Raw genomic sequence first — 71,852 nt, 5'->3', positions numbered from 1 at the left:
AAAAAATCCCCCAAATGCCTGAGCCTCCTCCTTCAATACTTACCATGGACTAAATACTATCTTTAGGTAAAAAGTACTTAATATTATAAGAAGGCTTTGCCAGGAAAGAGGTTTTTGTATGAGGAAATTTGAGACAGGCCTAAGAATTCTTAAAACAGCTAAACACTGCATGCTAAACTGGGGACTGGGGGAAAGACTCCAATGTAATGCAGAGATTCCTGAGTTGGCTTAAAGTACATTGCTTTGTGTATGAGAATTCCAGCTGTGGCAATACAGAACCCTTTGCAAGAGAATTTTCTCTGCCAGAGAGACTGCCTCTTTCAAGGCTACAGCAACAACAGCAGAAAGATACCTGCTTTTTTGCCAGAACAATTCTTAAAAAGAATATCAAAAAATTAACACAGGACAGATCTCTTACACAAAAATAAATGAAAAGGGACATCTTATTTAGTGAACAAGAATTAGGTTGTGAAAAGACTGCAGTGAAAGAGGATGAAATAATTTCAGATGATTTAGATTTTACCAGGAGCAAGTTTTCTGCTGGAATCCATGCTGCTGTGAATATCATCAGTGCCTGCCCAGGGCTCCTTGTCAAAGCCCAAGTCTGTGCCATCTTTTCTGGGGACAGCCAGGTGTGCCCAGTCCCTCAGCACAGCGCCTGTGCTCATAGCAAATTCCTTGTGCAGGAGTTTTATGTGAACCTTATCATGAGCTTTCTTTTAATAAATAAATTGATAAAAAGGTCTGTGCAAGAGAATTTGCAGAAACCTCTGAGGGATGCTGTGGCCCAGTCAGTCATAAGGACCGTGGCTAGTTTGCTTTGAAGTGTTTGTATCAAAGTAATGTAAACACTGCACTGCTTCTCTTTCATTTATTTTCTTTCACATGCTTCCAAATGTGCTAATTTTATGCAAAGATATCTGTTAACTGTAACAAATATTTATCCTCTGCTGAAACTGAGCTCTTTTGAGTACACAGCAGCCCTTGTAAGCAAGCATTTGAGGAAGGCAGGTGCTCACCTGCTCCATTCCTCTGTTTTTTTCCAGCTGGCCACCTTATATTACCCTTCTCAAAAGAGCTGAACTTCCCAAGGTCTGAGTCTGTGTATGGAGTTGCAATTAATCAGCTTCAGTGGGAGCTGCATGTGTAGTATCTGAAAGTAACTAAGAGCTCAGAAATGTGTACCAGTACTTCAAGCAGGTGATTTCTCTGAGCGAACTATTTATATTCCTGGCCAGCAAAATAAGCATGTCCTGAACTTCTAAGCGACTCATTCACAAAGTAATGCATTGTTTTTTACAAGGAAAAGAGCCTTAACACATTGCAGCAGGAGGTAGAGGATAGTTTTCCCAAGCATTTTTTGTCTTGTAAATTTTGACTTCGCTCCAAAGGAAAACAAGTAGATGTGCTTTCTTTGGACACTGTGCCTCTGGTTCCTTGAAATAGCTCAGCTACATTCTGCTTCTGATCGTGTTACATCAATGATGCTTTATAATTCATGAGTTGAGAGAAAGGCTTGGAGGGACAGGTGATTGACTTACATCTGCTCTGAGAGCAGATTGTGATTTTTCTCATCATTTTTTAAACTCATCACTAGAAAAGATGTTTAATGCAATGAGCTGCTAAACCAAATAGTTATGACTTTGTTAGTAAAATGAGACTAGTACACTTCTCTTATGGTGTGATTTATGTCATATTTTTAGACTTTTGTATCACTCAAAGGCCCTGTTAAACCCCAAGACTTATCTTGTACTGCAGGTAAATATCCTTAAAAATTCCATCACCAAAATTAATATGATTTGCTCATCAAATTATGACACAAATTTGCTTTCCATATATATTTCACATTTATATGTGTAATTATACATACACCCCTTTAGGAAAGACTGAAATAGTTCTAGGACATTGTGACTTAGAGAACATATAATGTATTTTGCAGTTATTTTACCTGTTGGCTCAGGAAATAGGCAAATTAATTCAAGCAACTACGAGCCCCTCCTTGCCAAGCTGTTCCCTTGGAAAATTCCTTCCTGTGGCTGGAGTTTTACCCCAGATTTGCTCCTATAGATACATCTTTTTGCTGTCTTTTGAAGGAAGTGGCTGAACACTTAAGCAGGAGGTCTGTGGCACAGGATCTTGTACAGCAGGGATAAAAAGAGGAAAGGTTGGAGAATGCTTACAGGCTTTTAAGGTCATGGAGACATCAGCTTCCTAAATGTCTGAAGCCAAATGACTTTGCCTAGTCCATGTGCAGATCTGTGATGAAGTGAGACAGTGATTGTATTGTGATGGTATGTAGTCACAGAGTGGCTCTATGTGCCCTCCATGGCTTGGAAAGACAAGAATTGTCCTTTCTGGAAAGTACCTTCAGGAGAGAACTTTTCTTCTTCCTCATGCAGAGAGGGAAGTGCTTGGTTCAGTCCAATAGCTCCAGTGAGCTGCTAGATCATACACTCCATAGCTTTCTGTCAGCTGGGACCTCTCCAGATTTCCAAGACTGCTCTGAAATCATTGAGAGAGCCTTTAGGATGACATCAGCCAACTCTTCGAAGATTCTTGGATGAATCCTATAGATTTGCAGGGATCTAGCCGGGGCAGCAGATCCCACACAGTTTCAGGATCAGCTGTTATTTGATCGTTCTCACAGTCATGAACCTCCAGCTCAGTGCATTGAGAGCCTCTTGGTCCATCATCCATGTTGAGGACAGAGGCAAAGAATGAATTAAACACCTGTGCCTTGTCTGTGTCTGGGCTTATGGGGTGACCATCCTCACTCTGTAATGGGCTGATGCTATTTTTACACTGCCTGTTGCCATTAATATATTTGAAAAATCTCTTTTATTTTCCCCTACAGTTCTGGACAGCTTCAACTCCAGTTGAGCTTTGGCAATCAGCACAATTTTTGATATAGTTATTTAGTAATGCTAAAGTTGGCCTTCTTCATTAAAATGATCACACCAGTTCTACATTGTTTATTATCCAAGAAAAAGATGCTTTTATGAAGCAGTGAAACAGTACTTCATGCTGTAAAATACAGTTCATTAAAATGCATTCTCATTGAGTTTTTCACTGGTAGTATTTGCAAAGTAATTATTAAAGGAAACTATAAAAGCTATAATTTTATTCATATAATATGAAACTGTTATTAATCATCTATATGTTTTCTTTTATAGAAAGTTTGTTCATTAAACCTAACCTTAGTAAAGAAATTATACTGGGATGGAGAAATTTATCACATTTCATTTTTCATCAGCAAGAGCTGCCTATAGTCTGGTGACCTAAGCTTGTTTACACTAGTCACAGCTCAATGTTTAATGCAGTAATACAAACACAATATGTAGTTCCACAACTCCTTTTAAGCTCTGGCATAATTAGCTTCCATTAATTAGTTAATGAATTAGCTTTCATTAATACCTCACCTCTACAGTTACAAAGGTCACCTTCAGATTGAGACAGAGGAGTTTCTGCTGATAATTCTAAGAAATGGAAACTGTCCTCATTAATAGCTGTAGATGTTAATTCTGAAGTTTAACAAATACTATTAAAATTTGAACAGTAGTATGAAATTACCTTTTTACCTGTCACTTTCCAAGCAGTTAAGGTTCTCCTTACCATGATCACAGCTGTATCCGTGATGCATTTAAGGCCATTCTGTTCCTTATAGATTGTCATGGGCTGCAAATATCATAGCCAAAATCTGTGCTAGCCCTCTACAATGTAATTATTTGTAGGTTTTTTGACAAAAATATCAGCATAGATCCTAATGTGGCAGAAGAAACAGGGTCTGGAGGTTGTGCTGCACAGTTAGGTCTCACATGAGGTGGAAAGCTGCCTATTGGCATCATATGGAAACATGGCAGTCCTGGGTTTTCCTCCAGATGGAATTTTTAGGCAGACACGAGTTGACTTCTTTGCTACACATGCCTCCATTTGCATGGTAGGCAGGTAAGTACATAACTCTGTAGGCTCACTCAGAGTTCTCCTTTTGCTCAAGGAAGAGCTATGGTGTCACTCTCAGTACAGCCAGAGGCAAACCATTAAAATTAACCAAAAAATTAAGAATTTTTTTTTTAAAATCGTTTTCTTTTAATGCCTGACCAATGCCTAATGTCCTCGGCCATTTTGATGAAAAACCACTAGGATTTTTGTGGCTGTAAAGAGAGAGGCCAATGATGGACCTTCAAGAAGAGGAGGCTCACATGTTTATGACATTTTTTCTTTAAAAAAGAAAATAACCATGTGAAAAGACCCCTTAAGATGGAAGTGGGAGCTCTCTGTAAAGAAAGGCTCTTCATGCTGATCAGCAGTGATGAGATGTAGAAAAAATACCAGTGTCAGAAAGATCGCTTCATTTGCAGGTATAATTGTCTCCAAGAGAGGTGTTCATACAGCCAAAGACATTGCTCTCCTTGCCACTCATTACTGGTGGTGGGTGTAAGGGATGTCATGATCATGCAGGTAAATGAGGAAGCAGGTAACTAACCTAAAGCACTTTGATGGTTGCCTATTGAACACTTGGCCTCCTGGGGAAGCAGCATAATACCCTGAGATGCAATATAAAACATTTATAGCCTCCTTTTTAAAAGGCTTCCAGAGGGGAAGGTTCAACTTTTCCATTTTGTTGCCGTGTTTTGCTGGAAGAAACACACTGTGAAGAAAGGGGCAAGCAGAGAAATTCAGCAGTAATTATCATGCTTTAGGGCTTTTTGTTAGCAACTTCCTTGGTGGTTTTTACAAACTAAAATATTTCAAAGCAATAACATACATAGAAACAGTAATTCCCATTTAAAACAGGAATAAATGCTGTGTTTAAAATGTTTTTCAACTTCATCATATACAGACATCTCTTGAGTTTCAAAATGAGTTCTGCAACTACCAGACAGACAAAGCCTCATGTTTCAAGTGTAGAGCCTACTTGACATATTCTAACAAGCATTTAGAATATCTGATATACCTTAGTGGTAAGGAAAACATGAACTTCATTTATTTGCCAGTAAACTCTGTACTTAACAGTTAAACATATACAATGCATGATTTTCCTCACTTGGTATGGTATGGTCTGTGACATGTGACAGGATATTCACTTTATTTAATTTTGTTAGGAAAAGTTAATCAAATCTAGTAACATGGTGTAAAAGTAAAAAAATAGCCTAATAGAAAATTGAATTATTTACATTTAGTTCCATGTCATAATCCAGCCTCCTGAGGAAAGAATTTTATAACCTGTCCAACTTTATGCTGAATTTTACCATCTGAAGACATGTATTTAAAATGGACAGTTTTGAAAGAGAAATCCCATTTTAATTGCATTTTAATCCACCCACAGAGATGCTGCATTTTATTGATTTGATTTGCTGAAGGCTATTCCTTTTGCATACTCAGAAATGCAAATTTTTGAGTCTCATCAGGCAATTTCACTTAGGCAAGTCAAGTATGTAGAAATATACATTGAATAGGGCAAAATCCAAAAAATCCTTTCCCTGACTCCAGCCTGTGCTCATTCTTTCTAATAAGTTATCATTACTCTGAGCCATGTTTGCACATCCTACTTCCTTAGGGAGAAGAAGGGTCACAACAAGGAGATGTTCTAAGTGCCACTTGTCTCCATTTCTTACCAGAAATCATTTTTAATGAGCACATTCACTCGTTTCAGGGCATTGCCCACCAAATCGCATCCCTCTGAGCCAGAACACATGGGAGTCTTTAGCAAGGGTGTGTGCCTTGTGAGCAGACCAAAAAGAGGCCTGCAAAAAGAGGTCTGCAAAAGATCCCATGATAAATTGCTAGCTGAAGTGAGTTGCATTTGAAACATGAGCTGGTGTGCTTCATTATTCTGCTTGCAGCATTTGTATGGGAAAGTTCAGTAAACTAGGCTATAAAAATTTATGACCAGCGTGAATGTGGACAAAAATAGTGAGTTTATGTGTTTCCTGATGCAGATGGTGATGGACAGTGAGAGCATATAGTACTCCCAAGTACAGAAGCCCACAGAGCTTTATTTAGTGTGACCTGTCACTGTGCCCCTACACATTTCTAATAAGGCAGCAGCATTGGCTGGTACACTGCACAGTGAACTGCTGCAGCTTAAAAAACAGCAAAGAGGGTATTTCTCATATGCATGAATATTAACTATGGTACTTGGTGCTGCAGGGAATTGAAGTTAGAAAAGAATTTAAGTTGGAAAAATTTAAGTTAGTTTTGTTGAGAAAACTCAACAAAGATTTAGGAAGATTTAACTCTGCTCTCCCTGTAATGTTGGCTGGAGGCCCACAGCTCCCCATCCACTTTGTACTTCTATATCTTTTTATACCCAAAACCCCACTTTTCATTTCCTCCACAAGTTTGTAGAACCCAGCACAGGGCTGGTCCAGACAGCACAACAGTGGGAATCCTTGATCCCAGTCCAGGGGAGCCCTGCAGCCAGTGACGCAGTGAAGATGGACTGTTGCTGGTGCAACGGCAGGAGATTTCCTGTACGGTATAAGTCTCACTCTTTTGGGACAGACAGAGCCAATTAACCCTTTAGCATGTGTATTTCCATTTATGTCCTCTAACTCTTCTATACTCATCACAGGAGTGAGGTGAGTCTGCTGCTGCAGCATAAAACACATTTATTGTGTTTTCTCAGAAAGAAAATGAAAAAAAAAAAAGGATTTCATCTTTCCTGAAAAGTCATGTCAGTTTTACTATCACTATTTACAATTAGGCTGATGCAGTAGTGTTCAAAGTAAATAATAAACCTCCCTTTCTGATGACATTGCTATTTCCCCCCTAGTGACAGAAATTTTCAAGGAAAGATTTGCTGTGGTGACTGAGCAGGACATGGTAGAGGAAAGCCTTCTTTTAGGTAGTGCTTCTGCTCCATCTCAGACTAAATAAACCTAGCAGAGATGCATACAAACATGTTTCTCCTGCCTGTGTTTCTAACTGAAGAAATGGACTTTGGAGACCTTACATCTCTTCTCCAGAGTCTCTGAACTCAGTGATTTTCAATAAAACGTGTCATGGCAGTAGAGGAATTTGAGAGCACCTTAGGGCAGCCCTGGGCCTTGCTTACTGCACTATTTTCCTGTTAGGTGATAAGTTGCGTTCCACTGCTTATTTTGAATGTATTTTGAAATACATCCATTTTATATATACATAAGATAAAGTACTATATTCCTCAAAATAACCTGTAAGAGTAGCAAAGCTAGTTTTGTTTGATACTGGTGTGAGAAGAATCACAAACTCAGATTCATAATGAGAAATTTATTGCTACCTGGAAATTGTTCACTCTCTTCTCACTTAGGCTGAGGACAATCTAGTTACCTTGTTCCTTTGGTTTTATAAACAGAGTACCAATTCAAAGAATAACTAAGTAAAATATCAAAGCAAAGGTAAAGCAGCCGTTGGGCAAAAGTTATAGTATAACTAATACAAGTCTGAAAATTACATAGTAAAAGAAAAATAGAAATATCATTGCTGGGAATTCAATAATATGGATTAAAAAACTTGATCCCTCTAAATTTGAAGATAATATTGCATATGCAATAAATTTCTATAATCTTTAAATCATTAATGTGTTAAGTTTTAGGGTGGATGTTAAAGGAGAGTAGACCTGAGACAGTTCTTTGGGTTGCTCTGGAAATTTGAGAGAGAGCTTCTGAACTCCTCTGGGAGCCTAATGCTCTGTAATAAACGTAATTCCTGAATTATTAATCAAAAGAGCATATACTCTCATAAATTATAATCAACAGCTGAGAAGTGACCGGAAGACAATATCCTTGGACACCAGGAGCGTGATTCTCCGAATTTCATTGTTTGAACTGAGATAGATATAGCTACTCTGATTCAGTAGCCTTAGAACAATTTCCTCAACTCCAAGTACTTTGCTGCACTCAGGCTGAATCTTCTATACCTACAGTAGAAACAGTGATCCCCCAGATGGGGAATAATGTGCTCTGACTCCATGATTCAGTAGGCTGCACAATTGCTTGACTAAGCTATGTTATATTACACAAATATTATACTAAATTGCATACGAAAGAAAAACCTGTGACTGTTTGAGGCAGTCAGGACACAGCTTTGACCCAATTTGCCAATCAATCCAAACAACCATCAGCAGAATCCAATTAACAAATCACTCTTGGTAAACAATATCTTGGTAAACAATCTCCATAACACATTCCACATGTGCCAAACAACAGGCGCAGCAAGTGAAGATAAGAATTGCTTTCTCTTCTTCTCTGAGCTTCTTACTGCCTTTCCCAGGAAAAATTCTGGGAGAGAGTTGTACCTGCTCCTCTCTGTGAAGAGAGCTGCAGCCACATATACCCATGCTCAGGGATGGACAAAGGGTAGCAAATACCACCCTGTCTAGTTTTTTAGCCAAAGAGTGATGTTTGAACAAGCAGCCCACTCCACAGTGCTGAGAGGTGTTGCACTGAGGCCAGGCACAGCTAAGAGGCCATGCCAAGCAGGGCAGTGCTTCCCAGCAGGTTCCTGCAGTGCTGCTGCAGATGGCCAGGGTGTGAGCCATCAGCCCAGCAAGGCAAGCTCCTGGGGGACCTTGCCAGAGCACCTGCAGGAGGGCAGCAAGGGCCAGGAACAGCTGCTTTGCCCAGATCTGCTGATGGGTAAGGTGTTATCAAAGGGAAGCAACCATTTCCAACTTTGATTCTGGTCATTTGCTTACTTTTTCTCTCCTTTGAGCACTCTCCAGCCGTAACTGAGAAATCTCTGTCAAGAAATTGTTACCTTGAGAGACGGGGACCTGGCTGCCATGTTAAGGAAAAACTGAATCTAATGCCTCTTTCTGCAGGTATTGAGAAATGCCTAAAATCATAACTGTGGTCCTGATAAACATTTCAGCATTTTACTTGCGTTTCAAAGGTAGGAATAGGAGAACTGGGGTTTGTGCTGATATGCAAAAAAATTGAAGAAATGTGGGATAATAGAAACCAGATCTGTCTCCAGAAGGTAGGAAGGTAGTGATTTTTACTTGACTTATGATTGTGGAGAGGGATGAGGTGTTGCTTCTGACATCTAAAGAAACAGAGCAGAGAGATTAGAGCGGACATTGTTGGTGATGTGCATTACTAATCTCTTACAGCAAGTAAGTGGAGGGAAAGAGGTGACCAAAGGCAGAAAACCTCAATTATGCTCTCTAGAAAATAATTGACTATAATATTAGAAGAAATGTATCACAGGAAGCAGTGGTAAAGAGCTGTTTAGTTAGTTGCCTGATTAATTATTTTAATAATAAATAACCTTAGGTAGATTTTCTGAAAATTCAGCACAGCTGCATAGAAATTTCCCATTGTCAGTCAAAAAATGAAAGGGCAATTTCTACTCTGTTTCTATCAATCGTTTTGAAATTATTTTTCCTGCCTCCCTGTGCAGACAGAGAAGGGAGGTGAGATCAAATATTTCTTCAACCACTTGTATTGTCATTGTTATCATCTGGCTATTTTGTACCTGTATCAACAGGGTTGGACACCTTCAGAGGACAGATCTGAGCATCTGAACTATTTCTCTCTGTGGTTATATGTCCACTGCTAAAGATTTTTGTCCAAGAGAGCAGTGCTTGTTCTCAGGCCAGACCAGGATACAGGGTGGGTGGTGTCCTGAATGTTTGGGTCTGACTGCTGCTGGAACAGAGTGACCATGCAGCTCTGCCCAACCATTTCAACAAGTCTTCCCTGGGTGCCCCACTAGCACTGAATCCTAACAGCTGCTTCTCAATGGAAAACACCTGAAATATGGCAACACCAAGTCCTGTGATCACCAGTCCAAGCATAAGCAGTAGGTTCAAGTCCTGACCATCTGTTTATTAATCAGGGAAGCAGAGAGATGGAGTGACCAGTAATTTCTCTCTGTATATAATGCAGTAGCAAGAGAAGAGCTGAGGAGGAAGCAGCTGCTGCCTCCCCTTTCTCAGCCCCGTTTTGGAACAGCACTGCAGTGCCCAGATTTTGAAATACAGCCTTACTGTAAACATGCATCTCTTCATCATGTAGCTTTTTTAATACAGCCTTACTGCAAACATGCATCTCTTCATCATGTAAATGGAAAATAGTGCTTGACGTACAGCCCCCTCATAAAAACAAACTGCATATGCCTATGGCTATGAATATATACACACAGAGAATTCTCTGTACCTCTTTATCTATAGATATAGTTAAATTTCTATCTATCTAGATATTGTATTTATATCTATTCTATCTATTTGTATCTATCTATAGATAAATAGATATAAATATCTATATTTGATATATATAAATATCTATAGATATAGATAAATCTCTGGGATTAAATTTTCCATGCTTCTGTCCTGTCTGATTGTCCTTTGGTCCGCACATCAGCAGATGCCCAGTGCTTGCTGGGATGAAGTAGCAAGATTATCATGCATTAATGGAGCCAAGCTTGGTGTGATTTACACACAAATGCTCTGGCCTGAATTAGACGGAGGAATTAATTGTCTGTTCATGGGTTTTCTTTTCGAGAGAACTAACTTTCATTCAGAAATTAGCTCAAAATTAAAAGAAAAATGCAAACCCCAAAATCCTAGTTTATATGTAGTGTTCTGCAGGCATCCAGGAATGAACTGAGGAGCTAAGTGATTTGACAGCTCAGCATTCCTCACATGCTTCTCCATCTTCAGCCCATTTTGAAGCAGAGGTCCCTCAGAGTGACTGAGGAGGGCAGGATTTGGGTGCAGAAACCCCAGTTACAGCAGCTTCCCAATCTGAATGCCAGAGTTTGTTTCAGGGTTTCACAAATGACGTATGCGTGACATACTCTAAAAATGATCAATGGTCTCAGGGAGGCATGGAAGCCAGAAAGGCAAGCCTTGAGTTCTTCAATGGATAAAAGCAGCACAGGTTTGCTCTGCTCCTGGCAGGGGAGGAAGGGGAAATTTCCCTATCTAATGGTACTCCTGCTGTTCCTTGTAGGACAAGTCCTCCTGAGTAGGAATTTAAAATACAGAAGCATAATTCTCAATTATCTACACTGTGCTAAGGAGCAGTACTTCTGGTACAAAATCGTGAAGTGCACTGTCCCAGAGCAGCAGAATGGGACATACTGTCTCTGGTTCCAGTGTACAATAGAGAGCATGAACTGCTCAAGAGGTTCAGAGAGGCTTGGGAAGGGATACAAAGTCCCTAGGGCCCTGGAAGCACAGACATGAGCTGGCCTGGTGCCATGGCTGATAGAGAGCTGGGTCCTCCCTAGGCTTTCCCAGTAATTGTGTGCAAACCCCATCCTGCTGGGTGTTGAGCATTTCCACTCAGAGCTCAATGCCTCAGCCATGCTCCAGCCTCTGCCTACTGCAGAGAGGTGGGAGTTGACCCAGGCTGGGGCTGACTACTGTGCCTGCAGCTACGTGCTAGGAAGGAAGGAAGGTGTGTGGTGTGAAGCTGCATTTTTCTCCACAGGTGTCTTTCTGAGTCAGGCATGTGAGCTCCAAAAAGCAGAGGTGCTCTCCTTCCCTGTTGTCTTACCAGGCAGGTTTGGTGCTCAGTAGGCAAGCTGTTTTCAAAAATAACTTGGAAGCTCTTCACTTTCCTCCTGCAGTCAAGCAAGGAGGCAATGATTTAGTTTGCCTCTAGGACAAGGGTCCTTCTCTGTATTCCTAAATTAGATAAAGGTAGAAATTCTGACTGCCTCAAACCATTTTCTTCTTTCTCATGGCCAGTAAGAAAGAGATTTCTTTCTCTTCTCCAGTGTTCCTCTGTGTTTGTGGCCACTTAAGTCCCAGGTTACACTCTTTTAAACACACAAGAGGAAGAAAAATCACCATCTTAAAGAAATTTCCCACTTTGCACCTGAAAGACAATATTTTAACATTAAGCTATGCAACATCTTCTTAGGTTTAATTCATCAAATGACTCACAAAAGCAAAAAGTGTATGGTCTTTCTTTCGCTTTTTTTAGAAAAAAAATTGCATTGATTTAATTGCAAAATCAAATACAAGAATAAAAACCGACAAAAGATAGTGTTCTAATGCAGATTAGCATTCACATTTAAATATATGCAATATTCAATTACCTTTTTTTGTTTGACCAAAAAAGGTGGTATCCATCTGTTATTTTGTTTATTTTTTAATGTGATAGAAGTAAAAGCTACTTTCAAAGATGTGAGGTAATGTCCATCAATAATTCACTTTCAATGGCTTTAGTATTTAAAGATAATCACTCACTGGGCCATTTATTAGGCCTGACAGAGTGAACACAGTGTCAGGTATCACTGAAAGGCCTGGAAGATTAAGGCACCAACCCTGCAAACTCTGACATGCTTGCCAGTCAAACTAGTCTCCAGGACATAGTTAAACCATGTCATAACCCTTTGCTTGAAGTTAATGCATTTAAGTCTGTTCATGCTTTGGATCATTGCCTCTCTGCCTGCAGGGAAGTATAAGGGTTAGCTCAGCGCTGGTAAAAAAAATTTATATAAACGTAATATACCTTTTTTTTTTTTGATACATCATATAACAGATACAGTCTGTATCATTTGTCTATAAAACTAATTATATACTCTATAAAATACTGTAAAAACTAGAAGTAAAAAAAAAATCGGACTGGGTGAATCATTCAGTGAGGTTAGGAATTCAGTAAGCAGACACCTCTCAGCAATTACTTTAAATCCTTTAGTTATGTGCAAGAAAGAAAAAAACTTTGCCTTCAAATTCTTGAATCATATTTGCTTATATAAAAACACTCCACTTGTTTTCTGGTTTAGAGAGCACCATAAAATCAGATCGTGCTGCTATAGCATCAGGATGCATTTTATTCTTGTAATAGCTATGAGGTCCCTGATTTTCTGTGCATCCAAGGAAATAAAAAAAATGCCAACTCACTAATATTCTTTTTTCCCTAACTTAACACCTTGTCATATTGGGCTAACTGGTAATGTATTATGATTAGAAGTAATGATGCTAAAGTAGGATAAAAATGAAAGACTGAATATTAAATCTGATCCGCATGTCCAGGTCAATGCTGCTGCCTCATGTAGCAAATACTCTTTATTGGCAGTACCCACCCCTTTCTCTGATCTGCCATATCGAACCACGCGCTGGTTGACAAGTGTGCATTAGTCTCATTTAGCACTCCTTCTCCTGGAACAGAAAACAGGACAATAATTGGGTTGGGCTGTGTTTGGAGAGGAGCCCCATTACTGTCCATGCTTGGCCAATGACTCCTTCAAGCTGCCCATGCTCCTGAGGGGAGCAAACTGCTTGGCAGCAGCAGCAGAACCATTCCTGACCCAGTGCCCAAGTTCTCCATGCCCAACACCCCAGCCAGGAGGAGGAGGAGGAGGAGGAGGAGGAGTCTGTCACTGATCTCCTTCCCAGCTGGTGCTGCCCTGCTGTGCCCTGCAGAGCCACCTCCCAGCCACCTCTGCCACAGCATGGCTTTATCTTCCCTTTGCAGCCACCAGCTCCCTGCTTCCTGGAGGGCAAGAAGTTCCTGCCAGAAGCACAAAAACCATTTTATTGCCATGTCAATGTCATGAACTGCTGGAACAGAGCCATGGAAACTTCTTCTAAATGGAAAATTAAACTTTTTTTTTTTTTTGGCAAACTTGGGAAAACTAGGTATGTACTTTGCTGCAGCAGTGTGTATGGAGCTAAATGTGACCCACAATGATGCACTGTGTGAGTAAAACAAACCTGAATGCTTCTAGCCCAGTCTCAAAGAGGCTCAGCTTTTCTTGCTTAGGTCATACTTAGCTTAAATTCTTCCATTTAATTATTAAAATTTTCCTACTTTGACCCAGAAAATCCCTTCTGCCCTGGAAGTAAGATGTCAGTATGTTTTTATTCTTGCCAATTTTCACACTCTTCCCAGAGTAAAGAAGCTGATTTTTCTTTTTCCAATAGATATAATTTACACTTACCTTAGAGCCACAACTTCTCATAAACAATAAGCATTCATTCCATCCTTTTCTAAAATACAGAATCTGAAAGAAAACATAGGTAATATCTAATATTCAAGAAAATTTGAAAAAAGAGAAATGGAACATTTGCTCTCATCATTTTTTTTGTAGAAAGTCCATAAAGTCAGATTATGACAGAATGTCCAGTATTATGAACTAATAAAACTCAGCCCATTATTAGAAGAGTGCTGCTGAAGGCAATTAGTGTGCTGGATATCTTCTTATATTTTAAATCAGTGAGCTTATTAATTAAATATAGAGAAATTTTTTAACACTGTAACTGATTTGAGTGTCATTGTTTTGCCATCAAGACCAAAAATACCTTAAAATTCAGTGAAAAAAACGCCGAAAAATGATACAAGTCCTAAGTTTTTACCAGGAAAGCTGAAGCAGCAGTTAGTTCTATCTGGGTCTATGAAGTGGTGTATGCATGTGTTGCAGCACCTCAGAGGTGCTGTTTCCAGAGGCTGTCTCCCAGGTGGACTCTCTGCTATCTAACGATGCAGCTGAGCACTGCAGCCTTTTCATCACTGAAGGAACTAATCTGGGTGTTTCACAGGGGGAAATGGAGCCAGGGAGAATTAGCTTACAGACCTGTTACACCTTTGAGATGTCTACCCTTTCGGTCAAAGATACCTGAAATTAGCTGACAAATGAGCAATTGTAAAGCAAGAGCTGAAAAACAGCTCACATAAGCCCAACTCCTTTTGGAAAGTAGGCTATGGAGGCAGAATGGACCAATGCAGTTCTTTGCATCTCTTGTACACTGAGAAAAGCAAGCTCACACTAACAAATAAATCCACAAAAAACAGCTGGTATATCTGATAGAGGGTGTCAGGAAACAAAAACATACACAAATGATGTAAAATTTACAAAAAATTCTCCCTTACTGTTTAAGGGAGAATTTTTTGTAAATTTTACATCATTTGTGTATGTTTTTGTTAACCACAGGGTTTTAACCAAATGGCATTATTTTCAATAAGAGAAACAGAGTTTTCAGGACAGAAGAGAAAAAACTTCAATGAAGGCAAAGCTTGAAAAGGCCAAGATGCTACTATTCTGCTTCTATGTCAGAAGGAAAGACTTCAGTAGAAAAACAGTAGGTTACACTTATCTTTGGTGCAGCTCTCAGGTAATTTCATCAGCCTTAACAGAGTGATATCTATCACCCAGGAATGTTTTCTATTTTTGGTGAAAGTGCAGAATACAGAGGGATTTTCTGTCTCTGCCTGCCTCTGTGTTTCCATTCTGGAGCCCAATTTATCCACCAGTTTAAAGGCCATGCCTAATTGTGCCCAATGTCAGTTGTGCTTTCAAGTCTTTTGCTGACACTGGACCACTGTCTCTTTCAATTTTTGGTTAGGTGGCCATTGTGCCAGTAGTAGACAGAGAATGAATGTGTAGACTTAACAGCTGTTTTCAAATGTTTCCAAATTTGTAGCTTGGTTCACACATTCAGCCATTGTCAGATTGCTGTGCTGAGCAGAATCAGTACAGTGTGCTTTAAATATCTAGACTGAGACAACTACAGAAAGTGATCAGCAAATGGCATGAAGCAGATGTACAGTAGCTATAGAAACCACAGCTTACACAAAACAAATAAGCTTGGACCATTACCTACAATTTGGTTCACGTTCCTTCAACAGCACCATAACATCTGTTGTAAGGAATCTTGTGGGGTGGGCTGAGAAAATATGCTAAGCACAAATATTGCTGAACAAAGAATAAAGCCGTTTCAAACTTAATGGTGCTACAAGGGTATTTAAATGTACCAATAAAGAAAGTAATGAAGGATGCTGTCAGTGCCAAATAAAAACATTAGAGAAAATTAGCTGCAGCGACCTGCCTGTGGAGCAGCACACATCATACCACACTGCAACAGCAAAACAGTGTCATAATAGCTTCAGCATCAATTTTAAAAAACTCAAGCCATTAAGAAGTTTGGCACTATTTTTATTACTTGATGGTATACAATATTACCCTTGAAGATTTTGGGTTTTCTCCAAAAAGTGGGACTCTTTCCTCAAAAGTAAGTTTGAAATGAAGGTTGGATTGTAACTGACAGCAGTGACCACAAGCTTCTTTGCCTCCTTCAGGGTCTCCAAGGGTACATCAAGAAAATATCTGTCTTGTTAAAAGCAAAAAAAAGTTAAAAAAAAAAAAGAGTGACAGAGAAGAAGATATAGAAACAGACATCAGAAATAGTGAGGTATATATATTTATAGAAATAGATATCCTATATATATATATCTATATCCTATCCTAAGGCACAAATTAAATTCTTACTACTCACCTCTTTGGTTTCTTTTGCTTTAATTGTAGATCCTATGTGCTGATGCCCTGGAGAGCACTCTGATGCCAGAAAGGTGCAGACTCTAAGTCAGGTTGATGAATCCGGAAAGAAGCATGAGAAAGCAAAGAGAATATTGGGGAATCAAGTGGTTTCATAGCATCATTGAAACTTTTAGTTTGGAAAAGGCCTTAAGATCATCAAGTCCAACTGTTAACCCAGCATTGCCCAGTCCAGCACTAAACCATGTCCCTAAGTGCCATAAGAGTGCCTAAGGGCAGGGCACACCCAGCAGCTGACCTTGAGAGGCAGCAGTTCAGCCCAGAGCTCTGTCTGGGCAGCTGTGTCAATCGTGGTGGGTGTGGGTCTTAGACAAGCCATGGCTTCTGCTAGGTGGATGCCATCACTCCCTGGTCAAACCACGAGGGTTTCAGCACCATTCCTGCATGCTCCTCCACAAAAACTGCTGCCCAAGCTGGCATGTCCTTCCCTGTTTGCCCACTCTGCTTGTGGAGCTCCTGGTTGTTAGTGTTCCGTTGCACTAGGTGATACACAAATATATCAAAAAGAGATGATCCTTGACCTTGAATTGTTGCAGTTTGAATAGACAAGAGAAAAGGACTGCAGAAAGAAAGGGCTGTTGAGCATGTTTTACAGGTAAAAAGCTGAGATGTAAGGAGATAATACTTCAATATACAGAACCTGCAAGTGCACTTAAAGAAGTATTCCTGCTCTTTCTCATTCCAGAAAATATGTCCTCAGTCTGACAATAGCCCATGTACTGAAATAAAAAGAATCAGTATTTTCCAGGTTTTGAGACTGAGGTAATTTCACAAGTATCCTGGGAACAGAGGTAGGAGTGACCACTCTAGGTAGGAGTGAATAATGCTCTGTCGGTCTGAAATATGCAAAGAAAAGAAATAATCTCCTTCAAGGAGAATGAGCCTTTTTTTTTTTTCTTCTAAAATCACCCCCTGTAATAGCTGTTTCCAACCTATCTTTTTGTTCTTTGAGACATTCTGCAATAACAATCTCCAATGCTATCTAAAAATTTGATTGGTATGTGGAAAATCAGTGTATGTCAAGTTAGAAGCAGGACATGTAGGACATTTAGTTTCCCGAAGGATTATTGAATAATATTCCTCAAATATCTCATTCAATGCATTTAATGATATTTTTCCATACATTATTCATTTTTCATTACTTTCACACCTTATAGAAGAATTTTCCCCAAAAGTTTAAATAAAATATTTTCAATTTAGTTAATTTCATTATTCATTAAAGTCTTGCTTTCATTTTCTTTTTCATAAGCACAATTCTTTAAAAACAAGTGTTTAAGCAGTAGATAGAGGGTGGTGATGTAACTGACATAATATGGAAGTAAAGAAAAAAATCCCACAATTTTAAGTTTTAACATCTGGAAAGCAGAACTCAGAAGGGGAAAGACATGAGTTTCTCTGTGAACAAGTATCAAGTTTGCAGTGGAAAGGAATGATGGAGACTGCTCCCAGGGTTGCCACTAAAAAGTAGCCTTCTTTTATGCAAAGAGGTTTTATTTGCCTCTCCCATAGAGCAGGACACACTGAACTATGCAGGCTTGCTAATTGTTTTTAAATTATTTAAAATTATTTGGTATTGGATTTGTATCAGTTTGTATTCATTTCTGGTGAGTGGCTGGAAAAGGTCATTTGTGAAGAAGCAGGAGGCATCTGAGCACAGCCTGCCATCAGAATTTAATGAGAGGATCTAGCCTGTGCATGTGCTTGTAATGTCACAGCCATGATAATGGAAAGCATATGTCTAATGGTTGTTTCTTTTTTTTCTTTCCTTGTAGATACAGGAGTTAAAAATGGGGTAGATAAGCTAAGAAGGGGAAGAGGAAGGAAAGCTAATATCTCATCCCATGTTTCCCATTCTGTAATAAGGTGTCATTTTTAGGATATCTTGTCTCTGGTTAGCTGAATTCATACACTGCATAACTGACCTACTGGGAATTTAACTAGCAAACTCCAAGTTTAAACTGCAGCTCTAAGCCAAATTTCCATATTTTCCCAAGGGTGAGCTGTCAGCTCCTACTCATTGGCACTTTTTACATTAAAAGTGTTGCATTAGGCCTAATGCATCTTCCCTTCCTGAAACATGAGTAATTGGTGTTGACTTGAAAGTTCCACATAAAAACCTGTGGTAAAAAAATTAGACAGAAATTATGTTATAAACAAACAGGATATTTCTAAAACTATATTTCACATTATTTATTATGGAATATTAAAAATGCGCCAGGAGGCAAAACAACGTTCATTGTTGCCAGTCCATACAGAGGCCTCCAGAGGAGGAATTGGAGGGTCATGTCCAACCCCCCCTGCTCAAGCAAGGTCACTTAGAACAGGTTTGCACAGGGCCATGTGCAGTCAGGTTTTGGGTACCTCCAAGGACAGAGACTCCACAATCCATCTAAACAAACCTTTTCAGAGTCTTACCATCCTCACAGTAAAAAAACCCTTTTTTCTTGCACTTAAATAGAATTTCCCATATTTCAGTTTGTGTTCATTTTCTGTCCTGTCCCTGGGCACCACTGAAAAAACCATCATTCTTAATGCCTCCCATGAGGTATTTATGCACAGTGTTAAGATCCCCTTGAGCCTTTTCTTGTCCACACTGAGCTCTCTTAGCTTCTCCTTGTGTGTCAGATGCTCCAGGCCCTTCATTGTCTTCATGGCCCTCTTTGTCCTATCTCCAGTATGTCCATGCATCGTGCTGGGGAGCCCAGAACCAGACCCAGCTCTCCAGATGTGCCTCACTGTTGGAAATGTTTCTTCCCAAACAGGTTGAAAAACAGGGAAAACCATCCTAGTCACTTGAAGATACTGCTAGGATGTGAGCCAAGAACTTCTAGGCCCAAGAGTTTCCTCTGCTTCACTCATAAGGAATGGCTTTAAGCTCCTGTTGGAGCTGTTATCGTCACAGGTCTGCTGTATCCCAGATATTATTCTGTTTTCACTAATTCTTCTACAATTGTTTCAAGATCCTTTAAACTCTCATTATTCTTCTCAGAGGAGCCATAAGCACGTCCATTTACACCCTTTAAATTCAGTCTAACTTTGTAGAATATTCTTGCCAGGTGATTTTTCCAACATCTGTGTTTTGCATCTGTGTGGAAATAAGAGAGGACTAATGAGTTTCTATTCACTTGGGAGTAGAATATCTCAAATTTCAGCTATATCTGCTCTTTATGCTTTGTTTTAGCCCCAAACTCAGCACCAGAAGCAGCTGCAATCAAATTAACTTTTTTCCTTAAATGTTTTAAGTAAAGAGGATCAGATAAGCACTGAAATAGCCAAAACTCCTCAGTGTGTGCAAGACAGAAGACATCTCTCCAATTAAAAAAAAAACAGATTTGTCCTCAGAGGATGTAATTTTCTCAGGAAAACATGATCTAACATGCCAGCTTCTTCAGACATACTACCTATCATCACTAGTATGCAATAATTTTGTCCTCCTACCTGACATTGAGTCTGGCAGAGAAAAGAAGTGGTTAATGAGCAGAGAGAAACCAATTCTAGTTTAAAATATTGCCAGTGAAAAAAAGTCAAATAAAAAGGGAGAATAAATTTCAATTTCCACATCAATAATTCTTTAAAAATACAACCATGTAAAAATGTGGAAGTGAATATGAAGTACCAAAAATAAATTGATTGGCTCCATGTAGTTTTGTATGCCCATTATCCTGTGTGGAAACTGGGAAGCTGGTATATTTATACACTGTGATAATTATTTCTTATCTGTTCAAATCCAAATTATGTTTAAATATGGATTTTCTAGGATCGACTTTATAATACCTTCCTCCAAAAGCCTCAGGGAATAGGGGGCTTAATTAAGAGTGCTTTAGAACTGGGCTTCAGAGTGACATTCATTATGTTTACTTTAGCAATCATTTTACATGGAAATCTGCAAACACTGGCCTACCAGAAAGATGTCCACTATGAAAAGTGTTCCTCATGCAACCTCAGATATTTCTATCTTTGACTTTTTTGTCATTGTTTGCATTCTTAATACACTGAATAATATAGAAGCACTTATTAATTGTGTGCAATTGTAGCAATTAATTTAGAGTTCATTTAAATGAGTTTATAAAAGGAATCAGAGATTCCTGTTGCCTCGATTTTTTAAAGTAGAAGCTAGCAGCACTGCATATTTTACACTTGGTCTTATTAATTGTTCTATGGTGTTACCTTAGGACTTGCTGATGACAATAACACAGACATGGATATGCAGGAAATATGCATGTAAAGAAAAAAATAGATTTAATGTAACACTACATTTAGCTTAGACTTTTCAGATTTTTGAAGGAGTACTTGTTAATAATTTCCAGTTTATAAATGGTAGAAAAATTAAGCTCTAAAATCCATTTGAATACTTCTAGAAAATTCTAATGGTAATCAATTACTCAAAGAAAATATCAAGAAAGTACTTGTCTGTGGAAAAAAAATATTTTTTTCCTGGAAATTCAAACATTTGGTGTGTCATCCTCATCTGCAGTTCACTTTGTTCTGCTTCTCACTAACTTGCATGTCTCTGATCAAAATATTGTGGTTTAAACACATTTGTGGGCCAGAAAAGTTAATCGAGTGTGTTCTGTGAGACACTTATGAGTTTTCAGTCTGGTTTCCCAGGGGAATGCAGCTTACATGATCTTGCTCTCTGTCCATCCATCTATCACATGACAACTACAAGCCCATCTGACAGAAAGGCAAGATATCAATGACAAATCATTTCCTGCAAATTCCAGGAAAGTCTGTGGCCAGGCAGATGAGAGAGATCTAAACAATATCCCATGCTGAGACAGAGCACAGGAAGGTTGCAGAGGGAGCCCAACCTGGTCAGAAGAAATTCCTCACAGGCACTGGCTGGCTCATGGGTCAGCACATGGGCTACTGTGACCCACACACAGCCCCTGGCCCAGCCAGGGAGAAAGCGGAACACAACAAAGACTTAGGGATATCATGGGCATGGGATGATGGGCCATTCAAGCCCAATGGAAGAGGCAAAATGGAGATAATGCAGGGGAAGTTGGACAATGATACAAGGGGACAGCTGGTGGCTTGTGGTGACAAGGAGTATGGAAGGTGCTGAGTTAATGTTGGGAGGAAGTGAGGAGAAAATGGAGAAAACAAACCTCTATGATGGCGTTTGTGTTAGTTTCATTGGTTCCAATGAAATTGTTTGCAATTTGTTTTCCTGGAATAATAATGGAAATTACTTTTATATTTGCTGTTTTAATATGACATTCTTGAACATTTCACTGCAATAGAGGCAGAATGCAAAATTCAGTATTGGATCTATTAGCATGAATTTTGCTGAAGGACTTTGAGGACTTAAAATGCTGGGATTGGAGTCAATATTAGATTCAAGCCTCTTGAGGGGAAGTAGAGCTATGTTTGAAAATGTATTTAATATGTTCTATTTGTTTATTTATTATATTGTAGCTTCTCAGTATTTCCTCCCACAGTTACTGTTAAGAAAAAACCAAAACAACAAAACAAAACCAAATGAAACAAACAAAAAAAGTCCAAACAATAAAATTACATTTAGTATTATATAGAAAAAGAAATGGGAATAAGGTCTGTAGATAGTATATCATTCTGGAACCTCTCTGAATGGAAAGATTTAATACTCCTATTAAAAGCAGCAAATAAAGAGTGATTGAGTACATGAAGCCAAATAGCTTGTGTTCCATTAAAGTATGTCTTCCATCCAGGCATAATTTGAAGTTATCTAAAAATTAGGAATCTGCTACCAACACTGGTAATTTGTTTCTCATTGATTACAAATAATGCATGTTCTTCATTTTTCATTTGTATTTAAAAAGCTTGAGCTTACAGCCATTTTTTTTACCACAGAACTATAGAATCAGAGAATTATTTAGACTAGAAAAGACCTTCAAGTTCATCAGGTCCAACTGTTACCCCAAAAGTGACAAGTCCTCCACCAAACCATGTCCTTAAGGGTCACATCTACACATCTGTTGAATAGCTCCAGAGATGGTGACACCACTTCCCTGGCCAGTCTCTTGCAATGCCTGACCACCCTTTCAGAGGAGAATTTTTCTTAATGTCTAATCTAAAGCTGCCCTGGCACAATTTAAGTAATTTCCTCTTGTCCTATCACTTGTTACCTGGGATAAGACACCAGTCCTCACCTGGCCTCACCCACCTTTCATGCATTTCTCGAGAGCATTAAGGCCTTCCTTGAGTCTCCTTTTCTCCAGGCTAAACAAACCCCAGCTACCACAACCCACAGGATTTGTGCTCCAGAGCCCTCACCAACTTCATTGCCCTTCTCTGGACTCACTCCAGCCCTCCAGTGTCCTTCTTGTAGTGAGGTGGACACAGAACTTGAGGTGTGGCCTCACCAGTGCCCAGTACAGGGGACAATCCCTGCCCTGGCCCTGCTGGCCACACTATTGCTGATCCAGGCCAGGTGCCATTGGCTTTCTTGGCCAGCTCGGCACAGCTGGCTCCTGTTCAGCTGCCATCAGCCACCTTTTCCTCAGGTCCTTTTCCTCTGGGCAGATTTCAAGGCATCCCTCCCCCAGCCTATAGTACTCCAGGGAGTTGTTGTGACCTAAGGACAGGACCCAGCACTTGGCCTTGTTCAACCTCATGTAATTGGGCCCATCAATTAAGCCTGACCAGACCCTTCTGCAGAGACATCCTGCCCTCCAGCAAATCAATACTTGTGCCTACCTTGGTTTCAACTGCAAACTGACTGAGGATGCCCTTGATCACCTCATCCAGATCACTGATAAAGATATTAAACTGGGCTTGGCCCAACACTGAGCCCTGGGGAACACCACCTGTGACTGGGTACCAGGTGGATAAAACTCCATTCACGTCCACTCTGGGCTCAGCCAAACACAGGTGGCAAACACAGGGAGGCACCTGCTCATAGCAGGGGCACTTATATGAATTATCTCACTGACTGCAGTACACATAAGTAAATGTACTCTGCTGCAGAAGAACCCTCACTGAGAGTAAAGGTGCACATGAGATGTGGGAAGGTGCAATTTCATCCTTGCTGATATTTGAAAAAGCTACAAATTCATCAGGCTTGAAATAAGATTGTATTTTGAAGTATTTTTAAGCACCTGGTAGCACTTGTGTAGTAGAAAGTCTGTCAGCCTTTTTAACATGAAATTATAAACACTTGATAAGATCTAGGGGCTCACACAGTGTACACAGAGTCAAAATGACATGGCTGGCTAGTTGTTTTTTGGTTTGTTTTGGTATTTTCCACTCTGAGTTGCTCCAAAAGGAGATGTCTTTCTATGAAAGAAGAATGGGGACATGTAATTTCTTTCATTATGACAGGCAAAATAATCCTCAAAATGTATGATTATGTTTAAAAAATATTTAATAACCATTGTGCTGTAGCTTAAATGAATCCTGTGCTACATATTGGTTTTGACTGTTCAGTTCTCTTTTCTTTAGTATTTTTAAATTATTTTAAAAAGTATGGGCTTTTTTTTTTTCTCTCTCCTTGAGATATAATTTGGTATCTGAAAAACTTGAACACTAGGTGATTTCAAAGTGACATCTCCTTGCCTGCTGGCAGCTCTCCTCTAGGTGGTCATCTCCACTCCTGCTCCATCCCCTGTGGCTGCCCAGTGCCCAAAGTGCCCTTGGAGCCTTAGCTGGAGTAATGCTGAGGTGTGCAGAGGCAACAGCAAATGTGCAGAAACTTAACAACTGACCAGTGTGCAACATTTGGGTCTGATAAACACACACACTCCAGTTAGCGTTAATAACATCACTCACAGCAACCACCAGCAGGGATCTTGGGCAGGTCCTGCTCCTTCTTGTCACCTTCAGTCCTGATACTGGGTGCACTGGAGACAGTCCCAATAGGGGATGATCAACTGAGATCTTACCCCTCTTCTTCCTGGCTGGGTACTGGGGAGATTTTTTTTTTTTCCTGTTCTTTTCCTTTCACTCTTCTGTCTTTTATTTTTTCTTTTTCATTTTTTCCCCAAGACTTGATTTGTACCTTTAAAATCAACACATTCCATCAGCTTCAGATGCTCCTGATCAATCATTTTGCAGATGGACCAGCCTCAGCATCTTCTGTGCAGCTATTTCTCCCACTATCTTTGATGGCCAACATAAGTGAATGTCAAGAGCAGTGTTACAACAGGTAAGTCCACAGCAATGACTCCCCAGAATACCTTCCTAGAACAAGTAACTTGTGATTTAGGAACTTTCCTGACCCAGAAATTCTCAAGTTAAATGCTCGCAATTAGGAATCCCGGTTGGAATTTTCATACACGTATTTCCCATGCTTTATAGACCCAAGCAAGCTTTTAGCACCTCCAACACATGTTGATGGGGATTTCCATATCCTTCTGTACGGTGTATGTGGCTCCTTTCTTATTCATTTCAACCTGCAATTTTCTGGCTCTACCTAGTGCCCCTCATTCTTGTATTAGAAGGAACTATGAATAGTTTCCAGCCTTTTCCATGCCACTGCATGCTTCAGCATGACTTCCTGGCTGTTTTTTGGGGTTTTTTTCCCAGGCTGTAAAGCCCCAGTCATGTAAGGCTAGAGGTTCATGGCTCATGAAAGAAGAAAGAGAGGAGTGGAAGACATCTGCCCACGTCACACCATCAATGGGCATGTTTCTGAAAGGCTGGGAAATTCCATGAACAGAAAAGTGTGCAGTCTGCCCCAGCACAATGCAGGACCATAAAAACCAGCATGATGAATGCCATACCACTATGCACAGCACAGTGAGTAGCTGTATATGAGCTTTCAAGGGAGTGCACATGATGGGATTTAAATGTCCATCATCTGCTTTCCCAACTTATTGAGGAACCCAGGTAAATTTCCAAGAATGAGGAACAAGGTAATAGAAATTGTATTTGATTAGCAAAGAAAATAGAAATTGTATTTGATAAGCATCCTCTTCTGGCTAAATATTCAGTGATTGCAAACAGTATTTTTCCAAATATATAAATTTCTCATGTTTGGGTTGCAAGACAGGCACAAGTTCGAGGCCACTGGTGTGAGCATCTGCACATGCAAAGTTTTGATATGTATCTGTAAAAGAGACAATGCACACAGAATTCTCATCAGGATGAAGAGACCTTGCCCAGACAGGAATGGAAGGCTGCCCATGTCAGAAGACTCCTACTTGCACACAGTTCCAAATTGAAAAGTGTTTTATATTTTCATGTGAAGTCATACAAAGAACTCTAAATGAGCCAGAATCTCCAACAAGAGAGACAGCTCTTCCCCTTGAAAAAGAAAACAGACATAGGGGAAAAAAGATAACTATAAAGACACTGTAAAGTGTAATCTTTGTTATGGCATAGTGGCTGAACAATGAAAGGTCACTAACATCATAACATCTCATAATTGCATCTCAGACCTTATTGGTGTGGGACTTGAACAACAAATGAGTTTAAATGCAAGTTTTGCTTCTAATTTTCCTTCTTTTTGGTTTTTGGGTTTTTTTTTAAGCCTGCTTTGTGGCAACTCTTAAATCTATATTTCTGGTTTAATTAAAAAGCAGCATAATATGTCACCTTCTATGTGATGGCATGGAAATTAATTTTACAAACTCTAGTTATAAGTAATAATGTTAAGTTTGCACCATTTCATGAATAAAAATAGCATATGCTGCATAGTGAGCTCCGCATACTGGCAAAAGAATAGAAATAGGCAAAGAAACATTTACTATCATTTAGTCTTGTAAAAGAAAAATGGATTAAAACCTTGTTTGAAGAAGGTCAGCTCAGACACCAGCACTTTTCAGAATCAAGACCTCACATTTCTGCCATGTTGACAGATATTTCAGTCAAGGAGAAGTACACACTGAGGAGCAGCTGAATAAAAATATTCCCTCTTGGTCTAAATTGTGCAGTAAACAGATCCCTGGAGTACTCATGCATTTAAAAATTAGTGTTCTAGGCAGATCCCACAAGCAACAAGCAAATGGAAATTGTTTAGTTAAGATAACGCAGCACAAACTTTTGCTACATGATGGAATAATGCTCCCATGTCCACTGTCTCAGATCCTTGGCTCACTCTGATTTTCATTCTGAGTTATATATGCAGACCATCAAAAAACCATATCATCCTATATGCCTTAACTGACATGCAACCTAGATAGCACCAAGTTACAAATCAGCCTTTTTCTTGATTTTTGCTTTGTGGATTCCCAAATGCAGTCAGACAGCTGGAGGACAAATGGCAAACCTGGAAGTATACTCCACTGTGAGTCATGGCTCAGGTAACAGCTTTCTGCCTGGAATGAGCACCCAATAGTCACAAGCACCCTGTCTTTTCTGTTCTGAGAGGGCTGAATGCAGTGCTGCCCACAGGCCCGAGGTTCTTTCCCTTCAATAAATGGAGGCTAAAGCTGTTCAAGAGCAGTGGAGAAAACAAAAAAGCCATCACAAAAACCTGAGAGCCAGCCGTTTATATGAGCAATGGCTTTAGTCACTGAGATGCTTTTGTATGCATTTCTAATGCATTCATTACCATAATAGCAATGAAACAATTCATTTTCTTCCTTTCATTTTACTGTTATGATAATCATTTCTATAAAATAGGAGTTATATCAGCCAATTTCATATAAGATATTGCCCCAGTTTAAAAATGTTACCTATATTGGGCAAGCAAGATCTGTATTTCAGAAATTATTGATCTCCAGGGGGTCACAGCTCCCACCACAACATTACTACACACAGAGAAACACAACCCATTATTTTCTGCAATAAGAACTGGTACACTATGGCAGATCAGCTCAATATGCATTAACTGAAACTCCCAAGAACACATTTTCTAGGGCTTCCCCCAGGATAAATTTTTCAACCAATACTGCATGTCCAGATCAACTCTCTCTGACTCTTGTGTAGGAAAAGTATTTCCCTACCAAGGTTGGATACATGCCAAGTGAGAAAGGAAGGACAAACTTTGTCTTGAAAATATATCTGAGCTCAGTATAGGATCTCAGCACTGTCTTGCGCACCATTCCCACAGTTACCTACGGACATCAGGCCCAGCTAAAAGTATCAAAAAAGCAGTCCACAAATAGTTGTTAGAATACCCCAAGAGAAACAGAATGGGAAGGTATGTCAAGTGAGTTGCCTTATAGTTGTCTCCTCTGCTCATTCTACTCAATATTTTCATTTATCTAGGGCTAAGTGGTAAATGAGAAGTTATAGAGGTGACAAAAGTTGTGGAAGACCAGGACAAATTCTGAAATGAACTGGTGATGTAGCTGTCCGGAATCAACAAGATTAATTTGGCCTGTCTTTGCTTCAAATGGATTGTGAAGGGTTTATTCCTGGCAAGCTATTACAGAACAAATCAATGGGGATAACAATCAGCTAGACAGCTGTGTGCTGGTGAAAGAGCCGGGTGTATAGGAGTCACAAAACTGGTATGGATGCAGCAATCTAGCTCTGCAGAAGAAAGACAATACTCATTTTGGAAAGCATTACAGAAATGGGATGTGCAACAAGACAAAGACATTTCTTCTGTCACACAGAGTGCCAGTGAAAGGTTTCCTCAAGCACTGCATCCTGGCCTGGATTCTTGAACATAAGACAGAGAAAATGCAAGGAAATATGAGCAATAAGAGCAGAAAGAGGTCTAAAAGAGAAAATCTGTAGAGGAAAAAAAAATCTGTGGTAGTTCAGTTTGGAGAGTGAGGACAGAGAAGGAAATGGAAACCTTGCATCATTATAAGGGCTTTTACAAGTCCTTCTTGCTAACTTTATTCAGAGCAGATACTAGGGAGGACTTCTTAGTAGGGTAGAGAGAGGGTAGCATGGTGACCACAGAAGACTATGAACTCTGCATCAGTGCAGGATGCACAGGTTATGTCAATATCAGCAATTAGCAATAGTAGAACATAGACTTGGGCTCTCAGTCATCCTCCCTGAGAAACCATCTGGGTCCATAAGCACTTCCTGTACAGGCCTGGTGTTCCCAGACAGGTTTAATAGGAGCATTCTTGACAGCAAGATAGGAGAGCTTCAAAGTATATTTCCCTGGGCCTTTTGGTCTCAGGGCCAGAGAACTGTGTCAGGTATATTTAATGTTTTTGTACTGCAGTCAACCAGTAGAAGTCTGTAAGAAGGCAAACCCAGCTCTGCACAGGAGGGGTTAGGATATCTTGTAATATCTTGTCTGGTCCTATATGAGTGCAGTTCTGTTTACTTACTATTGACCTTTGTTGCAAAATACAGAAAACTTTGGGCTACAGTACAGTCTCAATTAGATCCATTTTCCAGATTCCTTATAAAGACATTATGAAGCTGACCTTCATACAAAGAAAAATAAGTCCAATATAAATCAAGTCCAGCAGCTCAGCTGAAGATAAACAACTTTTATCAACCAGAAGATGCGGAAATAGATTTATTGTTATATGGCATCACACCATACCAAATGATGCAAGGATATTGCCCTTTCATCATTTTGGAATTCAGAGGGGATAGAGGCTCCACACTGCATCACAGCTCTCAAAAACCAGCCTCTCAGCACCAGCTGTGGGCCCAACTTTATCAGGTTTTACAAACAAAGACAATGTCTATAACAGAGTCACTTCTCCAGCTGTGCTGTGATTGATGGCAGCTTAGCTGCCATAGCAAGGAGCTCAGTGTGGGCTCCATCTGCATAAGCACATTGTTGCCCTAGATGGATTCCTGCTGGTTTGGGGGCACTTAACCTAATCCTGGCTCAGATAGGTCTTTACTGCACCTCCAGTGTAGAAATGGCAGGCAAAAAAGGCACCTCCATTGGCCAGCTGAGCCACTGGAGACAATCACTTTAATTCCTAGAGGGCTCTGTTTCTGAAGGCTCAGCATCAAGAAACACCTTTTATGCATACACTGGGAAATATTTCAGCATGAAGTCAAAGTTTCATCGACATATACTCCTCGCTGTCACCACTTTTCCCTCACACACCAAAGTCCTACTTCATTTCTCCCACTACATCTTGGCATCCTATTTTTTTGGGGATATAGTTAAAAGAATGAGAATATGTAGTCACTGGGTGGCGTAGAAAGTGGAAGATAATGTTGAAGATAATTTGTCCACTAATAATGAGCAAAAAATTCTTCACCTTGCTGTAAGTAAAGGAGCAAAATGCTAAGTGGCATTTGCCAGCCCATCAAATTGGGGAAATCTTATTCAAAGTGCACACTTCCCTGCTGTGAATTTCTTGCCCCCGCTCCTTTCCATATTCATAGAGAGACTCAGTTTAGGCACTTTCAGTCATCTAGTTTTATTGATGCAAAAAATACAGAGGAAACCACTGGCTTTAGTGGAGGTAAAAAGAGATGATGAAGAGCCCCAAATTCTTGAAATCTATCAGTAGCAGAAGACTAATAAAGGCAGATCAGTAAAATGTGCTTTCTGAACCCAAAATACAGTTTAAAAATAGAGGAGAGAATTTGAGATACTTGAAGTGATGTAGCTTTAAAAGAAATCTAGGTATTCTGAGGTGGAAGGTGACTTTGAGCAATGCTTGAAGGACTTCACCCACTCAAGCCTCGGTCTATTCCCTTGTAATCCCACAGCATTTGGTCTAAGTCACCTGAGAGAAAAAAAAAATGTGAGTGTATAATTTTTTTCCTATTCCTCCTGGGCAGTCTGCTGCATAGCTTGAAATCTGTATTTTTGTAGCAAATATAAATTGACCCCCTTGAGCCCAGCATATAGGTGGGACATTTATTACACTGCACCTTTGAGTCATCAGACCCAGACCCCTGCTATCTCCAGCAATCACACTACATAAACAACTTCATAAATCTATCTTGTTCCATATTAAGAATTTTGTGGATGGTTGCCCAATTTTTAAGGTTTTTTTAAGCTCTATCTGAAGAATGGAAACTTCTTCAAACACCCATTTAACATTTATTCACAGAGAGCTCTACCCTTCGGTTTCATGGCAGGGAACCATTTTCTTAGCTTTTCACTCTGTACAGCACTAACCCACCAATCCAGACAGCCTCAAAACAGCCTTTCCAGCCTCATACAAACTTTGCTTTGCCAGAGGGACCAAGCCAAGCTCTTTCCAATTGCCCCCAGCATGACAGAAAGCCTCTGCCCCTCTAAGTGATCTTCCTCTGCATGTACAGCAGCTGGAATCCACCTTTTTGTTGATTTGTTTGCGGTTTTATTCGTGGACTTGTTTTGTTTTTAACTGGGTGTCCAAGGTTGCACTCAGTTTTCCAGAAAGGCTGTAACAGGCTTCATACTTGCTAATCTGCAGCAAAAATCATGAAGCCAGTAGGTTTTAGCCTTGTTTTTCCTTTCTTCTTTAGAGCATCTCATTGAGTATGATTCACCATCACATGTATGTTTCTTCTTTCCTCTCTAATGGCAAATCTCAGGTTTATAATGGTAGTTATTGCTCTAAGTTCCTTTTAAATTTTCTCCCATTTCTGCAATTCCAATTTAAAGGCTCAGCCAAGTTCTTTATTTGATATTCAAATCCTCGTTTGCAGTGCTGGCACTGCTAACTTTTTCATTAGCAGCAGTTTTCCTTGCCACATGATTTTCTTTTCCTATTTAATTCATCGATGAAACCAGTAAATAATAAGAACTTCATCCTATATGATATATTTTCTAATCCAAAATACAATATTGGATTTTTTTTGTGTAGAAAATATATGCTATACAGCTGCAGTACCACCCATCCTACATAAACTGTCTTTTTCTATTTTTCACTTGCCCCCATATCTGATTATTTTAATAAACATCTTGCTTTCTGATGCACACTGGGTTTCTGAATGAGAAGCGCACATAAACATTTGGAAAAAAAAAGTAGAAAGTTCCGTATCTTCATCAACTTTTCTACCCTAGATTGATTTGGGAATATTTTTTGCCTGCTGTATTGAACTGTTCAGTAGCATCAGAGTTACTGTTTTATTGAGGTTTCATTTATAAATGTAGAACCAAGAATAGCCTTTATCATAACGCTGTTTCCTTAATAAAAAAATTAGTTGATGCTTGCTTGTGAACTGAGCTTTGCCTGGATGCCTGAGGTTAAATATCTAGATTCACGTGGAAATCCCTAAATAAGTGTGGCCTGAAGCACAGTATAACACCATTCACTTTGATTTGACTACAGGTGCAAGTTATTAGGTTTGCTGTCCTTTTACAGGACAGGAAGATTTCATTTTGGTGAGAGCTGAAGATCACTGGTGTTTCCACGCTCAGTGTCTGCCTGTGAAACCTTTTATCACTCTTCACTTTTCATTCTCTTTTGGAGATAGATTAGGCATTTTGCTGCCCAGTGCTATGAGACAGGCAGCCAGATACAGGATGTTCTGAGGTTGGATGATTCATGCACACTGAAGAGGAAAAGGCTAGAGACAGTGCACTGTCCTCAAAATTAACCCCCTAACAGCAGATCCCAAAATGGAGCAGAATGAGAAGCACCGAAGTGCTTGTTCATGCCTCTGCCTTCTCTAAGGTTAGAAATGTTTTCCTGTTTAGTTTGAATTTGTTACAATTTTGTGCTTAACAGTGGAAACGTGCTAGGATTTGGCAGCTCCATGTTTTGGAGCACTTTCTTGCTCTGTCCCCAGAAAAATCTCTGAGATAAACTTTTTCAAGCAGGACTGTAAGCATGGAGATCTTCCCCCATAAGATTAGCTTCCAGCCAAAGCAGAAGCTAGCCTGGGACTTCCTGACTAATGTGAAGCCTCCATGAGTTTCCTGTGCTAATTTATTCCTTCCGTTTTGAGCAGCTTTTTAATATTGAGCTCAGCCAGAACCAGGTGGGTGGTAGAAACAGAAACGTGTTTTTCCCTCTCTCTTCTCCAAGGTTCCCTGAATCTGCTGACTAAAAATTTTATTGTGAAGTACTTTGGGTTTCACTCTAAAGTAGAAACAGCAAAGTTTAGGATCATGGAGAAAGCAAAAAAAGAGCAAAAAATTAACAGGCTGAATTTAGAAGAAAATTGTATTGTGTGCTTCATCTGAAGGGGTAGACAGTCAAAAGGGAACTCCGTTTTAATGGCAGGAAAGGGAAGAGAGGCTGGATGAAATACACAGTGAAACCCTGGAAGATCAGTGCTTTAAATTATGAAGAGACAAGTGACTCTCAAATAAGGAGTCTCCACAGGCGTAATCCAAGTCCATTTTTAACCTCCCTTGTCCTTGCTAGATTAAGCAAGTGCTTGGGAGCAACTGGACAGCACGCCAGTAGGAATCTCCCTGCAAACCACTGGAATAAGATCAGTCAAAGAGTTTTAGAGCTAAGTACCACAAAGAAGCTGAGCACCACTGCACTGGGGCAGCACTGCATAGCAGTGTGCATGCTGTGACAGCTGACACAAGGAGCAAGGACTGCTCCCCCTGGCACATCCATTCAGCAGTGCTCTGAGAAGTGGAAAAGCCTAAAGGCCTCTGGGAGCTGTGTGTTGCAGCCATATGAAGGACAGAAGGAAAAGAAAGACAAGAAAACCTCACATGCCATTTCACATAATGATTGTCCTGCACAGGCTGCGCTGAACGCACCACACCTAAGTCTCAGCATTTAAACAGGGCTAGGATAAGAAGAGTGAAGGGGAAGTTCTGTTTACCAGTAAAAAGAGAAAAAAATCCCCAAAATTATAAGCTGACAAGAAGGCTTTCTGCAGTGTGGTTTGAAGTATATTTTGCATTATCTAACATGCCCAAACGCTGACAATCTATTATCGGCTATGGGCAATGTTCTCAGGTTGTGCTGCTCACAGCCTGCTTTTCAGCGGCAAATCTCACCTCTGCTAGCTGCTTTCAGTGGTGTCTGCACTGGGAGGAATAAAAAGCTCTGCAGAGAAGCATTATTTTAGCTTTCTACTATTCTCACCAGAATATCCTTTTTCAATCACAAAATAAAGAGCTTTATGAATCTTTTATCTAAAACTAACTTTACAAAAGAGGAAAATGTATGCACACATGGAGAGAGAGGAATATGTATACATGTGTGTGTTTGTTTTGGGGTTATTAATCTCGCATATTAGGATATATTATGGATGACTAATAGAGTAAAACTCAGAATATGTAACAGAAATAATTCTGTCTGTCAAAGGTATGAGCCTGTAAACTTAATTACAGAAATAGTGTAGGTTTATGCAAGCAATAAAAACCTAACAAAACAAACAAAAACATACAGAAAAGCCCAGAATTTCTCCAGCAAAATCATGATGTCAGATTTCCTCAGTGTGCATATCTGTGTACCACCTCTTCTTTGCCTTTATTCTGGCTGAATTCATAACTGCTTGCCTACCAAATAATGCAAACAGCAAGGGAATTAGAACATCAGGATTCCATGGTGTTGTGACAATTTTGAAACTAAAAGCATCCTACCTGATGCTTTTCTTTTTTTTTTTCCTTCTTCCTGGTCTGCCAAAGTGTGAACAGCAATGGCATGTATTCAGTGCCTCTGCAATGCCTTTTTGGACAGCCTCCCAGAGCCTTGGCCCCGACACGTGTTGCTCGTCCTTGGCTCTGACCTGTGAGGATGCATCTCAGCTGGGAGCTATGGTACTGCTCCCTCAGCTCTGACAAAGCCCCTCTGCTTTCCAATCAGAGCTGATGTGCCAACACTGTCTCTAAAAAGCAAAGTATGTGCACCTCACGTGATTTCCCTTCTCTTCCCACCTCTCCACTGCCTCTGGGGCTGGGCAAGGATTAGAGTTTGCTTGGGCACCAGTGAAGCACCATACTGGAGACCTCGGTCTTGGCTGAGCAGTTGTGTACTGCAGTAGAACAAATTTTTGGCAAGTGGTAGACGTGCTTACCCCTCAAAAGCTGTGCTAACAGCTTTGGTTTCTTCACTGGATAGTTGGGCTTGATGCTTTGCTATTAAAAAAAAGCACATGCCATTTATGTAGGCTAAATAGTACGTTGAACTATAAAAATCACACAACTTTAATGGATATTCTCTGGGGATTCATTGTTCCACCAGGTGAATAGAATCTAATTAAGAATGAAAATTCAGGAAAAGTGAATGCAAAGTCACATGGTCATGTGTCACCTTAGAGGAGAGGTTTGAACATGAGAGCAACTAAGACGTATGGAGAACTATCATAAATATTTATATAGCGTTGCAGAAATAACAGGTGTGTTATAATAGGCAAAGTGTGCCAAACAGGTAGAACCTCTGAAGAGCCAATCTCCAAACAGTGTAAAACAGAGCAACAGTATCTCTGGAGATGGGATACAGCACCTGTTACCCTGAAGTGGAAGTGCATCAGGCAGGATAAGTCAGTGCACTAGAATCCCATGTGTATGTTAGAAATTGACTGGATTTACCACATGTGTACCTCAGGCAGAGCCTGCTGAAAAGACAAGCTTTAGATCCAGAGCTCCAAGCCAGGAACAAGATTATCTTCATAAGATATGGGGTTGTACCCATTTTCTGTTTAGCATTTTCTAGGTGAAGATTTAATGCAGATTTAGAGACACAGATCAACAAAGTATCTCTGAACCATGCTGGGCATCTACCTCTCCTTCAATCCTCTTCTCTGTCCTTATCTAAACTGAATTTAATGCATCCTTTTAACAAGACATTTTGCTATGAAGACATTAAGAGTTTAAATAACTTTTTTTTAAGAAGGAAAAAAGTATGAAAAATACCATCAGAACCAGCAGAAATGCTATCAAGCATCAATTCATCAGCATGCTGACCTGTTGAAGGGAACCAACCCCAAGACGCAGATACTTTGGAAACACATGGGTAATGGTACCCAGGAACTATTTTTCCCCTTATGGTTTCATGGCAAGCCATAGTAGGCGTCTCTCAAATTATGTTAAAAGCCCGTAGAGAATTTGTTGGTGAAAGTTTTGATAGGGCTTAAAGCTGACTGGAGCTCACCCACAAGTCTAGGAGGATTAGTCTTTTAATTTTTTTAAATAGAAAGTTTAGTTTAAAATATTTTTTTTCCTTGATTTTTACCTATTTCATCTGCAGAATGACTAAAAGCAGCTTTTTTTGCATATGCCATCAATATTGTTCAAGTGACACATACTGCTGTGCTACTGCCCTGAGATAATGTGCTGCTAACTGGGTACCTCTGCGTTACTGTCATACCTTGCTGCTCACCACCAGCTGAGTTGCCTGAGCTAAAACAACTCTGCCTGATAGTAAATTTGTCTGTATTCTTGTATAATTTCAATTACATACCACCAGTTTATCATAACCTCCTTACACTAGTAAGCAAAGTGACATTTACTGGTCGTAAATTCTAGAGCTTAGATGAAATAACACTTTAAATAGCAGTTGGGTCTTAATGCCCCAGAGACAAGCATAGAATCATAGAATAGTTTATGTTGGAAGGGATCTTTACAGGTCATCTATTCCAAACCCTCTGACATTTATAGGTCATCTGATCCAACTCCCCTGCAGGGATATATTCAGCTAGATCAGGTTTCTCAGACCCCCCATCGGTCCTTGAATATTTCCAGGGATGGGGCATCCTCCACCTCTCTGGGTCATCTGTTCCAGTGTTTTACCACCTAGGTTGTGAAAAAATTCTTCCTTTTATCTAATCTGAATCTACTCTCTTTTAGTATAAAATCATAATCCCCTGTCACATCACAACAGGGCCTGCTGAAAAATCTGTCCCTATCTCTCTTATAGGACACTTTAAATATTGAGAGGCTGTCGTGAACGGCGGAGGAATTGCCTCACACAATATGCGTGAACAGCAAATCCCAAAGTTTATTGATAGCTCACACATATTTATATTGGTGTTAATGAAGCTTATATATATTGCAAAAGCTGAGCTCATTATTGGTTAAAGCACACTTAGATCAACCACACCTACTTCTATGCTCTAATGATTATTTTGTTTCTATGTTTACATTCTTATAGCTACTCTACCTAAGCTATCTTCATTTTCTGGCAAGCGATTTTCTCCCCCATCTTCCCGTTTCAGCGAAGGTCACTGTGACCTTTGTCAGTGATTGGACACTGGTTGCTTAATCCCCAGCTTGTTCCCCCTATCCTTATCCAACGGTATCACATCGAAGTGGCCTTTCTCAGCTAGCCAATTATCCACAAAGCTCTCCACAAAAGGCCTCAATCAGGTCTCCCTTTTGATGTATTTGCATAAATGACGTACACCTTTTCCAGTAAAATTCCCTGTGCTGGGTGCATCTTTCCAATCACTTTGTCACCAGGGCCAGTAGATGTGATGCTATCCAGTTTTCCACTTCAGCTATCTCAAGGTTTCACATGAAGTAAACAATGAGAATATCTAAGAGGAAAAGCTGGATAGTTTATCTACTCACTCACCAGGAAGAGCCTCTTGCACTATGGACACAACACATATGACCTCAGCCAATGGTAATTCCATTACCAACACTTGTAAGAAGCTCATGAGAACACATTCCTTTTTTCCCAAAACTTAGCTCAGGTATTTGTGAGTCATGGAGGAACTCTTCTGAGGCCAGGGGTGGGACCTATCTCCCTCAGGTCTCAAAAAGTTAGTTTCCAAACCCTCAGCTATTTTCACTGCTTTCCATTATAGGCAGCTGGGAGAAGCAAGCACATCCAGGGAGAAATTAATCTCCTCTGGAGGTAGTTAGTTAAAGTAGGTCAGAGAGATTGCATGTGTGGGTTGCTCTTCAATGAATGTAGTGGAAGCCTAGAGCAATCAGTAGAGAATTAGACAAGTAAACCTTAAATATCTCTACTAAGATGGGAATAAATTTGCCCAATATTTTTCTGTCAAACATAAACAGCTGCTACAAAAAAAAAGAAGTTGTGCTCTTGGTCATAGTTTCATGACTTGGCTTGTAAAACATGCCCTGCTCCAGGGTCTCCAATGTCCCCAGAGGCTCCTCAGAGTGTTATGGTGGGTAAGTAGGTCAGCTCTCCTGCTAACGTTATACCTCTCCAGTGATAAACCTTTTGTTTCTGCAAAAACAATGTTTAAATGCTACTTCTCTAGCATCTGTTTGGCCATGATAGCAGGAGTATGGCTTGCAGTATAATATTTGTCCTTTTTAAATAGATCCATTAATTTATTCCCTGTACAGGAAACCTTTGTACAGATTCACTGCTGGAAGAAAATAACAGTTGTATAAAGGACAAATGCTTCTGAAAGGGCATCTTGTTTTAATCCACATGCTGATCACAATACCTATGTTTCTTTTCTGTTTTAGAGAATAAGCATTATAGAAAGTGCATCTAAACTGTGAGGATTGATGAGACTTTTTGGTGTTGTTTGTATAATATTTTCCCAAATGAAAACTGTGATTTTATGTTTGGTAAAGCAAATTAAGTAGAAAGATGAGATAGAAACAATTTGGAGTCTTGAAAAATCAAAAACTAATTTTACACCACTGTTTTTACCTAACTGCTTCACTTTTACTATTCTCACCAAAATATCCTTTTTCAATCACAAAATAAACAGCTTTATGAATCTTTTAACTAAAACAATCTTAATTGTGGCTTTGTCTTTATGTATAATCCCTATTTGAAGATAGTGATAAATGACATTATTGTAGCCAAATATGAGAACTTGGCTAGTAAAATGATGGAGTTCTACTCAACAGACATGAAGAGAGAATGTATAGCTTATCCTCTAAGAAAAGCATGATATTATATTTATTCAACTTCTGTCTTATTTTCACCTTACAGTAGATTAGATCAGTCACATTTTCTTATTTGCAAAATAAATTCTGAGAACAGGTACATTTTTTGATTACAGCTTGAAACTTTTTCTTTCAAAAGTCTCAGTCAGAGTTAGAAAGGCCAATCATTTATGGAAATATCTGTGAAACAGTTCAAGTCATTTTGATAAGTTACATTTTCTAGAAGAGTGTTTTCCCTGAGTTTAATGGCAAGGGAGCACAGCTTGCTGCCTTCAGTTCAACAGGACCAGCTGGCCATTTTCTCTCCTATTAAGTGAATTGTGGGCATATTGCAGGCATGAAGACTGCACACAGCAGTTATCACCAGCTCCTCACTGTGTGTCAGCATATATTCCTAGATTTCACTCCATCAACAACATTCTTCCCTCAGGTTGTTTTTTTTAAGCTCAGATTTGAAAAGCCTGTGTTGATCTAGCAAAATTTGACACCATTAACTAACTTGGAAACTTGAGCATCTTTAACTGTAACTTTGAAGTTAAATGGCACTATATTTTTAAAAGTACATTATATTCAAGTTCTTAATTTAAAAAGACAATGTTAATGTTTTTTCTGCTTACGATAGTGTCAGTAAAACATATTTTAAAATGTATTTGAAGAAATTCTCAAATTTTATCTGAGTATACAGATAACAGTCCAAGTAAATTGCGTTTTCTAGCATGTTGAGGGCCTACTAAGTAGCACATTCCAAGACTGGATAATATTTTGATTACAGCGATACTTTTATCAGCAAGGACATTTTATGGTAGTACCAGATGTTCACCTGACCTTATCTGGTCCAACCCATGTCCAAGTTGTTTCTTGTGACAGTTCTCTGTGACTCTGGGAAGTTGTGACTCTCCTTCCCTCTCTCTGTGCTGAGATAAGCCATGGTTTTAATTCCACATCACCAAAGTCATCTTTCCAGGAGGTCTTTGGTTGAATACTTCACTTAACAACACTTGTAGCCATTGAGCTTTTACATAAACACCAAAGCTAACACTGATATAAGATTTTCTTGGCAATACAGTACTGAATTCCACCAAAAGATACCTCCAAAGTTCTCCACACACAAAACCATGCAAGCTGTTTTTCCCACAGTTTGCAGCATCCACATTCCAGAGAAACCCTAATTCCAATAAAGCTCTATTATTATTGTATAATCAAAATATTTCTCTAAACCAGAACATTTTTCAGATCTCTTCTGCACATGTCTTTAAATCATCCAGACCTTTCTCCACCTTCCCAGTCTGATCTTAGGCTCAAAATGATTTATGTTGTTATTCTGATGACAAATACTACAGCAATGAGCCAGGGCATGGATATATTTCAAGTTGAAAACCAGGAAGGAATCATTAGATACGTGAAAAATCAATTATTTGAACAAAACCACAATCATGAATGAAAAGAAAGAAACAGAAGAGAGTCAATCAATTTTAGTGACTGACAGAAGCAGTAGGATATAAGTACAAACTTATTTTTTCTATTTTGTATTTCTTATGAGAATGCAATATGCTTAAGAAATGTGTCAGTATATTTCAGTGATATACTGTAGAAGCTGTCATGCAGAAGAGGAACCCATCAGCAAACAGGACACTGGAAGTAGCAGCTAGGGAATATATTTCAGTGTTTCAGACCAAATGTGATAGAAACTCATGTGAGTAACTGAACTGACCTAATATGGTATTTGTTGATATTTCAAGCAGCTGTTGTCCAGTTTAACCAGTTCTTATATACAACCACTCACAAAAGCTGATGTCTGTCTGAACAAGTACTTGGAGTATGTCTGATCTTCATACAGATACTCTACCCATGAACAACTGAAATTTTTATTTGTTACTCAGCATCTGCCCTTCTGGTGAGACTGCTCTGATTCTCTGATTGGAGGGCAAAAGCAAGTTCTGGATGATACAGGTGATCAGAGATGATGGTAAGGACACAGGGATCATGTCACTAATCACTCATCTCCTTTAGAAAAATTGGCAGAAGAAAAATTTCCTGTGCATGGAAATAGAATCATATTTTTCTATCAGTCATAAAAGCTATGATATAAAGTTATGTGAATAAAACGAAGGACAGAAGTTGAAGGATAAATCAATAACTCACACACATCACTCACTCACACACTGCTGTCTATATAACACCAAGAGAGGGTTACATTGAATTTTCAAAGGCAACTGAGCTTCTTGCTTTCTGCAGCCAAGGCTAACGTTCCCTCTGGCAGGGCTTTTGGCCAGGGTGGGACATTGAACTCTCAGTCCCATAAAGAACACTTCTATCTCTTGAGCTGAAGGACTAACATCTTCCCTTATCAATGATGATGACAGCAGGCACATTAAAGGCTCTATCAGAAATTCAGTGCTGATTCTGGCTGGGGCAATTGAAGCTGACACTGCACCCGCTGCACTGACACTGACACTGTTCTCCCCTCCCTCTATCACACCTTCCTGCTCCACTGGGGCACAGGACAGACATCCAGAGCTTGATTACCAGAGCTTACAGCCTCGTAATTTAGACAAGACCACTGCTTTAGATGTTTCAGCTGAGGTACCAGATGAAACAGGACAGCTGAGTGCACATAACCTTCTACCCCTGCTTGAAGAGGATTACCTGCTGTAATACTGATCCCCACCATGGCTTACTTTAGCAGGGAACATGTGACATCCTCCGCTCTTATCTCCCTTCTTGCTGCTTTTGATTCCCAAGTGACGTCCAGGGGTCATGGAATTAGGTGTAGTAATCAACATGGCTTCCCATTAAACCAAAGTATACAAAAGGTGAGAGGACATAGCAGTTGAGCAGAGGATGGCTGAAAGCTCCCAGTTTGGTACAGGCAGCCTCACAACAAATCTCCAATGTGGAACAGATATATTGGTGCATCAAGCAAACATGAAATATTAATGCACCTGAAAAGAACAAGCGATGACTGACAGGGAATGTAGCAAACAGTGCTGGTAATTTCTGCACCAGAAAGAGAATCTCAACCTGTAAAAAGACACATAGCAGGGTAAGGAATTGTGGAAAGTCTTCGTAGGAGAAGACCTAAAACTGCTTGTCTTTCTTGCACTAGAAGAATGAAGGCTGAGAGAACAGGCACCTGGTTGCAAAGATCAGGGAGGTAGGAGGGCTGTCTAGGTGAAAAAACAAGTACAATCTGATCCCAAAGAAATGTAGCCTGAAAATGAAAAGATTGTAGCAAACTGCAAGCACTTTAGACATCAGCAGTGTACTCAGTCTCCATACCTGATCCACCAGATGTTGTCACTTGTGCTACAGATATCCATGTGCACTGGGAACTGGAGGGAGTTCTACAGTCCAGAATCAACATGGTTGTCCTTAGGATTCTGGAAAGACTCCAAAGCTTATAATGGGTATTAGCAATGCCATTTGACTGGGGGATACCTGTTGTTGTAAGGTCCTTTAAAGCTTCTTTTACAGCCCTGCTGTTTGGGAAATGCTGTGTGCCAAACTTACAGTAACCCTCAGAACATTTTCCAGTGCAGTGATCAGTTTAAGGCTATGGTTAAGAACTAAGCAGTGGGGTGGCAAACTTGGCTCTGATATTATTGTGGAATTAGGATCCTCCAACACGTATCAGTGTAATCACCCCAGATTGCCATCAGTGGAAAAGAAACAAAATTTTGTGGGTGTACAGCTGCAATCATTTAACTTACTGTCATGCAAGAAATACAGGCAAGTGTCAAGTAACAAAGACATCATGTGCCAAATTATGATCTCCTTAGCACTTTGGTGACTTCAGTGGACAAGAGCAGGGTACAAAAAAATTGTGCTTATTCCTGATTTTCACCTTGACCAAGAATTATTTATAGCTACCAAAGGGAATTTAAAATTCCCTCAGTCTGAGAAATTCCTCACCAATAGCATTTTGGAAAAGCCCTCTTGTCTTTTTAGCCATTTCTTTATGAAGGATTTCATTCCAGTTTTTAAGTTATCCCACGTATCTATAGGTAGGAGTCTCTTAGAATCTGTGCTCTGCAGCATTCACCTGTCATTTTAATGGCCTACTTTTCAAATGCAAAACTGAAAATTGAAAAGAGCTGAATTTTCTGGTAATAGGCTTCATTTTCCCAAATGGTATTATGATAGATAGATTTTTTTAATGGAATTAACAATACCTTATTGAGGACAGACATCGAAATTTACATTTCCATTTACAGAAAAATTTACCAAAGAACCCTAATTTCAGGAGGGAGCATATTGTACTGAACTTGTAAGTAACTAAGATACAGTAAGCCAAAGAAATCATGCTCCAGAAGAGGCAAAACTGAATAATCTAGTATACTGATAAACCACAATATTAATACATTGAGGTGATACATTAATATAATTCACAACATAAGAAAAATAGTCTGCTAAGTCCTGTACAGTTTTCTGGTGTGTTTAAAGAGGCTCTTTGGAAAGATAACAAAATATGGCAGAAATACACCACTTATTTGAAAGCATTGTGTTTTGCAATATTGCTCTCCAAGGAAATTCTGTTCTGTAAATTTTGAGCTCGTCTCAGAGCCAGAAGGCCCAAGTTGTGCTGGCAACTCCACAACTGTCCTTGACAGGAAAACTCATTTTGCTTCTCATGAATACGCTTTGTAAGCAGTCACCTTTCCTCCATCTTCAAAGAAAGGCTCCCACCCTTATTCCATGAGTACAGTCATCTTGATCTCTGCATGCATAATTGCTGGCTATTCCAAGACATTAGAAAGAAACAAGCAAATTGCTGCAGAATGGCAAAATTATTTAAAGATAAATGGCAGATCCATAAAACCAGGATTAACCTGTAGTTGGATACTTTTGATATTGCTGTTATTCTGCAAAAATGTTCAGTAAGCCTCTACCTGAACACTAACTTGCAGGATTGTTGAGTAAGAAAAGCAGTAAAAACTATTTGAAAATCTTATTTAGGTACTGAATCTTTTTAAACTGCCTTTCTGGGCAGTTTGGTAATACTGTCAAGTTGCATTGTTCTTTTGCTTTAAAAGGAAAGTAGGAAGTCAAAAGTAATCCCAGAACTGCAGGTGACTTTTTCAACTGGCACCTGCACTAAATTCTTTTCAAGTCTCTTGCCAGATGTGCAAAGGTAAGCAGCATCTCAGGAAGAATAGTTTTCCTGGCAAAAAAAAAAACTGAAAAAAAAACCAAAAAAAAACCCCAAGAGTTTATTTTGTGGAATACATTCTACCATTCTTTTAAGATGCATTTTCATGTCTCTTTTAGAAGCCTGTATGTTCAGTATTACCATGTGATGTACTGCAAGTCTCTGCATGATTGTTCCACACAATGAGTGCCACTGAAATTAAAACTAGGTTCTGCTGTATCTGGTTTGAAAGTGAATATGATATGCATTTGCCACCATTTAAAATTATTTCCTACTTTTATTTGCCAGCATGTTTGTCATCATATTTTCTTTTTTGATCAAAAAGGAACCCTTTGCTTCTCAGGGCCAGACCCTCAGCTGAGCTAGTCACTCAGCAGTACATATTGGCAAGTGCTGACATTTGAAGTGCCCCTGCTGGAACATTATTTGACTAATAGAGGTGAAACCTAACACTTTGTACTTGGTGCTATAGTTCAGGATCCTTTCAATTATTTTAATCCCTGTTTGTCAGGGCTTCTTTGGAAGCAGCTTGTTGTATTTTCATCTCATCAGCACACCTGCTATTTCCATCCTTGAATATATTCTGCAGCCCACCCTGTTCTCCAATATCCTTCCCACATTTCTTCTTTGCTTGGCTCAGCAAAAGGCTTGACCCCTTCTTCTCCCATCAGTCATTTCAGCAGTCCTCACTAGGTCCCTACTCCTCAGGCTATTCCCCTCCTCCTGAGGATCTTCCCTCAAAGCAGAGGATATTGAAACAACAGTGATGCTGTGTGTGTGACCTCGTTTAAGATCTCTGCCCTCTGGGTTTTCCCCTCTGAAAAAAGATTCTCTCTTATTCTTTGAAGGTTCATTAATATTTGCACAGTTCTTTGTCCTTAACTAGCACACTGAAAGTGCCAAGTAGTATCAAAAAGTGAGGATTCCAGCCCTGGTGAGGCACAAAGTAAATATCTGTTAGATCTTTTCCAGATATGAAACATTAAACCTCTCTTTTGTCTAGTGAACCGAAGTGCCCTCTTAAAACTCCAGTTTTGCCTAGGAGAAAACCAGCTGGCAATGGAAATCCCTTTATCCTTCTCCTCACAGCAAGTTGGTAGGGGAGCAAGTGAATCTCAAGCCTGTCCCCATGTTGTGTGGTGGCACAGTGGACTCAACCTCCAAGGAGCTGGGCCTGAAACTCCTGCCTGGAGCAAGTGCTGCATGTGAAACACACTGAGGATGGAGCAGAGGCCTGCCTGGGCTGTACCCCACAGCAGCTGCCCCAAGGAGACCTGCCAATCTGCACTCCCCTGAAGTCTTTACACTAGCAGCAGAGAAATCTTGTGTTCCTCATGTTAGAGCCATCTCACAACACCTTCATTTACCTCATGCCTGCTTCTGTAGGTACCTGACTTCAGCTCCCTGATCAGCAGCCATCTAATCCTGTAGGCATCTGACATCTGCAAATGCAATATTGATTTTTACTGATGTTTACCTATTTCCCTAAGCACTTCTGGTGTTGATACCAGAATTACTTCAGACTGCTTGTCTCTGGCAAAGAGATGAGAAGCCCCTCTCTAGCTCCATTCCTTGTCAGCATCCAAATCATGGGTATTTGGAAGACTATGTCTTTATAGGGTTGGCTACAGCACTGCTGTGAGGGAGTTACACCCCAAAAAGGAACATGAGTTCAGACATGCCTCCTCCTTACACATTTCCTACTTACTGCCTTTGGCTCTCTGCTCTGAGCAGGCTGGCCTCTCTCCATCCCAGTATGAGCAGCCTTGTTCTCCCACTGAATTTCATCAAAGCCCTGGACACCTGCATCATGACAAAGTGAAATGACACTGTGTTTCTGTGAGACATGCTTGTGACTGAGCTAAAACATTTTCTGCTTCTGTTCTGGCACTTACACAGCTAGCCTGTGTCACACCCACAGCCCATTTGGATAACTCACCTCTGGAGCCCCACAATGCCTCACAGGTGAGCAGGCTTAGACCACCTCGTGCTCTGGAAGCTCAGTGCACAGCCATGCAGCTTTGTTCAGCCTGGTGCTGCCTTGTAAGCAGCAGGAGGAAACTGCAGACACGTTGTAAGTGGCTGGCTGACTCCCACAGCCACTGAGCATCAAAGGATTTTTCCAAAGGAAGGCAGCACTGAGGGTAGCAGTTGTGTTTGCTCAAATGCTTGGAGAAAGCTGGCACTAATTTTGGACCGAAGCCCAGAGAATCTTTTTAATGAGTTGCAACTTGCAATATGTCTGATCTATGGATGAAAGCACATCCGTTACAGGGAGTAATTGTTAACAAATTTTTTTCCAAGAGAGGTTTCTGTTACAGTAGAGTCTGTCAAAAAACTAGGACCTTCCAACCTCTGAGGCTTTGAGCCTCATTATCAAGGGGGGATTTGCTCAAGTGTCTCCTCAAGAACTGAGGCACACCAGCCTACGATTCTCCCAAGAATTATATTCAATCATCTCTGCCTTTCTTTCAGTTATAAACTTGGCTGTTTTCCTGGAGTACTTCTCCTTCCTTCTCCCTCTCACATTTTCTAAATCCTCAATCCAAACACGTTTAAGCAAACTTCATGCTTTGAAGGAAAGCAACTGGCTGCAAATCAACCGGTCACCGTGTGGCCAGCTCTGTGCCAAGCTGTCTGTCTGGCACAGTGGAAGGGCTTTACATGAACCATTTTACTCCAGGAAAACTATCAGGTGGCTTTGGGGCTTGCCAAGGCTGCTGCTTTGTACAAATTTGAGGCACTGATACTCACAGCTGGAGGTCACCAGCTCAGAAGTTTAATGGGAATGCAGTGTCATACCCTGGTCTTGGATGTGATCTTGCAGCAGGGATCTGGTCCCATGGTCAGGGTGAACCATCCTGTTCTTGCCTTGCCCTGGACCCACCTCTCTGCCTTGGAGTGTATGGGAAGTCTCTTAAACCATCAAAAGTACAGCCATGCTGGTAGAGTTCTGTATTGTTTCTTTTGTGGATGAAATAATATTATTGCATTATCTCCTCTAATTTTCAAGATTCTTGGATATAAATATCTGTTGAAGAGCATATTGTGCAAGCTGCTCCTCCTTTACTGTTCTTCCCCAGTGTGGTCTGCAAAAAGTTCTTTCTGTGTACATTTTTTGGTAATCATTACACAGTGTCAATCACCCTTACTACACATCTGTCTTGCCTTTCCTCCACCTTCACCTGTGCTCCCAGGAGAACTGGATGCATTTGACAGACAAGCAGGAGATCAGCACACAACAAAACAGCCATACACAGCACAGTGACCACCACAGAAAACAAGAGAATAGATTAACTTTCTCCTGGAGTACTTTTGAACAAGAACTTACCCAGAGTAAATGGCTGCTCATTTAGTTGCACTGCTGAGAATATGTACAACAGCTGCAATAATTCCAGTCTTCCCCTGTTTTAGTAAGTGGGAACATCCATTTCTGATTATAGTGATAATGATCTTAGCCCTTGACCAGGTTTATCCTGAGTCATTTGCTAGTTTCTATTATTTGCATGCAAATAGTGAAAAGCACTTGAACCAAAAATCACAGACAGTTCTCTTCCAAACAAAGTTTTGTGTCTGTCCTATCCTCTAGAGCAGCTTTTCCATGGATTTACCCTTTTTCCCTCAATCAGACATCTGCACTGCACATGTTTGAGCTCTTTGTAGTTGCCCACATTCTAGTGTAACTAATCCAGAGACTTTTCTAATGGCAAACAATTTTCTTATTGTACACATACACACACACATACAAGACTATATATTGAAAACAATGACTGTCTTGGTAGATTTGCAAATTGCATGGAAAAGCAGCATATAGGGAAAAAAACCAAAACAGACAAACAAAACCTAAGACCTTGGTCTATAATATACTTTTGTTTGTAAGTGTTGAAGTCATTGACTACTTTCCACCAATTCTGTTTGATAAAAAATTATCTGGCAAGAGTCTTTCTCTGAGTTACAACAGTATCTGGTCCCGTTCACTTATTAAAATTGATAGCTAATGCTTTGCCTGTTTTATGGTGCTCTAAAGAAATCATTTTCACCACTGAATGAAAATCATTCCTTGGGTGCACATGAGTTCATACTTGACTTTGCATGCAGAATTCTGAACCTGGTGGAGCTCTTCATATGGAAAACAGTTCACAGCCTTTCATGGACTGGAATAAGTCTGCATGTACACAAAGGCTTGGGCAGTTCCCATTTAAAAAATAAAAAATGAGAAAAAGAAGGGTACTTCTTTTTAGAGTACTTCATTCTCATTTGTTTAAACTTAGTGAGAATGGAAAAGGACACATTTATCTGGAAATCATCTTGCTGGCAATCTCTACTGTAAAGATGAAAACCAGCTTGATTTTCATTACATTTTGTTCTCCCTTGAACAGCAAGATCTGTTCCATGGGCTTTGCTGCAGAAACCTGGTGGACACGTAATGCAGCACTGACCTCAATTTATTTATTTTCCACCTCCATTTTTTTTTTCAGTGAAGCATGACTCGTGTTTAACTGTGCTATTCATACAGTACCTTATTTGGAACTTTTTCCTACCTGTTACCATGTACTGTAATTCATAGATGAGTATGTGTAAGGGGTTTCATTGTGACCCCTGGTGATGATACAAAGATTTTGTCACAAAGAGGTGTTTCTTTTGAATCAGTTGAGACATTTCTGATAATGAAATATAGCAGTGATATCCTGTTCTTCCATTTCCTAGGTTTGTGGGTTATGGCGCATGACATTCTTAGGGAATTGTTAAATGCCATGAGGCAGCTTCTTCCAGTCTCATACAAGAAAGAGCCACTACCTTTTCTGTTGTCATGGGAGTGGGAATTTCTTTTCTTCTGTCTGGATTTATGTTCCATCCCCTTACACTAATCTCTCTGAAAATCCCTGACTTTGACATCCATGTAATGATGTCGATGAGGAAACCACAAAATCAGAAAAAAAAAAAGCTTCCAGTCTCCATTGGGAAAGCAGGATTGATTTTAGGACATACTTGTCTCTGGTTTATTGAAAACCAAATTTGACTGGTAACATCTTTTTCATGGTCATGGAAGCAGAAGTACTCACTGAAGGAGGTGGCAGAGAAAAGTGAAACAAATGTTTATTTCTGGAGAAAGGCATTCAGCAGGGTGAACTGAGCAGGCAGCAGGAATTCCCATCCAGGGAACTAGCAGCATCATCCACCTCTTCATCCCAGACCACAAAACAACCTTCCTTGCCCAGCTGAGCCCAAAGGAACAAAATAGCTGGGTTTCTTCCTTTTTGTGGTCCTGTGTCAAAGGTTCCTCTCAATGTGCAGTGGCTTTGCATCCTCATTTCTCCTGTGATGGGATGGTCTGAAAAGCTGCAAATGGTGCAGCTCAGCACAACCTGCTTGGTGTCAGCCTGGCAGGCACTCATGGCCAGCCCAGAGCAACACCTGAGTTGTGATTTCACAAGAGCAGTCACTCTGCACAGGTTCCATTGCTCCCTGTGTACCCACAGCTGGAGCAGCGTATGGGGAGCAGCAGGGGAGACACAATGGCCACACTCTCACCTGAAATCCCTGATCAATTTTTTCCAAGGAATCAATGTTATTTATAAATGTAAAAAATGTTGGGTTTGTGGTCATGGGGGAAAGGGATGGGACAGCCAGAATTCTCCCCAAATTGTCTTATTTTTAAGGAGTTTTCTTAGCTCTGATTCTATCATCATGTTTCTTTCTTGGTTGTAAGTTAATCTTATGTGATGAAGGCTGGATGAATTTGGGTTCCGGGACACTCAGCATCACCAAATCCTTTCCCACTGATAAAAAAATCTACCAATATCAACTGAAAATACGAACATTCATGAGGGAAATGTATGCAGTATACTGTACAGCATATTTAAAAATTTGTTTCTCTGCCTCTAAAAATATATTTTGAAATAAAACAGTGTTGTGCAAATATGCATAAGCACATCTTCTACTTTCAGGTCCTAGATAATTATTCAGGATTGAGTACATATCATAGAAGTGCACAGAAAGGAAAGCCAAGAAGAAATTTTTCAAATACATTTAAAGTTTACTTTGCTGAGATGCTGACACTGATATAATGAGACAGAAAATGTCAACATCTTGTCTTTTTGAATTAAGAACTTGATATTTATAGGCTTTAAACTTAAAAATAAAGTCACATCTTCAAACTTTCAGTTAAAAAATTCTTATGCTGACAAGTTTTAACACTGCAAAACTTTGTCAGATCAACAAAAGCTTCTCAAATCTACTTCACCCTCCAAACAAAAGGGAAGCAGTCAGAGAGATTGTGAGCAGAAAGAAAGGTTTAGGAGGGAAAAAATGATTTTCCAATATTAGAATCTCCTCAGGTTGATAGGGAGATTATTTTAAAGTTTTTGAACAGTGGGAACTGTTGAAAGATAACTTTTCTGAAGGCTTTTCCTAGACAAAAATCAGAGAGAGAATAATCTTTGGCAAGGTCTCAAACAAAATGGGGTTATCATACATAAGCACTAGGTAAATATCTCCTTTAAAATGTCCTTTGAAAAAAAAATCTTTATCTTTTCTTCCCGCAGCACTTCAGCTCTGATCATACACAGAGCTGCTTTATATCAGGAAGGGAGGAGTTATGAATGATTATGTGGAATACTTGGAATTTTCCAGAAGAAAAAAGTTTTATGAGAATTATTAGAGGTTCCACAATTAGTACAACAATTTCTGTTCTCATCCTACAGACTGAACTGCCAGGTTAAAATCATACATAATTAAAGTTACAATTAAAATCAGAGGTTAATCTGTGCCAGATTTTTATCATTTCAGAATGACACCGTTCCTCAGCTGGAAGGATTAATTCTTTCTATTTTGTTTTTGTTTGTTTGTTTTGTTTTGTTTTGTTTTTCTAAAAAAAACAACATTGCTGAGAAAACCAAGATGTGTCCTCCAATGTCTCTTATCCCTGTAGAACTGACCTTGCTGGTTCTACTCTACAAATGAGCACAACCAAGATCTTTTGCAGCATATCAAAAAACTTCTGGCAGACAGTGAAGTTCTTTGTATCCTTTATGCCAGTAAAGCCACACTGTGGTCAGCCCCTGAGGTCTGTAGAAAAATGGTAGTTTCTCCTTGTTCTTTCTGTGACTTTTGGCCTCTGCTTTGTTTTTTTGTTTTGCTTTGCATTTTTGCTCATTATCACAAGAAACCCCACTGACTGAAAAATTGTGTCAACAGGGTGTAGAGTATTGCAGCTTCTGTTAACAAGCCAGGTTGTATATACAATAAATGTGTTTATGCTCATAGGTGGTTATTTGGTGGTATATTGCAAAAAAATTTTAATGTTTAACTTCTCAACTGTATAATCTGATGCAAGAGCTATTTTTACATGAAGGAATTGAAAGCCAAATTCTGTTTTTCTTTGTTATTCATAAAAAACAAAAAGCTTTGCAGTGTAATTGAAGTTGGTGAAACAGAGCACAACGGATTGCAATCATTCAATCTATAAATATATCTCCATAAATTTCTTCAAACTTTGTCAAAATATTTAGACCATACATTTACCCCACTGAATCTAGGTGCAGTCTCCAGGAGGGATGACATTTCCATATGGGTCTAGCCCTGAGGTCCTAATTTCTTCCTCCCTTTCTAGTGTCCTCCCACACCTTTCACCATTGTCATATCAAGGAAAATCTATAACTTACTTCCTTCTTCTCTTCTATGAGCACATTTTTCCTTACCTATAGTCACTGCAGGTTATCAACTGGCACTGAGTGATAACTTAAGAGTTCCTCACCTTGAAAGACTTTCTTTTTCTGCTGAGAAGAAATCACTCTTCTCCATCACAGCATCCAAGGATATGGAATGCGTCCTTTGAACAATTTCTGAGAAAGTGCCTTAGGTACCAATAGCAAAGAGAGAGGTAAGGTGCAAAAAATCATGGCAGCACTTTCAGATCTTTTTTATGAAATAATTCATGTCCATCTAAAGCTGACTTGTCACCATCTGTCTCTCTGATAGTGCTTTTCTACTTTTTTATATGTGATGTAAAGGCTTGAATCAATAAAAAGACTCAGCTGCTGAGGTACTTTAAAGCTGCATTTTCTCTTCATGTCTCTTGACACAACACTGGCACGCAGCAATGAGAAAAGCACAACATCTATCCCGTGTGACACAAATTACACCTTTGCTGTCACAGAGGCTTCTGCTCAGAGTACATGATAAGCACATTATGCATCCTCTTAGGCTCAGCCCCGAGTCTGGGTGCAGGTCTGGAGTCACTGCTTGCTCTCACAGTCTGCACTCTGGCTTGGCCAGAGCCCTCCCAAACAGACTGAACACACACAACTGGCTGGAGCTGGCTCTGCCCCAGCCCTCAGCAAGCCTCACAAGCTCCTCCATGCCTCAGACCATCAAATTCCCACTGACATCCTCCTGCCTGCTTCCATGGGTATCAAGTCTGCAAATCTGCTCTCCCATTTCTAGCACTGTGTCAGATATTTTGATGATCTTCTGCCTACAACCCCTAGACAAGAGAAAGACTAATCAACAACTGACATGATTTTGCAGATGGAAAAAGAAAGAATCCAGGTGTCAGCCAGCAGAGCTGAAATCTGGCTGAGAAACACATGAGAGGAGAGGAGAGGAGAGGAGAGGAGAGGAGAGGAGAGGAGAGGAGAGGAGAGGAGAGGAGAGGAGAGGAGAGGAGAGGAGAGGAGAGGAGAGGAGAGGAGAGGAGAGGAGAGGAGAGGAGAGGAGAGGAGAGGAGAGGAGAGGAGAGGAGAGGAGAGGAGAGGAGAGGAGAGGAGAGGAGAGGAGAGGCAACATAAATCTGTTTAGGAATCTGTATCCACGCTGAAGAACTCTTGCAAAGCCAGTAACCAGCTGTCATTTGGGGCTTGGGGAGACTAATGTGTGAAAGTGCTTCTGCTCATTCTCCATGGTAGCAAGGATTGGTTGTGCTCCCATATAATAAGGACCAGACCCTAGGACAGCCACAGGCAGCCTGACCCAAACAAACCCTTCTGCTCATCTCTCTCTGGGCCCTTCAAGCCCTCTGCCCCCTGCTGTTTTCTCACAGCCCAGCAGACTCGGAGATGCAAGATGCATCACTTAACTGATTTCTGTATTGAATTTCAGCCAAGAGGATCCCCAGGTGGTCCCAGATCAGCCTGACTGGTGGCTGAGTGGTTAATGTGCTGCATTAAACTCGTGGTGGCCTCTCTTCTGGATCTCTTTTATGGCATCATATCACATGAAATGGGTCTTTAGCAAATGTGGCCAGAGAAGAAGTCATACTCAAATATCTGCTCTAGTTCCCAGAGTGGAACCTGAATAAGCAGGAGTTTCTTGAATCTCCCATCACTCTCTAAAGACTAGAAATAGGTACAGCAGGGACATATCAATAACAGGTCCTCTCATGCAGCAGAGTCTGATCAGCCTGTCTCCCTGCCTCCATCTCTTGTTTGATGCTAGTGTCTCCCACCTGAGTCTTCAGCAGCTTCACTAACAGCCAGGACAAGGACCAAATGGCCAGGCTGGGTGATTAGGGGCTCCATAACAGAAGATGGCTTCCTGTGAGCCTGGAGTATTCACACAGGGAGATGAGAGCTGGTACTCTCCTTCTCCACCAGTATCAACCCCTGGAAGAGGCTTCTTCCACTCAGTCCTCCCATTTTAGCAATTAGTAAATTGGGCAGTGTACCTTAGTGGAGATACACCCTGGTAGCCTCTGCATGCCCTGGTGCAGAACTCTGAGGAGTGCCATGCTGAGCCCTACAAGTCTGCCTGGCCCTTAAGAGTGGCCAGGCTGGCAGTAGCACAGAGCCACACTGCATGTCAGTTCACCTGGGGGTGGCTTTATTGCTAGGCAGGACATAAAGGCAGTATATTCATAGAAGGACACAGGGGAGCACAATTGTGATGCAAGGCTACAAAAAAAAAAAAAAAAAAAAAAAAAAAAGGAGACATTTTGCCAAAATTAAAGATATTTACAAAAAAGTAACAGCATTGCTCAGTTCTTTCAGTACCTTAGCTGTGGTGGGAGGCTCACTAACTGTTTTTTATGGCTCACCCCAGGCAAACACCTCTCAGAAAGGCTTTTAGAGCAGCAACATTTTTTTTCTCATGTTAAGATGAATAGCAGATACAGAGCAGGTGCTCTGGGCAAGTTGCCTCTTCCTTGTGTACAGGGAAACAGCCCCCCCAGCTTTGCCTTCCTGCAGGTGTGCCAATCCTCCCTTGTGACAGTGCTCTGCAGCATTATGTGGTGCAAGGCTGGGCATCTCACTCTTAAATTATTTTAATACACATTTTATGGCATATTTGAATGAACCAACTTCTGAGTTAAGTCCTTGTAAACCAAGTTAACTATAAAATTCATAAATTAAATGCATCATTTCATAATATAACCAAAATCAGCCTACTCTTAACATGTAGTTTAAGCACAGTAGTTATGAGTGATAAAACTCAGTTACAGAGTGTTGGAATTAGTTGGCATGTCTGCTGTTAGCTCTGGAGCAAACTTCACAGGCTGACGGTCTGTGCCTGAAGAAACCATATGGACAGCCAGGCTGTTTACAAGTGGTTTGCATGTAGTGGGCAGGAGCAGAAAGATGGTAAGGGAGGTCAGCAGAATGGGTCCTTGTGCTCTCCTACAGACACCGCCTCATCACTGGTGATGGTGCATTAGCCACAGGTGCAGCAATTGTTTGTCTGTGCTGTGCTGGCAGCAACCATTCCATCACAGGAGGAGCAGGGAGAGACATGGACCCTGGGGCTGCTGCTTTCTCCTGCTGCAAACCAGCAGCCAGGCCCCAGGCACTAAAGCCCTGCTTCTTCCCTTGATGTGACACAGCCAGAGCAGCCCACAGCAGCAAAGGAGCTGTTTGACATGGCACAGCTGCTCAAAGGGCTCATTCTCCTTAGCCACCCCATTACCAGCTTGGGAATCAAAGGATTTTGCTCCCCCCAGCAGCTGAGCAGGCAAGGTTTACACATAGCTTCCCTTTACCACTGTGTTTTAATCTCTGCTGCAGCAAAGCCCTCAAATTGGTCCTCAGTAGCTACTGTGCCTTATTCCCAGGGCTGTTCATTCCTGCCATCATTCACTTTGATGGCCCCAGCACACAGAAATAGTTTCCAGATTACTAAAAACCTTTGCATCAAATCCAGTGCCATCAGGAACTTTCTGTGCATTTTAGAAAAACCCAGGCTGGTATAGAAAGTTCCCTGGTGCAACAGACAAACAGGAGGGCCTGAGTGAGGGCAGTGCCTCTCCTGGCCATGAACCCATTTTGTGATGCCCTCAGACAGGTGAGCTAAAAGTGCACAGAGGCCGACGACCTGCTTGTTTTGTTTTTCTGGTTACTGCAAGCAGCAGCCACAATGTCAACTTCTCCTGCCACATGGGACTGCAGACCTACTTTCAAGTTTTACAAGGGTGATTCAGGGATCCAAAAGGGCAGGAGGGAGCAGAGGCAGCAGTAGAACTGAAGCCTACGTCTATTTCTGCTTTCAAACTCTTAGACCAAAGAGCAAAGCAGGGTCCGAATGACTCGTACTTACATGGGAATGTGGTGAGATCGTAAAATCCATCATCAAAGGTTTTCTCAGTGGTATTTGACAGTGATTTGTCAATAAGCAAGACCTTGCACATAGTGAAGGTGGCTGACATCTGCAGTTGAGGAGGTAGGAAGGAAGAGGGTTCTGAGTACAATTCCACCTGGAACGAGATCACCCAGAAATGGCAGAGAGGAGGATCGAGCTCGTCAGCAGAAACTGGGACGTGCTTCCGAGCATGGAGCATAAACTGGGAACCTGGCTGCAGGAAGTCAGGTGTCAAGGACAGGCTGATACTTTTAGCACTTGTCTTTTTACTCTTAAAGCTGCAAAAAAAGTGAAGTTTATTGCACAGTAGCTGTGAGTGCTTTAAAAGTATCCGTGAAACCAAGAAGAAGAAACATGAAAATCTCCTCTGTAGATTTGCTTTCACCAGCTCCCATATGGTGGGAGGACTATTCAAGGAGATCTTCCAGCTCTCTCCCATGATTATTCCATAATGTAAAATATGAATATTGAGTGGGGGAGGTTAGAGAAAGGATTTTCTTCTTTTTCCTATGTGTAAAACTCTTTTTTTTTCCCTGACAAGTGTTCTTTTATCTTATAAAAAACCCCAAAAACAGTTTACTGAATTATGCCAGGTGGCTAATTAAAAGAATTAAAAGCTGATCTAGAGAAAATGCAGACCCTTGCTAGCATATAGAACTTTTAAGACAATAACTTTTATTTAATAAGTTTATTAAATTAATAAACTTATGTAAAGCTATCAAATTCCACAGGGACTCTCAGCTACCAGCGGAAGGAGAAAAATTTGGCCTAGGATACAGCTACCCCCTCCCTTCCTTTTTTCCATTTGTGAGTTTTCATGCATTAAGGCTATTTCGAGTTCCATAACCAAACAGAAGGAACAAATCAAAACCAATATCCCTAATAAAAATCTTCCCTCTACAGTGACAACGGGAGTTATGTAAGACACTTCAATAATCTAACTCCTAAATGGGAGAATTGAACAAATCAGCTGTAACCATAAGAAGAAGAAAAGCAGTGTGAATTTAAAGATTTTTTTTTCTGGAAGTGTCAGCAAATCAGAAAATGAAAACCACTCAGTTCATACTCATAAAGTTCAGAAATTGTCCCAGCACCAGTTCTCAATCTTCAGGCAAGTGGTGACCACAGCTACTCTTTAGCCACCAGCCATGAACTCCAGTAAAAAAGTTTTACTGACTATCTCCTATTGTTTTGATTTGGAGACATTTTCTGATTTGAAGTCTAGAAAATATTTTCAAACCAATGTTCAGAAATCACAGTGCAGACTCCTTTTCATTTTCCCAAGACAGGTTTCTCTGGCATACTGTGGACTTGGAGCAGAGTCCAGGTCCTGCCTCCCACCCTATTTTTATCTTTTTACAGGTATTTCCCTGATAGAGTGAGACTCCCTGTGCCTTACAATCCAAAGTGAATTTCTTAGCCAGACACCGAAGAGGGAAATCAGGCAGAAATTTCATGTATGCAGGACAACCAATGCAATTTACATTTTCTGACCACCCTTATATAAAAAGAGCCTTTTGAGTAGTATTTCCAGCTGGCTTAAATAATTTCACCTCTGAAGTTATGTGTGCTGTTGCTCTGGGGGTTTCAGTCCCAGTTTCTGAATTATTTACATCCAAGTGAAAACAATAGTTCTCAATTGAAAGGACTGTGTCATTGATGGAAACAATGTAGAATAACAGTTGGGAACAGCAATAGCCAAAGAAAGACCATAGCCCTGCATTTTGGCTCAGGTATTGGATCAAGCAAGGTAAGTGCACTGTATGGCTTGTGTTGCTCTTTTTAGTTGAGTCCATCTCCAAACAACAGCTGCTGCACAGCAAGTTATTGGTATTAAATCACTTTTTCATCTCATGGTCATTAATAATTTTTCTAAAAAGGAAACAGGCCCTTTAATGCCCCTGGTTGCTCCTTGCAGGTGCTGCAGCCAGCACAGCACCAACGCCTTCCACCCAGCTCTGCTTTCCAGCGCCGTCTGTGCTGGGAGATGGGGGTCCTCACGCCTGCTTATGTGGCTTCTTCTCTGCCAACACTTTAAGAAATGATGAAAGCAACACGATTTAAAATGCCAGTCCAAATCCATTGGCATCTGCTGGGTTTTCTTTTGGGAAGGAGAAAAGGTCTGGAGGTATTCATCATGGCCACCTTTCTGCAGTGCCCTGTATGTCCTCTGTGGGGGATTGTGAAACTGGGTAGGGTTTCACTGGCTTCAGGATTTTTGGGGGAGGCTGTGAAGTTCAGAGTCTTACACAATAGAGGTCAAATAATTAAATAAAACTTGGGTAAAAGTATTGCATGGAAAAAGAAACACAGAGCATAAAAAAAACATCCCCTCATCATGAAGACCTGGAGGGTGGGTACTCTTCTCTGACATCCACTGGCAGTCTGGCATTGCCACCAGAGATCAGCAGCAGGCAAGAGCAGACAGTGGTTGCTGCCTGCTGCTGGGAGTTGTTCATTCTGCAGAACAGAAAGAAGGTGTCATAATTCCTGCTAACACAGAGTAAAGTATTCCAGTAATTACTCTGAAACAGAGATGCTGGTAAGGAGTGACTAGTATGACTAAACATGCCTCTCTAATGACATTTCATTAAGGATCTGAGCCCTCCTTATAGGGCTGTCAGGTCTGACACAGGACCTCTGGGAAAGCCATTGCCCTTCTGGATCAGCCACTGGAAGTCAGACAGAAAAGCAAGGGCACCTCAAGTAATGCTAGACACGCGTGTTCATTCCCAGAGGATCCAAAGGCATGCCCTTCATTTGCTGTATTGTTTGAGCAATGTTCTCTGGAGCAAAAATAGACACAAAGGACATGTAAAACAAAAGCTAAAAGCCATTTAACTGCAAAGAACAATTTTCACCTGAGCACTATGTGGTTTCTGGAGTAGGAAAAAAGTCACCTACTTTTCTCTCATTGTTAATATGCCTTTTTATTAGTGTTAGTCTTTCCAGCTCTACAGGCTCTTTGTCTGGCTCTTGAGGCACTTTCAGGATAGTTAATCCTGTCCTCTTGCAGAACAGGTAGCTATAATCTTGCTTGGCATGTGGGTTGCCAGCACCATTAAATGCAGTGCCATTATGTTACTGGGTAAAAACGACCCATCCCCACCTGGCTACAGCCTCCTCTCAGGAGAGCAGTAAGGCCTCCCCTGGGTCTCCTTTTCTCCAGGCTAAACAACCCCAGCTCCCATCACCCACTCCTCATGAGACTTGTGCTCCAGACCCTTCACCAGCTTTGTTGCCCTTCCAGCACCTGAATGTCCTTCTTGTAGTGAGGGGCCCATAACTGGACTCAGGAGTCCTGCTGGACACACTTTTTCTTTCCCATGTTAAAGGGACTTTGATGTGTCCCTTGTTATTCTGCCCTTCCATGAAACTTCTCTTTGTTCATTCCTTCTTGTTCAAAGAGATTCAGAAACCCCTGAAGCCCAACACTGTACTTTCATTTAATTTCTCTCTTCAGTAAAGCCCTTTCTCCTCCTCCATTCTTGGATGACCTTTTGGACCCTGGCAGTTTCTTATGCAATATAGTTTCCACATATTTCTGCACTGTACCTAAGAATCTGTTTTGAACACAATATTCTTTCTATGAAGAGCGAATGTTCCATCTAGATTTCCCACCTCAACACTTGTTCAGTCCTTTAGTGAGATGAGTGGACATATCTACATGATCTGCAGATGCAAAACCCTGGAAGGCTCCAGTTACCCAAGCTTATATTGTACTCCTGGAGATTTCATGTGATAGACTCAATTTTTTCACACTTCACTCAGTTCTTGGATTTCTGCAGTAAATATCCTCATTCCTCTATTTTCCACCAAATATAGTTTCTATGAAACTGTGGTTTTACAGATTGGCAACTTTTGTGGTTTTAACTTCTGCTTTTGAAAGATAGTGGTAGGTCCCAGCAGATTCCTCTTTCCTTCTACTTTTTAAAATGTAAATAATTAATTGAATGTGGTAAAAACCTTCAGGTATTTGTGGATGGAAAAAGAAATGTCTGGTTCCCAAAACATGTGTTCAACAGATGGTGGTAAAAATGCACTACTTCTTTTGTATTTGAAAAACAGTTTTTAAATCCTCATTTTTTTAGGAAACCAAACAGGGATCAAATTTTCTATTGTTGTAAAAATTGTATGAGTAAAAAATAATTGTTCCACAGTAGATCCTAATTAAGTTGCCAATCCTCCAGTGTTTTCAACACTCACAACCTTTTGGAAGCTGATCCAGGTAAAACCCACTTGCAACTTGAAGAGCTATGCCAGTCATTGCACTGAAAGCCTCATCATTGCCATTCTCTGTGTCCTATTTACTGGCATAGAAGATGCTCAAATAGTGATGGTCAGAGAATCAGAAAAGCAGTGAGCACTCCCTGGAGTTCCCCCTGGCCTTATGTAAAACCCTTCCATTCTTTATTGACATTAAAGCTGATCTGCAGTATTCAGACATCTTCTTTGGAGCTCTTTGGAGACAATGTATTTCTCATTATTTATTTACTGAAAAACAGAGATGCCTCTTTCTCAGTGGGACCATATGCTGATCTACTATCATCCTGCTGATCAGGAATATTCACATAAAATTTTGCCCAATGCAGTGCCCACTGTGCTCTCTCATAAAGCCTAAAGTTATTTCTAACTTCAGAGCAAGCACCTCTCCTGCTGTACTTGCCCAACTTACCCAAGGCATCTCAGTAAAGGTGATCTACCTGGCTGAGCTAATTAAGTTGTTACAGAGTGGGTAATCCAGGAAGGCTGTGCAGCAAGTCTGCCACTGACAGGGGCAATTTTCTCACTAAAATTAGGCAGAGCTTCTGAAAAGGGAAGAGGTGGATGTGCTTACAGCAAAAAGAGAACATGACACAGCATGACAGCTTTAGGCTGTACCACAGACAAGGGGATGTAAAGCACATCTCCTGGGCTCAGTGGCATGTGCTTTAACACAACTGTACAAAGGCAGCTGTGTGCAAGTATAAAAAAATCCTTGTAAATGTATGCAAGTACATAAAAGAGACTGGACACAAAACAGAGTTTATCTCTAGCATGCAAAACTTTTCTCCTGAAGCAGCCATTTAGTCACCACAAGCTAAATTCTCTCCTCCCACCATTGCAAGGAAATGTTGAAAGATTCCTTGCCTCCATTCTCCCTCCTCACCTCATGGTTTCCATTTTATTAAAGCAGATCAATTTTCAGGTTGAGTATCACCAGAAATACCTCCCTAATAGAAACACAGGAGACAAGCAGTTGTCATGGGGAAATGCTGGCTCCCTGCTGATCACTTTGTGGTGGCTCAGACAATTCTCTCCTATTTCCACTGAGATGGAATGATAAAACACCTTTGTGCCAAAAGGGTTATGAGCAAGTGCAGTGGTTACAGTACTTGCTTCGCTCCCCTGAAGTTGTGCTATCAGTTGCACTTTTGGACCTGGTTTGTCCCACCCTTGTGGGTACTTCAGCTGCCAGGGGTGGGAAGCCCAGACAGCAATGGAGGCAGGAGCAGCAGAGAAGAGGGAAGTGAGGCTGCCCTTCACAAAAGCACCCAGGGGGTCATATCTGAGTAAGAGGAACAGCCAGGCAGAAATCACAGGGTTTCTGGCAGTGCCCTCTCCATTCTGACACTGCCCTTTGAAAGACTGTGAATATAAGGGAAAGAAAGCAACTTGTTCTACCTTTGTTTAATGCAAAGCCACAGATTGAATTCATTGTGTGTGTCTGATGAGAAAATGATGAAAGAAACCTCAAGTCCTTTCTATTGGAAGCTTCTGCAATGCAGGGCACAAGTTATCCACACCTTTTACTGAACTGGTCCCTTAGAGGAAAGGCTGAATACTCATGAATGGTAAAAGAGAAAAGGAACTGCCTTTAATTACAATATTCAAATATTTATTTCAGTATCAACTATTCCTCTTAAGATCCTGAGGGGTTCAACTGTTTGTTACTGCAGCACACTCAGCCATGAACATTTTCCTTGGTAGCATGACTGGGGGTATATTTAAAACATAAACACAGCTAAGAGTAGGTTGAAGCTGGAAATTTCCAAATGAATGCTTTTTCTTCCTCCCCCCTTTCTTTCTTGTCTGCCTGCATCACAAGCAGCCTACTTTCCTGTTTGCCTAATGTGTCAAGGTGATGTCCTGTGAGGATTTTAGCTATTTCATCACTTTATACCTGTAGTTCAGCAGCAACATTCCAAAGTCCTCAGGAGGCACTTTTCTCTCAACATTATACATCCCCTCTATAGATTGTCTATAGATGGAAGGAGATCCATAACTGATGGAGCTGGTGTCACAGGATTCCACCGGCACAGCAGTCAGTACGGAATGCGGCGCTAATTGCAAACAGCACCTATCTGCTCAAATTACTGTCGGAATGCTAACCTTGGGAAAAGATATTTTTATGCATAAGCTTTTCTGCAAAAGAAATATTACTGGAAGTGAAGCAGCCAGGCTTTCAGTTATGAGAATGAGCTCTGCTTTTTCCCTTGTTACTGCTGCTTTCGTGAAGGAAGAAAATATATCTTCAGACCAATTTCCCACTGAGGTTAATAAAAAAAAACCCCAAAAAACCAGTGTCCATGGTAATTCTGAAAGGAAAAAAAAAATCTAGATCCTGTTATTTTGTAGAGACAGTGTTGTTTGTTTTATAAAACATAGAAATTTCCCAGATGACTTAGAGATACAAAATGTAATGTGAAAAATATTCTCATTTGCAGTACAGTGTTTTTAATGGTGTGTCTGCATTTTATGTGGCATCGCATGCAGAAAACTTTTTAGGATACATAGAGAAGTATTTTTCAAACACATGTCACAAGAGACTGATTTTAGGATAGTTCTGTGCTGCTTACTTCTACAAAAATATATATTGATTTGCAAGAAGGTCTGGCTTTTAGGAGTGAGGATCCCTTGGCCACCCTGGGCAGCTGTTTGGGTTCAGGATGAGAAAGAGGTTTTATCACTTGCCAGAATGAATTTCAGCACAGAACAATTCCCCAGGAATGAAACAACAGTGGAGAAGAGGACCTGTTTCAGGGGTTTGGGGAGAGAATACAGACAAAGTATGCCAGCTGCATCCACTGGCAAACTAATTAGTACAAACTAATGATCTTGATGACCACAATGTGATCCCAGACCCAAGGAAAATATTCCTTTCTCAGAGTAATCAGTCCCTTGCAACCTGAAGATTGCATAAGGTTTCTGCAGGAGAAAAACTGAAAAAAAAAGGAAAATAAAAAGAAAAGAAGGATTAAATCAAAGAATTCTTAAGACTGGTGAAACAATTTTCATCCTTCCATTATAGACTCTTGTTTTAGAGACTGACACCATTTATTTCAGCAATCTGTTGATTAGGATTTATTTCTTCTCTCACAAAAACTTCCCACCTGGAGTGGAGGAAGTGTTTTCAAATTGTACTGCTGACCAGAATAGCTCCTTATTTCTCAGCATGCCATTTCTATCATAGGTACATATTTTCCCACTGCACCCGAGAACTATTCAGCATCAAAGCCCATCATGAATTATACACTGAGATCTCACATACAAAATGTTCTCATGTTTACTCACCCTACTGTTAACTTCTCCAAAAGCCAGTTAAATTACCTTTCATCTGGACAGACTCTTCAAAGCAACATGGTTCCTGTGTTCATTTTCCAAAAACAGTAAATCAACTAAATCTGGGAGTATGTTCTCATCCCTCTTGAATTCCCTGAAATGCAGTTTTAAGTAACTGCTCATCTTTTGCTACGAGGACCAGTAGCAAAGTAAGTAAGATGATGCACTGTGATGCCTAAGACATGCATTCATCTTGCCCAGATTCATCCTAAAACCGGCTCCCTATTGTCCTGGCTTAAAATAGGTATCTGGACAAAGGCACTGGGAAGTGAAAAGTAGCCAAATATGATGTAAACTTTTTATACTTATGCTCTAAAAATGATGATTGTTCAAAAAGCATGAAAAGTCTACCAGTATCTTTAAGACAAAAATATAATACACACACACACACAAAAAAAAAATTTGAAAAACTGGAAGCTGAAAGAAATCCCCTTTCCAAGAATCACAGAAGGGTTAAGGTTAGAAGGGATCACTGGAGGTCATCTAGTCCAACCTCCCTGCTCAAGCAGGATCCCCTAGAGCATGCTACTCATGATTCTGTCCAAATGGCTTCTGAATATCTCTAGGGAAGGAGATACTCACAATGCATGTAAATGAAATAATGAGGTATTTTAATATCACTTCTATTCATTCACATGTATTCATTACCTGAGCAATCTAGGTTGAAAATGAAACTTTTACATTCACACTCCTACAAGCAAAAAGCTGAGGCAGCAAAACTGAAGTTCAATTAGCAGCTACCTGGCAGCTCAATTAACAATTCCCTTCAATGAGCTCCACCTGGGCTATTATAGCCCACTGGCTCTGGGATAGTTCAGCAGCAGCAGCTAGCTAGGTTATTTGGCTCTCTACTGTTATCATGAGAAATGGAAACAGTGCTAAAGTAATTATTCTTCAGGACACAAGAAAAATTAGTGTTTTGACTAATGAAACGTAGTAAGCAATGAAGCCTCCATTAATATTATCAAATTTTTTTAATGTGTTGGATGATGAAGCATTAAGGTTTCTATAGCATTTGCTGATTTCAGCTCTTAGGAATACTGACCTTTTAAATCTCATTGTTCAAGTGACTGTATCCTAAATTGCTATTCTTGAGAGTTTTTCATAGTTTAAATACAACATTAGGGAAACAAATTCTTCCAACTTGACCCTCTAAAGAGCTGAGTGAGAACACTAACCCTGTAACTACTTCTATTACCATTTGCTGACAGGAATTTTTTTATTTTTTTCTTCTTTTCTTCTTCTTTTTTTTTTTTTTTCCAAAGCAGCATCCAGTCAGAGGTATGAGCAAAGAAAGTATAATGTCCAAAGAAAGTATTATCAATGCAGCTGGTCCACTGATCATCTGTAACTTTGAAAGCAACTCTATTTGAAATATTTCATATCTCCATCTGGTTCCCTCATTGTCAGAAAAGCAACTGCATATAAATAAATCTTCAATGAATGATGCAGGAGGATTTTTTCTGTTGACAGCCCAATATTCAGTCAGATTTTTTGTTGTTGTTTTTACAATGATTCTGCATTTAACAGGCAGATAATTTTGAAGAAACTGTTTCAATCACCTCATGTGAAAGCCTCACCAAAGCCCAAGTTGATTTTGCCTGACTTAAGTATATAAATCTTCAGGTCACCTCTCTCATTTTATGATTTTTCAGGACAGGAAATTAGCAGATTGAAAATGTGTGAGGAAATTACCTTCCTCTTTTCTTCTTATTGAAAAGAAACATTGAAAATATTCTCCAATCTCAAATCCAAAATGTGTAGCAAAATGCATTTTTCCTCTGGCAAAGTGCAGCAAAGTCAGCCAACAGAGTCGAAACAAAATTTCTTTTGCCCAATTTTCCTTTCTGCCATCTCGTTCTCTCTACTCCTTTTCTCTGTCCTCAAGGATAGAGGCAAAATGCAAGGACAAAAGCTATGGAGCATCCTCTGACCTTACCTGAAGTTGTTTCCCAAGTCACACAAGCACAATGGAGGATGCTGACCACTATCCAGTTGGGCTGGTGCAAATTTCTTAGTCCATGCTTGGACTGACACTGACCACTCGAGCCAGCAATTAGAGAGCACATAACCTGGGAGACCATCCAGAGCTTGACTGGATGAACATTGGCACTGGGAACATTTTCATTCTTCATGGAATACCATAGAAAAACCCACATAGCAGCCAGAACACCATGCCATGCACAGCCAGAGGACCCCTCCACTGCCTTGCCTGGGTGACAGAAATGGCACAGCTCTGCCAGCTCTGCCAGTGTGGTGCTCTCAGCCAAAATACATGTCAGTGTTCACAGAGAGCGTCCCTACTCACAGAACGCTCAGGGTGACCCATGCCTAAGCCTGTCCGTGGTGACAGATCAGAGTAGCTGACACAAGACAGAGTGAAAACTCTGCGAGGAATAAAAATGTAATAGCAGTAACCATAGAGATATTTTCCACCTGCATTTCTCTGAGACAAGGTATTACAAGAATTTCTTACAGAATCAACAGCATGTGGTACTGTCTCCCAGGTGACAGAACCTCAGGAAGTGGTGTCAAATTTCACAGAGGAGGTTTAGATTGGATATGAGGAAAAAACTTTTAATGGAAAGGGCTGTAAAGTATTGAAACAGACTGCCCAGGGTAGTGGTAGGGTCACTGTGCCTGGAAACGTTCAAAAAATGTGTGGATATGGTACCTGAGTATAGGCTTGATAATGAACATGGTAGTGGTGCTGGATTGACAATTGGTCTCGATAAACATAGAGGAGTTTTCCACCACTAGCAGTTCTATGATTCTGTAATAGCAGTGTCATGTTAGATAGAGTAAGGTGGGGTTAATTAATAGATCAAAAGTAGCTGTCATTAGAGAAAGGCTGTGCAATTAGCAGGGATGTTTTTATAAACTCCAATTTGTTCAGAACCTCTTGTGATGGTATGAAAGCCCAAATGGTCACAAAGTTGCTGCAATGACAGCAGACAAAAATCACCTCTTCCAAAACACTGGATTACCCTTCCTCCCCAGTCTGTTGTATGATACTGTTAATTTCAGATTTCTGTGCACAGCTGTATCAACTTCATGTTTGAGTTTCTTCCTTCACTAAATATTTCACTGTTCCTCACTGCAGCAATACATACTAGGTCTTCTTGGCATGGATTTTTCCTTCTGGGATCTGTCTCTCTGGCCTCTTCATGACCTAGCCACAGCTGGGACCCCAGATGCTTCTTTCCAGCATAGGCTTTTCAAAATCTGCTGCTCTAGAATCTCCTTCTAATCTATTCTCTTCCACAAGCTAGGCTTCATCTTTGCTCATCTGCATAGCTTCACTTGACACAGAGCTTGGCCCTTTTTTAGCCCAATTTACGTGGATAGGCAGTATTACACTGCTGCAGTCGTCAGAGATGACGCGTGGTGGGGAAGAGTCCAACTGGTCAGTGGCTTGGATCCAAAATCCTTGAGCTTCATCTCACCTACACTATATTTAATTGGTTCCATCTAATTTCTCTAGTACCTAATTTTACATCATTAACAGTCTCAAGGTCTTCACTATGTCAGTGGCTCTAGTAAAATAAACAGGAGTTCATGTTCTTTATTCTTTAAATTAAATTACAGACCACAAGTGGCTTCACACCAGGGGTGTTTGTCTGTTCCAAAAGCTCTCCATTACCCAGGCAGCTACTAAAATTTGATCCATGGTTTCACACAGTAGTACTTGACACATTGCATAGACCTACTATGGATTTACTTGTAAAGACATTTCTAACATAAATAAAAACCATATTTTGTCTATTGGACCCCTGAGCTGCATATGATAGCAGCCAGGATCTCCTTCCATATAAAATGTAGGGAGCTAAATTTTACAGGGACTTTTGGGGGTGAGGAATTCACCATCATATCCTGATCTGATCCAGTTCTGTTCTACCACCTATGTGCAGGACTAGGTGGGAGAGGCATTAAAATATTTGCGTTTATATGTGTTGTCCATTTTTAACTCTCTTATTCTCAAAGGCAGAGTACAGTCCAATGTCAAATGCCATAGGACTTTCCCCTCTCCCAAGACAGTATAGTTGCAAAGAGCTTAATCTCCTGCTAAGACAGGACTGCCCCACAATTTAGAGTGCACGTGGAGCCAACAGCAGTGGATTTCACTGCTGCAGTGTAATTCTCAGCCATCATATATCCTGCACAGAACAGGGTTTCTGTCCTGCCTTTTTGACTGATTGATCATTGGGTTATTGCATGATAAGCAACAACTAGCAGGAGTAACATAGCTGTCTGAGAACTCCTGGACTGTATGGTAAGAGGTGATGAAAGCAGAACACCAGGACTGGGGCAGAGAGGTGTAAGTGTGAGCATGAAACACCTATGAGCATTGACATAGTACTGCCTAAGCTGTCAACATGCAGTCACATTTAAGAAAGCACAGTACTGAAACCTGAGGTTCAGCCAGTTACAATTTTAACATTAAATGGAGCAGACATCTGATACTCGTATGAAACAGGAAAGGCCACCACTGGCTGAGGTGCAGTAGGCAGACCTGTGCTTGGAGAAGTGTTTTGCTGATATCACCTTAGGTGGAAATACCATTAGAGAGCAGTGACTGGGGCCATCCTGGTGCTAAGTGGAGACACAATTTTGTGTCTTCTGTTACCAGAGAAATTTGTTTAATGTCCCTCTGTGCTCCTTTCCCCATCACATCTCCTTTAATGGACTCCAGAAGTACCTTTGCAATGAGCAAGGTCTGTCCTTTCAGTCACCAGCCTGCTTGAATTTTATTGATAACCATGAAGATATCATGCCCAGAAGTTGTCTTTGTTTATTTTTAACAGGCAAATAATACATTTAATTTGTTCTGTGAATCAGAAGAATGACTCTCTCCTTCTAATATTGTAGGGTGTATGCAGCATGGTATGACATTGTCCTTTTCATCCACACAGTCTCTTCTAGAAACATATCTGCTATTATTTCAAACTCTTCTTTCATATTAATAAATCACCATGTAATAATTAATCTCAATTTCACCTCTTTTACAATACAATAATCATAATCTTTGATTTTACACATGGAAGAACTTGAGGTAACTATGGCCCTGTTCCCCCTTTTTCCATACCGTATTATCTTTGTCACTTTCTTCCTTACAAAAATCACACATAGAAAGATTAAATTATAATTTAAAGCAATTATAAAGCCCCCTGAAAAGCAATTATAAAGCCCCCTGAATCTTCTCTTGCCTTTTGTGGGGACACATTTTGCAGAGTCACTCATCTCAGCCTTTTCTACACAGAGCTGTGGTGGTGTTTCAGGACAATCTCTCCATCTACCCCATCAGCCCCTCTAAAGTGCATCAAAGAAGATCACCTTGGTATGCAGGCCAGCAAAAAGAGAAATCTGATGCATGTTCTTTCATGCCTCACAAAATTACATTTGCCAGACATCTTAATGAACAGAAAATTTAGATGGAGTAAACTGCAATTTTTTTCTCACCTAAATTTTTATGAAAGTGCATGACCATGCATCTTCTAAAAGCCATTTGAAAGTGATAAAGAGAGATCCTTGGTTACTAATTTTGGAGGGATCCTCATGACTTTAGTAGTCTGTCTCACCCACTCTGTCAGGAACACTTATTTCCCACTTGGCATTCTGATACTGATGGCTTGATTTATGGGAAGACTTGCAATTGTGAAGGACTTGGGCATTTTTCCACTCCAGGACTGGATGTTGGATGCCATTTTCTTGGCAGACCAGCCAAACCCCAGCCTAATTCTGCAGCTGCTGACCTCAGGGCCAGTGGCAGTGTTTCTCAGCTCCAAACCACTGCCCTCCAAGGCTTCTTGGACTTACAAACATGCATAGCTTTTCTAGGACAGACAGTTATTCCTACTCACCTGCAACCCTAACTCCTTCCATCCCACAGAGCAAGAGCACTGCGGATTAACTTTGGGTTTTGCCAGCAAATTCGTTCCCTCACAAGGTGAGAAGGTAGAAGAGGAATGTCAGCTGTGAAGGAGGTGAATTTCTCAAAAAGGAGATGCGTTGATTATTTGTGAAGCAGTGGGGACCTTGGTGGCTGTGAAAGTAACTAATTCACATTTAAATGGCATTTCACATTCAGAAAATAGCTTTTCCTTAACCATGAGGAGTGATCATTCCGTGACAGTGCTGAAATTGGTCAACAGTCTGTAAATAGTCTCTCCTGTCACCCATGCCATAGCTTCTTAGAGGATTAAAAAAATTTAGTGTTTGGCACTCTCAGATTATACTCACCAACATTTATTTAATCTCTCCGTCTCCGTATTCTCATTGTGTGAATGGAAAGACAAATGTAAGAACATTGAAATATGATGTTTTGAGAACATGGATCTGGACTTGTGCCCTGTGTCACTTTAACTTCTCTGCCTCTAGATCACACATAAACTGCTCAATATATCATATCTAGCCTTAAAGTCTGGGCTCACTCTCCCCAGCCTCTAATAGACCTTGTGAGAAATACAAGCACAGCTTTACACTCTATCTCAGTTGTTTCCAAAACCCAAGAAACTGTTACAATAAAGAGAGAAAAAATGAGTTTAAAAGGAGAAAATAAATTGAATCTGTCAAACCAAATAGCAAGTAGGCTAGCTGGTTAGTTAAATAATTTTTATTGGCTTTTTCCAACTAATCTGCCTGCAGGATTTATTAGTCTTCTCCTATATCCTCAAACAAAGCATCTGACTTTAGTTCCAGTTTATGCTTTAGCCATTAATAATTTTGTACATCCTAGAGAGCATTTATATTATTTATTAATTTTATCTAACCATAATTACAGTCATTGTGGCTGTTTAATGAAAAGTTACTCCGGGCCAAGTTTCCAGAATTCAAATTGCATTTCATCATTTTTACAGAGAGGGCTTTTGGACTGTTTGGTTCCCTACCCAAGGGCTTCCTACAGCCAGAAAAAACTTATGAAGAAGGGATAACTAGAATGGGTTGTGCCCTGGCCCCATGCAGAAGAGAAGCACTGCCATGCCTTGTTATTCTATTAGCAGGACTGTCAGAGTTACTCCAGCTTGCTCCATTCAGGTTTGCACGTCCACACACAATTCTCATCATGCCAGAACCAGGGCACACGAGGAGAGGAGAGAGGAGGCAGAAAGACTCTTTGCATCTCTCACCTCTTTGGCTTCTGCAGCAACGCTGAGATCAAAGCTTCTGATTTTGAGGCTATAGATGCACTTGCAGCTCTGTGGTCTATGGTAATGAGCCACAAGTACATCCTTGTGCAGCCCACCTCTGGGTTGCTCCATGGCTGTGAAAATGAGATGCTTGAGTTACCTGAAAAGATGTCTTCTTCACTTTTCTCATAGTTTTCCTATGTGGATCTTGTCACTTTGCTGAAGAGCAGACAGTATGTGGCTCTCAATCTTCAAAGTCATTCCTTCATGCTGTAGTTTTGTCTTTTCAAAGTTTTGAGCAGCTGCTAACCTCCAGCCATTCAGGAGATGGCACTGACTGAAATCTCTTCCGTTGTTCAGGAATCCTACGCCTCATTACTTTGAAGCGGGCAGGAGAAAGTTTCCTCCATTCATGTATGCCACAGGAAAGGTTTCGGTGAGTCAACTCTTTGCAGTACAGAAATGGCACTGCTGTAGGCTACAGAGAAGGGAAAAATCCAGGTGGTACTCTGGCTATTTCTCCTTTTTTCTTTTTCGAAACTTGTAAGTTGGATAGGCTGTTAGGAAAGAAATCTGACCCAGCTTATCTAAATGCAGAGAATCTTCTTCAAAGAAGATCTCAAGGCATTTGTGTCTGGTAGGTTGAATATTCCATGAATATATCTGAGAGAAAAATTTCCATTAATAAAAGTAATATTAATCTATATAAGGTAACCAGATAGCATTCAGACAAGATTATCTTACTCTATGTAGGTTAAATTAATATATTCATTTGCTGCTCGTGAACAAGCTGGCTTTAGGACCTTTGCCCATGTGAGGCCATAATGATTTCTTATTTTGCAGTCAGCTGAATTTCTTCTTGTTCCAGCTTTTTCACTTTAACAAATCCAGCATTAGCCTAAAGTCTTTCTACTCCTTCAGTGGTAAGTTGTTCTCTATATTGTGGCCCCAAGATAATTCTAATTACTCAGACATTTTCATGCATTAAATCTTACAGAATGGATTAAGATTTAATTTTAATTTTAAATTTAGATCCTGAATTTCAAATTCAGTTCTCATCCCTAAAAGTCCAAACCAGGGACCTGGTCACATCATTCATCTGGTCTTCCCAGCCACAAGAAGTCTGGGGTGTGGACAGGTGATTGCTCAGCAGAGACATGAAAACACTGCCTGCTGACAGACCTGCTCTGGGATCCCAGTGTTTCCACACTCCATTTCTCAGGGATCATGATGTTTCACCACATCACTAGATCTCATCACCTGAGGGCTTCTTCTGAGATGCACAGAGAAGGCAGCCAGGCATTTAGCAGAGCCAAAAATGTCTTTGAACATCATGGAGTGCAGTGTGCAGATTTAGAGTTTTGGAGAGAGGCTGAGGGAAAAGACAAACAAGGGCAGGGAAAGAGAACAAGGAAATAAACAGATACCAAAAGGGAGCAAAGCACAGTGGATGCTTGCAGACAGATGCACGATTTGTTGCTTGCTCAGACTCATAAGTAGGGTCCATGCTGTGGGTACGAGGCCCTGGGGGTGGCTCAGCAGTCCTGACACTGCTCCTGGAGCTGGCAGTGACACCAACTCTCTCCCAGTGCCAGCTGTGCCACAGCCCAAAGGTGCAGGACAGGGGTGAGATGGCAAGTGCAGGTGCAGATATGGAGGAGATTCCATGCAGGCAGTGACAGGCAGGGGGGAGCAGGCAGAGCCTTCCCACCCCAAATGCAGCTCTCTTTACAGGATGCTGCAGTCTGTCGTCTCCTACCCAGGATGAGGCCAAAACCAAAAGTTGATTCCAGGGCAGAGGAGCTCTCAGGGCAGGTGTATATGTCAATCCCTGTCATATGTCAGGCAGCATCAACACAAGCCCTGGAAAATTTGCATCCTAAGCTCACCCTGTGCTGCAGATAGCCACCAGCATAGGGTTGATGGCCCTCCACAGCTTCTCAGGGTTTGTGCCCCCATCCATTGGGCCAGACACATCCACAGGCCACAAAACCACAGGGAAGAGCAACACGGGTAGGAGGGGAAAATAAATTATTTGAAGAAAAGTGTTATGTACTAACACTTTGTATTATTTGTAAGAAAATGTATTATTATAATTACTAAGTATTATTTAATACTTAACTTAGTAATTATAATTATTATTATAATTACTAAGTATTATTTGAAGAAAATGTGTTATGACAGGCTTTTTTGCTATTGTTTTCTTTTCCTTTTAAAGCAAATACTAAAAAAAGAATTATTAAGGATGGCAGTATTAAAATTAGAGAAAAAAGGAGATACTTTCATATGAAAAATAAAGCATATATTAAAAATATTATAAAACTGTAATAAAGGTGTGCAAATTCTGTAACATTTTTCAAGTTACAATGACATTAATAAGCACAGTGCTAAGAACTTGAATAAAATATAATTATCTTTTCTTTTAACCACTTAGTTCTCAATCTCATCTGTTTCAAAACCACAGTTTCAGTAATATCTCAGTCATCCTCAATCAACAGGACTCTCTCCTCATCCTCTCAATCAACATGACTAAGGGCTGAATCCTTTCTGGAGAATACTTCTTTTTTTCACCTAACCCCTTTGCATGGCATTTGAG

At 40.4% G+C, this 71,852-nt stretch overlaps 1 long non-coding RNA gene across 1 annotated transcript; it reads right to left on the bottom strand.

Moving 5' to 3' along the window:
• Positions 1-15,762: 15,762 nt before the first annotated feature.
• LOC139592433 (uncharacterized) lies at positions 15,763-45,067 on the bottom strand. Its single transcript, XR_011680002.1, has 3 exons — positions 44,899-45,067; positions 16,211-16,292; positions 15,763-16,041 (listed from the first exon to the last, which is right to left on the bottom strand). It is a non-coding gene; the product is annotated as an uncharacterized lncRNA (long non-coding RNA).
• Between the last annotated feature and the right edge of the window lie 26,785 nt (positions 45,068-71,852).

The sequence above is a fragment of the Agelaius tricolor genome, unplaced genomic scaffold, assembly GCF_023055355.1.
Source record: "Agelaius tricolor isolate 1412-34295 unplaced genomic scaffold, bAgeTri1.0.p SCAF_1, whole genome shotgun sequence".
Classification (NCBI taxonomy): Eukaryota; Metazoa; Chordata; class Aves; order Passeriformes; family Icteridae; genus Agelaius; species Agelaius tricolor.
Note: the sequence above shows the minus strand (reverse complement) of the source record. Positions and strands in the feature narration are given on the sequence as shown.